This window comes from Henckelia pumila, chromosome 2 (assembly GCF_033568475.1).
Source record: "Henckelia pumila isolate YLH828 chromosome 2, ASM3356847v2, whole genome shotgun sequence".
Taxonomy (NCBI): Eukaryota; Viridiplantae; Streptophyta; class Magnoliopsida; order Lamiales; family Gesneriaceae; genus Henckelia; species Henckelia pumila.
This window is the reverse complement of record NC_133121.1, coordinates 1,691,195-1,743,467: the sequence shown is the minus strand read 5'-3', so window position 1 is coordinate 1,743,467 and position 52,273 is coordinate 1,691,195. Positions and strand designations below refer to the sequence as shown.

At 35.3% G+C, this 52,273-nt stretch overlaps 7 protein-coding genes and 1 non-coding gene across 15 annotated transcripts; 5 read left to right on the top strand and 3 right to left on the bottom strand.

Annotated features, from left to right (window-relative positions):
- Positions 1-10,713: 10,713 nt before the first annotated feature.
- LOC140883083 (uncharacterized) lies at positions 10,714-21,098 on the top strand. Its single transcript, XM_073289388.1, has 11 exons — positions 10,714-11,176; positions 12,538-12,760; positions 13,188-13,335; positions 14,199-14,306; positions 15,550-15,707; positions 16,494-16,659; positions 17,804-17,940; positions 18,369-19,053; positions 19,318-19,430; positions 20,255-20,510; positions 20,625-21,098. Exons 1-11 carry the CDS (start codon positions 10,927-10,929, stop codon positions 20,913-20,915), a joined length of 2,535 nt encoding a protein of 844 aa, XP_073145489.1. The 5' UTR covers positions 10,714-10,926; the 3' UTR covers positions 20,916-21,098.
- Positions 21,099-21,477: 379 nt separating this feature from the next.
- On the bottom strand, positions 21,478-26,373 carry LOC140880081 (uncharacterized). The gene is made up of 8 exons (XM_073284178.1): positions 25,836-26,373; positions 24,799-24,963; positions 24,502-24,594; positions 24,312-24,427; positions 22,991-23,089; positions 22,605-22,910; positions 22,321-22,485; positions 21,478-22,040 (listed from the first exon to the last, which is right to left on the bottom strand). The coding sequence occupies exons 1-8, from the start codon at positions 26,184-26,186 to the stop codon at positions 21,755-21,757; spliced, it is 1,581 nt and encodes a 526-aa protein (XP_073140279.1). The 5' UTR covers positions 26,187-26,373; the 3' UTR covers positions 21,478-21,754.
- Positions 26,374-28,141: 1,768 nt separating this feature from the next.
- Positions 28,142-29,594, top strand: LOC140880678 (E3 ubiquitin-protein ligase RDUF2). 4 transcript variants are annotated; one of them, XR_012149708.1, is made up of 3 exons: positions 28,142-29,077; positions 29,166-29,269; positions 29,465-29,594. XR_012149708.1 is itself a non-coding variant. In XM_073285319.1 (3 exons), the coding sequence occupies exons 1-2, from the start codon at positions 28,222-28,224 to the stop codon at positions 29,210-29,212; spliced, it is 903 nt and encodes a 300-aa protein (XP_073141420.1). In that variant the 5' UTR covers positions 28,142-28,221; the 3' UTR covers positions 29,213-29,229; positions 29,465-29,570. The 4 variants fall into 4 exon arrangements, 2 of the variants coding, with proteins under 2 accessions (XP_073141420.1, XP_073141419.1); XR_012149709.1 differs by having other exon boundaries at positions 29,433-29,554; XM_073285319.1 differs by having other exon boundaries at positions 29,166-29,229; positions 29,465-29,570.
- A 569-nt stretch (positions 29,595-30,163) lies between these two features.
- LOC140880676 (uncharacterized) lies at positions 30,164-34,145 on the bottom strand. Of its 4 annotated transcripts, XM_073285315.1 has the most exons (6): positions 33,746-33,864; positions 33,447-33,538; positions 32,660-32,769; positions 32,205-32,576; positions 31,050-31,746; positions 30,166-30,306 (listed from the first exon to the last, which is right to left on the bottom strand). In XM_073285315.1, the coding sequence occupies exons 2-6, from the start codon at positions 33,481-33,483 to the stop codon at positions 30,227-30,229; spliced, it is 1,296 nt and encodes a 431-aa protein (XP_073141416.1). In that variant the 5' UTR covers positions 33,484-33,538; positions 33,746-33,864; the 3' UTR covers positions 30,166-30,226. The 4 variants fall into 4 exon arrangements, with proteins under 4 accessions (XP_073141414.1, XP_073141416.1, XP_073141413.1 ...); XM_073285313.1 differs by lacking the exon at positions 33,447-33,538 and having other exon boundaries at positions 30,164-30,303; positions 33,746-34,145; XM_073285312.1 differs by lacking the exon at positions 33,447-33,538 and having other exon boundaries at positions 33,746-34,145.
- A 689-nt stretch (positions 34,146-34,834) lies between these two features.
- LOC140885645 (U2 spliceosomal RNA) lies at positions 34,835-35,030 on the bottom strand. The gene has a single exon (XR_012151064.1). It is a non-coding gene; the product is annotated as a U2 spliceosomal RNA (small nuclear RNA).
- A 3,879-nt stretch (positions 35,031-38,909) lies between these two features.
- Positions 38,910-39,628, top strand: LOC140884916 (uncharacterized). The gene has a single exon (XM_073291807.1). The coding sequence runs from the start codon at positions 39,018-39,020 to the stop codon at positions 39,465-39,467; it is 450 nt and encodes a 149-aa protein (XP_073147908.1). The 5' UTR covers positions 38,910-39,017; the 3' UTR covers positions 39,468-39,628.
- A 1,426-nt stretch (positions 39,629-41,054) lies between these two features.
- LOC140881410 (ankyrin repeat domain-containing protein 2B-like) lies at positions 41,055-46,258 on the top strand. The gene is made up of 9 exons (XM_073286702.1): positions 41,055-41,231; positions 41,479-41,509; positions 42,321-42,463; positions 43,016-43,228; positions 43,322-43,470; positions 44,810-44,978; positions 45,220-45,312; positions 45,669-45,808; positions 45,897-46,258. The coding sequence occupies exons 1-9, from the start codon at positions 41,223-41,225 to the stop codon at positions 45,994-45,996; spliced, it is 1,047 nt and encodes a 348-aa protein (XP_073142803.1). The 5' UTR covers positions 41,055-41,222; the 3' UTR covers positions 45,997-46,258.
- Positions 46,259-46,984: 726 nt separating this feature from the next.
- Positions 46,985-51,977, top strand: LOC140879604 (uncharacterized). 2 transcript variants are annotated; one of them, XM_073283392.1, is made up of 5 exons: positions 46,985-47,124; positions 47,261-47,432; positions 48,588-48,803; positions 50,794-51,013; positions 51,474-51,977. In XM_073283392.1, the coding sequence occupies exons 2-5, from the start codon at positions 47,305-47,307 to the stop codon at positions 51,738-51,740; spliced, it is 831 nt and encodes a 276-aa protein (XP_073139493.1). In that variant the 5' UTR covers positions 46,985-47,124; positions 47,261-47,304; the 3' UTR covers positions 51,741-51,977. The 2 variants fall into 2 exon arrangements, with proteins under 2 accessions (XP_073139493.1, XP_073139494.1); XM_073283393.1 differs by lacking the exon at positions 46,985-47,124 and adding an exon at positions 48,014-48,468 and having other exon boundaries at positions 47,293-47,432.
- Positions 51,978-52,273: the final 296 nt, after the last annotated feature.

Below are 52,273 nucleotides of genomic sequence, written 5' to 3'. Positions count from 1 at the left end.
TGTGATAGCATAGAAGTGGTTTTACCACTGACACAGAGGTAGTTTTACTACCGGCATAGAAGTGGTTTTACCACTGGCACAGAAGTAGTTTACTACCAGCATAGAGGTGGATTTATCCACCGCCACGTACGATGGTTCTTTAGACTGATCAGTCGGCACAGTTATTAGTCACATTCATGGATATGACCATACTCAGTTTTTATGTTTATGACATGCTCAATTATGTTATGTATGATGAAGAAAGTTATGTTATATTTATGATTTATGATTCCGCATTTATGTTATGAAAAATGTTTCCATGCATGCTCATGTACATGTATATGTATTAGTATCTACGTGGTGCATTATTTTTAACCTTGTTATAAAGGATTAGACATGTTGAGCCCCTAGGCTCACTACGCTTATATGGTGCAGGTGAGCATGATGACATTTATGTAGCTCCTACCGGTGGTGAGGACGTATGAGCTCACGGAGCAGTGGACCCCGTGACCGTCGCAGTTATTTAGTCTATTATTATGGAATTTTGAAACATGTTTTATTTTATTATTATTCCGCATATGAGATTTTTCAGCAGCATTGTTTATCATTTTAAATTGATGCATGAAACATTTTTAAGGATTTATTTATTTATTTAATATTTTTCAGGTTATTTAAGAAATATATGTTATTTTTATATACATATATGTATGGGCGTATATGTATAGTATTATTTTTTTTAAAAAAAAAAGTTTTTCCGCATTTTATTAGTAGTAGGCGTTTCAATTGGTATCAGAGTGCGGTCCTTGGAGGGTGTCTACTGTCACGTGAAGCTCAGAAATCCTGCTACCGGTCTGTAAGTTTTAAATGCTTTATTAAGATTTAGAAGGAGCTTATGTATTAATTTTAAGTATTTCATGTTCAGTAAGACTTTTGAAACCCTTAGTTATGCATTGCGATTTACGTAAAAAAATATGTGGTGGTACAGAATGCCTCCCAGACAGATGAATAGACGCGGAGGACCTCCACCTCCACCTCCGCAGAACCCTCTCTCAGCATTGGAGCAGGTCAATGCTAACATGATGGCAGAGATCACTGCTTTGTTAGAGCAGCAAGCTACTCGTCCTAGGCTCACACACGATGAGGATGTAGCTGAACGGTTCCAGAAGAAGGGACCAAAGGAGTTTACAGGCACCACTGATCCGCTCATTGCTGAGGGGTGGATTCGATCATTGGAGTCTATATTTGACTATATGGGGATTACAGATGCTGATAGGGTCAAGTGTGCGGTGTATATGATGAGAAGGGATGCAGCCTCTTGGTGGGAAGGCGCTGTTAGGGGCGTGAACCTACCTACTTTGACGTGGATAGAGTTCAGACGTATGTTCTATGCCAAGTATTTTACTGAGGATGTGCGCAGCCGCATGATCCGGGAGTTCATGAGTCTCCATCAGGGGGACAAGTCTGTGGTGGATTACATCACCCAGTTCGAGAGAGGGTGTCGTTTCGTGCCTCTTATTGCTGACAGTGCGCCGGATAAACTGAGGCAGTTTGTTGATGGATTGCGGGCTGACATTAAGCATGACGTTCGTATGTTGGATGTCGCTACTTATGAGGCTGCCGTTAGTAGAGCATTGCGCTCTGAGGAGGGGAGAAGAGATATACAAAAGGAACAGCTGCGTAAGAGACAATTCCAGCTGGAACCCTATCAACCATCTTCGCAGTCATCTGCAAAGAAACAGTTCACAGGGCCATCTAAGGACCTTAACCAGCAGAGTTAGCAGGTTCAGCCACAACAGCAGCAGAGGGGCGGGGCCCCTAAGTCAGGAGGAGTACCAATTTGCCCGAAGTGTCAGAAACCACATTCGGGTCTGTGCCTGAGTGGGTCGAATGTGTGTTTCCATTGCAAGGAGCCGGGGCACATGTCCATGAATTGTCCCAGGAAGAAGAGCACCACAGGGAGGGTGTTTGTCATACAAGCAGCTGAGGCAGACCCAAACACCTCTTTGAGTCAGAAACCACATTCGGGTCTGTGCCTGAGTGGGTCGAATGTGTGTTTCCATTGCAAGGAGCCGGGGCACATGTCCATGAATTGTCCCAGGAAGAAGAGCACCACAGGGAGGGTGTTTGTCATACAAGCAGCTGAGGCAGACCCAAACATCTCTTTGATCACCGGTATGCCCTAACTTATTCTTTTAAGGAACCTTTAGTGAAGCAAAAATATTTGGTTTATCAGAGTGCGCAGCAGAAGCATGACTTTTGGGATACCGAAACTTGGGAACTAGATATGTGATAGTTGGTTTAGTGAAGTGGATTTTGAAGAACTCCGTTTTTAGAATTGGATCAGTCGAATTTCGAGGACGAAATTCAATTTAAGGGGGGGGGGGAGAATTGTAACACCCAAAAATTTTAATACGTAAATTCGCATGCATAATTAGGGAAAATAATTATTTAAAAATTTATATTTTGGTTAAATGACATTTATGTGTTATTATGTGAATTATATGCATGATTTAAATTTATTTTATCATTTAACCCGCAGTTATGGTATTTTTGGATTTTTGAAAATATTTATTATTTTGATCGCGTAGACGGGACCGTGGACGGACGAGATACCAAAATTCTTAGCCAAAAATATTTTATGAGTTTATGAGCCTTAAAATCTTATTTTAAGGTATTTTGTCAAGAAAATTTTAGTATTTAATTATATATTTATTTAAGAGTTGATTTTTAGCCAAAATAAGTCATTTTAATGACTTTTATTAATTTTTAAAAATACTATAAATTAGTATTTCGGGATTTTTGATTAGTTATCAGATTAGTAGGTATTTTTAAGAGTTTAAAATCTTATATTTATGTTATATTATCTACCTAATTATTTTATACTAGTTATTATCCCAAATTATTCCTAGTTACAAAAATTTAAAACAAAAACCTACCCTATCCTAACCCCACTCAGCCGACAACTCCCATCTCCTCCCACCCCCATTCTCACGTTCAGCAGAAAGCAATCTCCATAGCCGATCCTTCATAGATTCTTGGAGTCTTTGGTTCGTTCGTCGTCCCGGAGCGCCGTACACGCGATTATTGTCTCGTTTCTCAATCTATCTTCGTTTAAGGCATGTTTATTCTTTCATTTGAACACCATATAAGCTATTAACCATTCATGTTGGGTTTTATTCAGATTTTTATCAGATATTTTTGAATTATGCAATTTCATGGATGTTTGATGCATGTTTGAGTGTCTACTTGGCATGGCTCACGTTTTTCTTCAGCATGGTATGGTCCAGGGCTGAGGGCTCGAGTCAGAGGGGTCCCAGGGTGCCTTAGGGTCGAGTTTGTTCAGAGTTTTAGGGTGTCATAGGCTGGAAACGAAGCTATTCACTTCTGATGCACACAGACGCGCAGGTTAGGGCTTTGGGAAGAGAGGGGTCGTTCTCCTTACTCAGGCCATGGATTTGTGTGTGGTTTGTTGGGTTTAAAAGATTTAGATGTTGGCTAAAATTGAGAAGTGGTTTCACGGTCTTTGGTTGTTGGAGGAAGCCGCACGAACGAAAGTTTGGCGACTGCTCAGTCTGCGCGCGAGGAGGAGGAAGGCGTCTGGTGCAGAGATTCGTTCTCACTCCTCGGGCCATGGTTTGGTCTGATTCTTGTTGTGTTAGAACCCCCTGGATGTGGGCTATCCATGGGAGGTGGTTCTCCGGCCAGGGGCGGCCGGAGCAGGGCGGCAGCAGCCATGGAATGGCTGCTGCTCGCCCAGCCGAGAAGAGAAGGAGAGGGGTGATCGGGTTTGGGGTTTGGGGGGGTTGCTGGGTCGGGTTATGGGTCAGGGTTGGGAATTATTAATATTATGTTGAATATTGAATGTTGAATGTTGAATATTGAGTTGTAAAATGTGGAAAATTAGTGTGTGATGATGTAGATGATGATGTATTTATTTTTGGACTAATCTCAAATGTGGATCTATAAATAGGTCTTCATTTGTGATGAAAAATATAATTGAGTTGAGAGAAAAGTGTAGAGTTTGATATATTTTAAGTTTTTGGAGTATTTACTTTTTACCGTAAATTTTTACTTTTTCACAACACGTTATCAGCACGATCGCTCGAAGGTTCTCTATATTTTCCAACGCTCCAAAATACAAGAAGAAGTCAAAAATATTCAACAAGTAAGAATTTTTATTTTATTGTTTATATATTTTTGTTGTGTATATATTAATATATAATATCATGTTATGAAAAAATTAGTTTTTTTATCAAAACTTGTTATAAATCCTGGGAGGATGTTAAGACGACATCCCACACTCCCGGTAAGGGATACGACAAGTATAAAAGCCTCTAAGATTTTTAAACAATAACGTGATATATATTTATTATGTATATATATTAACTATATTAATATATAATTTCATGTTATTATATAAAAGGTTGTCTATGACACTGACCTTATAATAACGTGATATGATATATATTATTGTGTATTTATATACTAACCATATTTGTATAATCTCATGTTATTATATAAAAGGTTGTCTACGATATCGATCTTATAATAATGTGATATGATATACTATACCTGACTTTATTCTAACTATATTGGTATAATTTCACAACATTATATAAAAGGCTGTCTACGACACTGACCTTATAATAATGTGATATGATATACATAATTATTTAATTATGATTATCATTATATGCATTGCATCATTATCACAAATTTTTATTCAACACATACTCGATTTTTTCTTTACCCCCAACGGTCACAAACGGCTAAATTTTTGCCCTATAAATATGTTCACTCAAACTCATTTTCAATCACACCAAATTAACTCTTTCTCTCAAAATATTTTCTCCTCGGTTTTTTTTTCGAAGAAGAAGAAGATGGAGTTTTTGACCTTTCTAAGGCTATTTTTCATAACGACTATGATCATCATGCTCACGAGTTTTGTACTCACCGGCGATTTTCCACCACAGATTTTTTATCTATTTATATACACACTTGTAATTTTCGTCCTTCCATTATTTTGTATTATCATACTAATAGAAATTAACTAATAAAATGCATTGTTATTTTTCTAGTACCACCATGTCAAATTTGGCAAAGATTGAATTCGTTGCGCTCGATATCACTGGAAAGAATTATATGCCATGGACTCTCGATGTAGAGATGCATCTTGAGTCATTGGGTCTAAGTGATACCATCAAAGAAATTAATATATCAACCTCACAAGATAAAGCAAAGGCAATGATTTTCTTACGCCGACATCTTGATGAAGGGTTGAAATGTGAATATCTCACAGAAAAAGACCCAATGATTTTATGGAAAGGGTTGAAAGAAAGATTTGAGCATATAAGGGAAGTGATACTTCCGACCGCCCGTGATGAATAGAATTCGTTGAGAATCCAAGACATTAAAAAAGTCAGTGATTATAATTCTGTGATGTATCGAATAGTCTCGCAATTAAAATTCTGTGGACTTGAAGTCACAGAGATGGAAATGCTTGAGAAAACGTTTTCCACTTTTCACGCATCAAATATAACTCTACAGCAACAGTATAGAGTGCGTGGTTTTACGAGATATTCTGAACTCATTGCATGTCTTCTTGTGGCGGAAAAGAACAACGAATTGTTAATAAGAAATCATCAATCCCGACCCACTGGATCAACGGCATTTCCTTAAGCAAATGTCGTAATGAAAAATGAAAACCAAAATCAAAGACATAGACCAGAATTTGATCGTGGACGAGGTCGAGGAAGTGGGCGTGGGCGTGGACGTGGACGTGGACGTAAAAATTATCGCGGTCGCGGTCGTGGCCGTGGATATGAAAATAATCGAGATAGTTATTTCAATAACTCATCTCAAAAGAACGTCACGAACCACCCACCAAAAAGGCAGCATGAAAATACGAGTGAAAATGAAAATCACTCAAAAAGATCTGAGAGTGTTTGTTATAGATGTGGCACTCCAGGACATTGGTCACATATTTTTCGAACCCCTGAGCACCTATGTAAGCTCTATAAAGAATCGACAAAGGGGAAAGGAAAAGAGATCAATTTTGTTGAAAATAGTGACCATTTAATTGGTTCAACTAGTTTCAATGCTGCAGATTTTTTGAATGATTTCGAAGACATTGATTAAAAGATTGGTGGGATTAGATTGTAACAAATTTGTATTTTTATGCATTCTTGTATTATAAAGCATGGTATATTTTGCATTTGTATTGTACTTAATTTTTCTTTATTGCATTTTTGTGAAGTTTGATATGAAAAATGCTATGAGCAAACATGGAAATAATATCATGGAAATTTGCATACCGGATAGTGGTACAACGCACAATATTCTGCGAGATGAAAGATATTTCTTGGAAATAAAACCAACAAAAACAATGGTGAATACAATATCAGGTCCTGTAGACTTGATTGAAGGTTGTGGTAAAGCACAATTTTTGTTACCAAATGGTACAAAATTTCTGATAAATGATGTTTTATATTCACCACAATCGAAAAGAAATTTGTTGAGTTTTAATGACATATATTCTCATGGATATGATACTGAGACGATAACTGATGGAAATCAGAAATATATGTGTCTTACCACATATAAATCAGGAAAGAAATATGTGGTTGAAAAATTATCAATGCTCCCTACTGGATTGTATTATACACATATAAGGCCAATCGAATCAAATATAGTGGTTAATAGTTTTTCAATATTAATCAATTGGCATGATCGATTGGGACATCCTGGTTCAATAATGATGCGAAGAATTATTGAAAATACGCATGGTCATCCATTGAAAGACGAGAAGATCTTTCAGAATAATAAGTTTCAATGTAAAGCATGTTCTCTTGGAAAACTTATTATAAGACCATCGCCAGCTAAAATCCAAACAAAATCACCCATATTTCTTGAACGCATTCAGGGTGATATTTGTGGGCCAATTCATCCACCATGTGGACCATTTCGATATTTTATGGTATTAATCGATGCCTCTAGCAGATGGTCACATGTATGCTTATTATCAACTCGGAATGTGGCATTTGCAAGATTAATGACTCAAATAATAAAATTGCGAAATCAATTTCCCGATTATACAATCAAGAAAATAAGACTTGATAATGCTGGAGAATTTACTTCCCAAACTTTCAATGACTATTGTATGTCAATGGAAATTACTGTTGAACATCCTGTTGCTCATGTTCAAACACAGAATGGATTAGCTGAATCATTGATTAAACGTCTGCAACTGATTGCTAGACCAATGATTGTGAGAACAAAACTCCCTATTTCTATATGGGGACATGCAATTTTACATGCTACGGCATTAATTCGCATCAGACCAAGTGCATATCATAAATTCTCCCTATTGCAGCTTGCATTTGGTAAAGAACCAAATATTTCTCATCTGAGAATTTTTGGATGTATGGTGTATGTGCCTATTGCACCACCTTAACGATAAAAAATGGGTCCTCAAAGAAAAATCGGTATTTATATCGGTTATGATAGTCCATCAATCATTCGATATTTTGAGCCTCAGACAGGCGATGTGTTTACAGCACATTTTGCTGATTGTCATTTTAATGAAGAAATCTTCCCAATGTTAGGGGGAGAAAAGAAACACATCGAAAAAGAAATCACATTGTATGTACCATCATTGTTACATTTGGATCCAAGGACCAAACAATGTGAGAAAGATGTACAGCAAATTGTGCACTTACAAAGAATTGCAAATCAAATGCCAGATGCATTTGCAGACACAAAAGGGGTAACAAAATCATATATACATGCTGTAAATTCCTCTGCTCGAATTGAAATTCCAAAGAAACAAATTGAAGACACTCATGATGTCATAAAACGCTTGAAGCGTGGAAGGCCAGTCGGTTCCAAGGATAAAAATCCTCGGAAAAGAAAAGGCATAGAGAAACACGATGATCATAAAATAGAAAATGGTGTTCCAGAAGAAATACCTGATGATGAAAATGTTCTGTCAGAACCACAAACTGACGAGAATCGTGAAATCTCTATCAATTATATTAATACTGGAAAAATATGGAACCGAAAAGATATAGAAGATATTGATGAGATATTTTCTTATAATGTGGCATGTGACATCATAAATGAAAATGAGGATCATGAACCAAAAACCTTTGGTGAATGTAAAACTCGTCATGATCGGGTAAAATGGAAAGATGTCATCCAGGTTGAATTGGATTCGCTAAATAAACGTAATGTTTTTGAACCTATAGTCCCCACATCTGAAGGTGTAAAACCTGTTGGATACAAATGGGTTTTTATTCGAAAGCGAAATGAGAAAAATGAAATAGTAAGATATAAAGCTAGACTTGTTGCACAAGGTTTTTCTCAAAGGCCTGGAATTGATTATGAAGAAACGTATTCTCCTGTTATGGATGTAATTACGTTTCGATATTTGATTAGTTTGGCAGTGTCTGAAAATTTGGAAATGTGTCTGATGGATGTTGTTACGGCTTACTTATACGGATCACTTGATATTGATATATACATGAAGATCCCTGAAGGATTTAAGATGTCTGAGGCACAAAGTTCAAAACCCAGAGAATTTTATTCTGTAAAATTGCAAAGATTATTATATGGGTTGAAGCAATCCGGCCGAATGTGGTATAATCGGCAAAGTGAGCACTTGATGAAAAAGGGATATGTAAATGATCCAATATGCCCTTGTGTTTTCATCAAGAAAACAACATCTGGATGTGTAATTATTGCTGTATATGTTGATGATTTAAACATCATTGGAACGAATAAAGAAATTCAAGAGGTTATGATGTACTTGAAGGAAGAATTCAAAATGAAGGATCTTGGAAAAACCAAGTATTGTCTGGATTTGCAAATAGAACAAAAAGAATGTGGAATTTTTGTTCACCAGGCAAATTATACAGAAAAGATCCTTAAACGTTTTAATATGGATAAATCAAATCCATTAAGTACTCCAATGGTTGTAAGATCATTAAACATAGAAAAGGATCCATTCCGTCCATATGAAGATGATGAAGTTATTCTTGGTCCAGAAGTACCATATCTAAGTGCCATTGGTGCCCTTATGTATCTTGCAAATTGCACTAGACCAGATATATCTTTTGCTGTAAATTTATTGGCAAGATTCAGTTCATATCCAACAAAGAGGCACTGGAACGGAATTAAACATATATTTCGTTATCTACGAGGAACGACAGATTTGGGACTTTTGTACTCAAAAGACACCAATCAAGGTATCATTGGTTATGCTGATGCTGGATATTTATCTGATCCACATAAGGCACGTTCTCAAACCGGATATGTATTTACTCGTGGAGGCACCGCAATTTCTTGGCGTTCACAGAAACAAACACTCGTAACAACTTCATCAAATCACGCTGAGATTATTGCGCTACATGAAGCAAGCCGTGAATGTGTTTGGCTAAAATCAATGACACAACATATCCAAACTTCTTGTGGATTATCAGTAGACAAGAAGCCTGTGACGTTGTATGAAGACAATGCTGCATGTATTGCTCAAATGAAAGAAGAATACATCAAAAGTGACAGAACAAAACATATACCCCAAAAGTTCTTTGCCTACACTCAAGAGCTTGAGAAGAATAAAGATATTGATATCTGTTATATTCAATCAAGTGAGAACTCATCAGATCTCTTCACAAAGGCACTTCCCACGACGATATTCAAAAAGCATATATACAGCATTGGGATGCGCAATCTGCGGAATATGTGAAGAATCACTCATGTTAACATGAGGGGGAGTTTACGTGGCTGCACTCTTTTTCCCTTACTATGGTTTTTATCCCACTGGGTTTTTCCTAGTAAGGTTTTTAACGAGGCAGTATAAAACACGTAATGAAGACAATCATCATATCACGATCATCATCACAAAGGGGAGTGTTGAAAAATATTATTATTATTAATATTATGTTGAATATTGAATGTTGAATATTGAGTTGTAAAATGTGGAAAATTAGTGTGTGATGATGTATTTATTTTTGGACTAATCTCAAATGTGGATCTATAAATAGGTCTTCATTTGTGATGAAAAATACAATTGAGTTGAGAGAAAAATATTATAAAGTGTAGAGTTTGATATATTTTAAGTTTTTGGAGTATTTACTTTTTACCGTAAATTTTTACTTTTTCACAACACATATTAGCGTGATATCAAAACTATATATATATATATATATACACACACATTATTAACAATATGTTTTTAAGGACCATTTTTCTTATAAATATATGTCGAAAAAGTAAATGTCTAGCTATATGATTTTGTGGTTATATGCTAACATTTATTTAAAAATTTGCATCGATTATTTATTCTTCGAAAAAAATTCTCCCCTTCTCGAATAAATCTCTTTGTTACACCGAGTTACATTAAAAAAAAAAAAACCATGAACCAAGTATGGATAAAACCATTTTTTTCCCCATAAAATAAAGAAAATCGTATAAACACAACACTAAAGACTTGCCCTTGAGGAGCACATTACATTGTCAAATGTTCTTAATTCTTATCCCATTTGTTCAAAAAATCCTCGTAGATTTCATGGATCTCTCCTATATTGTAGGACGTGGATTGATTCATATATCAAGAATCAAGCTTTTTTCCCACAGAATGTTCTACAAGCCATGAGTCAACTGAATGGCTCCAATCCATGAAAGCTCGTTCATTTAACTTTATTCCCATTCCATCGACAAGTTGCAGCGATAACAGCCGTACACAAGGCAACTACCCCTCCCTTCCCCTTCTTCAAGAAAAATATAAATTTACTTGTCATAAAGGACAAATGAAACACTGTAGCAGCACATCAACTTCGTTATTTGTCTTCGTTTACCTTTACCAAAAATAATCTCATATTTTATGTTAAAGCTGGGATTTTTAGTGGATAAATTCGCAAAAGATTAGGCACCGAATACAGAGAAGAGATGTTTGAAGCTATTAATTCGAAAGTATCATCACCATTCAGAGGATGCCACTTGAGGCAATCGCCGTATTTTACGGCGCTTCCCCACCAACAGAGGCTGGTTTTCAAGATTTTCTGCTGTGAAAAGAACTTAGTTTCTTCGAATTCCCCTTCTTCTTCTTCCCCACCTTCTACAGATGACAAGTTTGGGGTCAGGCAGGTGAGACAGTATTGGGAAGAGAAAAGGCTGAAGCTCAATGGTTTTGATGTCAGTAAGTCCATGAAGCCTACACCGACTGTATTACACTCTTTTGTTTTTTTTTTTTTGCTCGCTTGTCCTAAATTCGTAATCATCTTGATTTTGCTGGCGATGGGTTTGCGGTAAATAGTTTTAGCAGTATTTGATTTCATTCGTTGATGATTAGTGGAAATTTGACTGCTTTGATAAGTAAATTTTTTTGTTTAATTCTTTTGTGCATTGGATTTTTGCTTTTTTTGAGTGCAATTGTGTTTAAAATATTATTTATTTGTTGTAATCTCTTAATGTGTGGGACGAACCCTGAAATCTCTTCACGCCAAGTTTTTTGGAACACAGTTTTTACATGAGAAAAAAGTGCTTGCACGATATGACATGTATCATGAGGGAAAGCAGAAACATTTTGTTGGTTTAGTTCCGCCCTGATACCATTTGGTGCTATGACTGGTCATCGGTTTTGGATGTATGATATGATAAATCATTTGAGGTTGGGGTGGGAAGGATGATGCACGTTCTTTGACATATTATTTTCACTAGAAAGAATTGACGAATTTGCTCTTTTTCTCCATACCATGTTTACATATAGTTCTAATCAACAACCTTTTTTGGCTTGTACACCATTCTAAAATCCTTGAGTTGGACTTGGGGCTTGGGGCACAAAGGATGATCCATGTTCTTTAATGAATTCTTGCCACTAAATGAAGTTACCAATGGTGCTCTCTGTCTCCATACCAATGTTTGCATTTGGTCGAGTGGTCACTTATTCGAGTTATTGCACGTTCACTTATTTGAGTTGTTGCACATTCGCTTAACAGGAGTTGCAATGGTGCAAACTCTTTCTTTCTCCAAGCAGTAATATTCACCATTCTAACCACTTAAACTGACTCATATTTTGGTGGATTTTATATTTATTATTTAATGGGTGGTATCGGTTGGATCATCTACTTACCTAAGTTTTACCCTTTGTAGTGCGTGGATATTATCTGAGACTCATAGCTTCTCAAGAATTTCGAACTATTATATTACCCACTCTGCCACACATATTCTTGAAATATTAGTCAGTTTCTGAGGTTACCTCATTTGACCTCTCCATTATTGCAGCTTTTTATACATTCACGTAAGATTTAGGGTCATTACATCAGAATCTTATTTTATCAGATATAGTTTTTCCAAGAGAGTCAAACACTTTTTTTATGCCAAGTTCTTTTACTTCTCTAAACTTGTGTTAGGATATGATGCTTATGTAAAATTTGAATTTCTCCGATCCGTCTCTATTTTATTACTACCCTGTCATGGCTCAGTAAACAACATATTTAAGCTCCATAGCACCAATAGGTTGCATGTTAGAATATTATTGAAATGTTATTTTATCAACAGATTTAGTACAAGAATCAGTGAACCACTGGCTGACAAAGACCCAAAGGTTTTTAAATGATGTGGCTTCTCCACTTGTAAAAAATGTTCATGAGAGAATCCCTGATATTCAGAATGATGATCAAGATATGGAGGACTTCTTGATTACCGAACAGACTATTGATTCCAGACTCCCAGGAGGAGAATTCTCAGAAGCTGCTGTTGTTTCCATCGAGAAATTCAGCCGGTAATTGGCTTCAGTTTTTCATATTTTTAGGTTTCCATCAGTCGTTGATTTTATTGTATTTGTTGTATGTTTTCTATTTTATGTAGGCAGGTCCAATTTGAATAGATTTTTTAGGTGTAGCGCTTAATTTCATTAAGATGATTCATACAATTAGACTTTCTTTCATAATGTGATAAATATCCTGAATATGATTTTGAATTTCGAATGGTCTAAAGCAGGAGAATGTGATGAGAAAATGTAATTTTTTTTATTTGTAGCAATCAGCAAGAGTGAAAGTGAAATTGCCCAAAGATGTGTCTATAGGAAATTTGTGTGCTGGCTGCATCAACTGGTTTGCTTTGCGTATGTGTATAATGTGGTCAATGCGAAATTATTCTGCTGAAAATAGCAATTTCATATTTATCTCATTTGGTTCTAATGTATACAGAATGAATGGGTTAACTGGTCAGAAAATGCAGAAAATATTCAAAGCACTTGTTTCTGAATCCGTTTATGATGATCCACGTAGCTTGTTGGAGTATTGCTGCTTCAGGTTTTTGTCTAGAAATAATGCTGAAGTTCATCCCAATCTTAAGGTCTGTTGACATGACACTCAGTTAATTTCATGGATTATCTTCAATATACCAAAATCAAGTTATCTTTATCCTACTGTTAATAGGCCATCTCATAGAGGTGTATGTGTGGTGGATTGGTGAGTGCTTATTGTTGAAATCCTCTTTGACCTTTATTTTCTACATATTTAGTGGTTTTTTATATTTAGAATTATCACTAGCTGTTCGATTTTGTAAGTTGCATTAGTATTTGTTTGTTGTAAGTTTTTCTTTATTGTGAGTGAGGGTGTTTTTTATCTGTTCTTTCTGGATATTTCTCATTGGGAACTTGTTTTTGATTGAGATTAGGTGGCAGTTGATGAAACATTTTCTGTTGATGAAGTCATATTTGATGCATCCGTCCTCATTTTCTATAGAGGAAAATATCTTCTTTTTTTCATTTTAATGAATGAGAAGAGTTGAAGAATATTGCATTTCATGAAGAACCATATGCTAGTCCATGCACGACAAATCAATGTTTTTTAGCCGAAAATTGAGTGCATAAAAAGCTGCCAATGATGAGTTAATCTAAGTCTGCCAAGTGTCAAACATGGACAAATTTAGGAACAATGTCAAAAGTGTAACTTACTTGATCTCTCTCTTAAAGAATCCTTTGTGCTATCTTTATGCTATTACATTCCATTCAATGAAAACTCAAGCCTTACAAACTATCTTATTTAATATTTTAAGTCAATAACCTCCTTCAAGTCCCTTTTGCCTGTCCAATCTGTTCTTGTTTTCTTAGGCTATAACTGCCTGTCCAATCTGTTCTTGTTTTCTTAGGCTATAATCTAGTTGAGCATTAGCTTTTATATTTTTTATGCTTAGTCTTTTTGCTCTATTATCAGGAACCTGCATTTCAGAGACTAATATTTATGACTATGATTGCCTGGGAGAATCCTTACCGCCAAAGAAAGGATCACCAAAAGAAATTGCTGGATAAAATCTTTTTTCAGGTACTTTCTGACATAGACATTATAAGAATATGCCATATCTTCGACACCTTGTCACATTGAGTTTTCATCTACTTTTTCTGTATTAATTCTTTATAGTCGTATCTTATCCTAGGTAGGCCAAATAAATCACCTTTATGAGTGTGAAAGTTTTGGAATTGCTGAAGGTAACTTAAGATGTAGCTGCATTCTATGTAAAATTAATGTAATGAAAGACCCCATCTTGTAAGGAGAAATATTGAAAACCTGACCAAACATAATCTGATATAGTTGTTTCTTGTTACCTTAGTTTTTACAATTTTTTTTTTTAAGTTTCGGAAAAACTAGTTCTTTTCCTTAGTAATGACAGTGCGAAGGTACCATCTTGACCATGTAATGTCCATAACTATCTCTCCCTCCTCCTCTCTCCAAAGGTTGTTCTTGTTGAACAACTGAAGTTGGCGGACTCTACTTTTTTGATACACAAATTTCTTGAATTCTCTTAAGCATTGCAATGGATTTCACAAAATGTAGATGGTGGACAATCAGAAGAGTCTCTCCAACTACATATAATCATATATTGTGTGTTAGAGTGAGTTATAAGCAGAGAGTCAGAAGGTTGAAATGATCAATTGAATGTGTGGCCTATGGATCACTACGAGCGTTTTTCAGGGTTGAGGTAGGGCTTGATTAAAAATTTGTTGATGTTCTCTTAAGAAATTCCTTAGTTTCCTTCTACCTTACCTATCAGGATATTGGAGCTCGTGGCAATTTTTAAAACTGCAATCAAAGTACTTTCCATTATTACTACCACAAATATCCATCATTGATGCTGAGCTTCATTGAAATATGCCCTTTAAATTTTAGGTTTATTTCCCTTTGTTTCAATTTTCATGCATTCTGGATTTAAATTCTTCTCCATCATTTTTGAAGGGGCATATTTGATGTGATGATGATGGGTTGGCAAACTTACAAGTTCATTTTTTTTTATTTTGTCACCCTCTTGTGTTATAACATTAAGAAATGGTGGTCCGTGGTCCGTGGTCCGTGGTCCGTGGTCCGTGGTCCCATACGGGCAAATTTAATTTATTTTTTGCATTGGAGATGTGATGTTCCCCCATGATCTCGAGTTTTGAATTATATTAATGGGGGTATGACTAATCCCCCACCTCTTTAGCTCGATTTAACACAAAATAAAAACTTTTGTTTTCAATAATCACAAATATCAAGTTATCAATAATAAGATCTGTGTTTATTGTACTTGAAGAGGAAGCTCGTGGGAGAGGAGGCCTTTGTTCGTATAGCTCCTGCTGTGTCTGGTGTGGCTGATCATTCCACGGCTCATTATCTTTTCAAAGCTCTTGCCGGTGATAATCAAGGAATCTCCTTTAGCATATGGTTAGCATATATTAAAGAACTCCTCAAGTAAGATTCAAAGAAGCTTGGTCAGATTAGTTTGCAGCATTTGCAGTTGTCTCTGTTCATTCGTGGGGCAATAGACCGATTGTTGTGCAATTTAACCTGAGAAATTCTGAAGCATGCATTTTGTTTCAGAAAAATGTTTTTTCTCGAAATATGAAAGCAAAATTCTAATATCATGTTGATTGCATAGCATTTTGATCCGAAAAAGCCTTTTATCTCATAAATTACAGTTTTGTTCAACTTTGACCACGGACATCCATTAAAGTTGCTTATAAGTGCATTAGGTTAATGAATGCTAAATATTCTAATGTTATGGTTTGCTTCTTGTGCTCTCAAGTCTTTTTCATTATGTGTTTGTCTATTTTGTTCCCTATTCCCCTTTGTTTTCAGGCAGATAGTGGGAGCAGCAAATTTTCATTTAGTTTTGCGTAGGAGCCACTCTTTACTTACATGTTAGGAACACCTGGATAAGATCTAAAACTGTAGTGATGTGTATACATCTTGCATAAGATTAAGGTGCATTATGTTGGCTTCATGCCACTTTGCTTAAGATTCCACATTAATTTATATGCATGATTTATTGAGATAGCAGTTTCTTTATTATAACATCAAAATAGGCAGAGTTCACTTTTATGTTCTACAGGGTTGGTGTAAATTTATGAATCATTCTGTTATACAAAGATAAAGAGAACTACTTTTTTTCAGTTGCAATGATATTTTCTGACATATCTCTGAATATGTAATACTTGATTGAACATTTCAGCATATGCTGTCCCTTCTGTTTTGTAGAGTGCATGAAGGTCGGAAGTCTTACCAGTTTCCGGAGGTTTCTCATGTTAATAAGGAGAGAATACTCTGCCTTGCTTCCAGCAGAAAGCAACCTGTGATGAAATGGGACAATAACATGTCATGGCCTGGAAAACTTACTTTGACTGATGAAGCACTCTACTTTGAGGTATATCTAGGGCATAATCATGTCAGGAGAGAAATTTTAATGACGCTAAGGAGTGCATTAGAGTGATTATCATTGTCATCGAATTTGACCATAAATTTTGCCTTTATGCGTGAGACTCTCGATTCTGGTGTCTCCCTTCTATTTTCCACATTGAGTTTCTCTTGATTTTAAAGCCGCGGTCCTGTGATGGATGAAATATAAGAAACCTATGAGTGTTGGTTATTCTGTGTCCAAGTTGGCTAAATGGTGTCAATGTCATTCATTATTTCTCACAAAGATCTCTAAACGTAAGTTTTGAACTGAGGTGCAAATTTTTAGCTATTACGCTCTGTGTTCAGTTACTTGCCAGCATCTCTTTCATTGAGTCTCTTGTTACTATCTGAAGTCTCACGTGCAGTCTGTATTGAGAGTTTGATGATTCCTTATTTACTATTCATTGGTTGAATCCTAATGCATTTAACGTCTTAAGTAGGTTCGACAATGTTGAAATAGATGTTCAGAGATGGAACCAAGTCTACTCATCTAGGAACTAGATTACTTTTTTAATATGTTATGTCCTTCGCAAAATGGCCACTGGGGATGATTCCATTTACTGCCAAAATATAATCTATCACTACAGTTGTTCCTTTCTGAAATAGAGAGAACGCAGAAACTCTTTTGTCAACAAAAGCATTTTTCCCTACATTTCTTCTTTGACCATGACATCTAAAGGGGGCATTATGGAGCCTTATTCAATAATTTTGTGTCCTTTATGTCATCTGTCACCTAAGCTCCCTGGAAGCCAAAATATTTCAATGCACCACTCATCATCCAGTTGGAAATATGGATGCTCAATACAATAAATATAATTTGATGGAAGTATCATATGCTGACGTGATTGGAACTTGGAATATAAACTGTGATGATGGACACAACTTTTTTTTTGTCCTTCTACCTCATGGAGGCCCATGTGGATTGCTACATCAAATAGATCGATAAAATTTATGACCAGTTAGAACTAACAAGTTTTGCATTTATGTGAAATAATGTGCCTGGATAAAAAAGAAGGCTGCTAACTTGACCACGTCTGGGCCTTTTTAGCAAAGAAAAGTGAAATTCTTTTACTTGTTTTATTCCGTTTGATAAGATTATACTTCCATGTCAGGCAGTTAACTTGATGGGAGAGAAAGATGCCTTAAGGCTGGATCTTACTAGAAGTGGCTCGAGACTAGAGAAAGCAAGAGTTGGGCCTTTGGGATCAAATCTTTTTGACTCTGCTATCTCTGTTTCATCCGGCCCGGAGTGAGTAAGCTTGCCTGTCCTATTGTAGCTTATGAATTGTGTCATGGAAATGGGTAGCTGTTCTTTGAATTTCTATCACACTTCAAGTGTATTTGTGTTTGTATGTTTGACCGTTTTTGTTTTCTGCTCTGCCTGCATTTGGTTTCCCTACTTTTGTTGATCAGGAGAATAGTATGTTCTGAAACCAAATTTTGTTGTTATAAACATAGTTATTGAACTTACTCCTGTTTATTTTCAGCCTGTAAAAAACACAGGCACATTCATTGAGGAGAAATACTATGAAATGTTGGAGGCTGTTGCTAGTGATTTCAGAGTGCAGCCTTCTATTTTTTTCGACTCAGTGAAATTTTTCATGATCTTTTATGTTCTGGAAAAAAGTATTTAAAATGTGGGGTCAATAATTCATTTATTAATTTGTTTGCTCTCAGGTCTGCGCCATTGGTACTTGAATTTGTTGACTTGGGAGGTGGAACGAGAAGAGACGTGTGGTATGCATTCATCAATGAAGTTATTGGTTTACACAAGTTCATAAATGAGTTTGGTCCTGAAGCCCGTGATTCATCAGTCTATGACATATATGGGGCTCAAAAAGGGAAGGATAGAGCAGTTACTCATGCCATAAATTCTATTGCCAGACTTCAGGCTCTTCAATACATGAGAAGGACTATAGATGAGCCTACGAAACTGGTTCAGTTTTCGTTTTTACAGAATGCACCATACGGTGATGTCGTTCTTCAAACCCTTGCTGTTAATTGTTGGGGTGGAGCCATGGTTAAGAAATTGACAGAGGGTGACAATGAACCAGATCTACGTTTGAGACCCATTGGCGAGGTGCCTGAAGGTATTACTCATGTCTATGATGTTGACGGTAGTGTTTACTTGCGAAAATGGATGAGATCTGCCTCATGGGCTTCCAATATTTCTCTGGGCTTTTGGAAGAACACGTCTTCCAGAGGAGTTGTACTTAGCAAAAACCTTGTCGTAGCTGACATGAATTTGGTGGAAAAAGCAGCAATGATTTGTAGAGATAAATACAAGTTGGCTGAGAAAACACAAGCCACAATTGATGCTGCAATGATCGAAGGGATTCCCAGCAACATTGACCTTTTTAAGGTCAGGATCTACCAAAAAAAAATTGAGTGCATGTAGTTATTCAATTTCATGTGTATCTGGGGTTACCCCAAGCGAATGACATCATTTATGGGTTGTGTTACTCTTGTATGCATCTTGAAGAGTATAATTTAACAGATGTAATATGTGAATCACTTTATACTTTCTGAGTGGAGTTTATATTAGACCCACTGTTATAGTAACAAAAGTTATGATGCTTCATATCATTATGATTTTCCTTGAAAGATGGGTGTTTCTTGTTTTCAGGAACTTGTGCTTCCTCTGACTTCTAGTGCTCGAAGTTTTGAAAGATTAAGACGCTGGGATGATCCGCTTGTGACAGCATCATTTCTTGGACTTATATCTACTCTTATCTTCAGGTACTCTACTACTCCAGACATTGAAATCCGTGGTATTAATTTGCATAATAAAATTTCCAGCTAGCTTCATGACTCATGAGTAGTGCTCTCACGTTTCCCTATTATTAAATCACTTCAAAGGTTTCTGAGGTATATTCTAGCTGTGGCTGCCTCTTGTACTTGTGTTTGAGAGCCAGCGTGTTTTAAAGAATATGAAAATTAGTGAAGCTAGCTAGATAGAAACACAAATTCCTGTAAAATACTAGAGTTGCTGCAAACAAGAAAACAAAGAAAATAAAATTCGAAATGCACTTCATTTATTTAAATCTTAAGTTGAGGAAACCAAAAATATGGTGTCTTAAAAGTATGATGTAGGCTGCTGCTTGTATTTTACCTGGTCATACTGCTAATTTTTGTAGACATGTAGGCAATCTAATGACCTCGTGGTGATAAGTTGTAAAATCAGAAACATGACGAGCTTACACTTTGGTGTGTTTGTGAGAACTTGTGAAAATTTGGTATGAAGAAAGACAGCTGCAGGTACGTTTGTCCAGGTGATCATGCAGAGTAAACTGCTTCACTTTTGAGGCAAAACTTGAAAATGCCTGATCCTTTGACTTCTTTGAACTGCAACTTTACTCTTGTGAATGAGATGGGTGTACTCATGCAAACTGATGTTAATACATTTTATTTTCCTGTTGGATTAAGTCGCGTAGGTCATATACTAAAGCATCTTTAATGTGGAAAATAACACATTGACACCAAACAAACTTGTGTATCTCTAAACTCTTCACTGTTGTTTTTGTATATTTTTTATAAGTTAACCAAAGATTCATTCTTGTCAGGAACTTGATGTTCTACGTACTCCCTGTGTCTTTGATGATCTTAGCTGCTAGTATGTTATTGCTGAAGGGGCTCAAGGAACAAGGTCGTCTTGGAAGATATTTTGGAAATGTGACAATACGCGATCAGCCTCCATCGAATACAATCCAGAAAATTATTGCTGTCAAAGAAGCCATTCGTGAAGTAGAGAAATATCTCCAGAATGTGAATGTTATGCTGCTCAAGATACGCACTATCATTCTTGCAGGAGATCCTCAGGTACTTTTTTTTTTTTTTTTTTTTTTCATCAGGGTCCAGTTTTCACTGTTCAATAAGCAGATTGCGAGCATCTTCCTTTCTTGATGATTTTCATTTGACTTTTTCCGATTCCAGACAACTACAGAGGTTGCTTTGGTGTTGCTACTGGTTTCAACCGTGCTGATTCTTGTTCCGTTCAAATATGTTCTTGCATTTGTAATCTTTGATCTCTTCACAAGGGAACTCGAGTTCCGAAGGCAAATGGTTGTGGCGTTTATGAACTTTCTCAAGGAACGTTGGGACACCGTACCAGCATCTCCTGTTGTTGTGCTCCCGTTTGAGGAAACAGAATCAGATACATCGCAAAAGAAGCTAAAGAAACAAACAGGTCAAGTGAAATTAGAAAGGACTTGGAATAGTAATTAGAAAGGACCATTAATTTGGCCTCTGTTTTGTAGGAAGATTTTTCTCGTCTTCTTTCATTAAAATGTGTCTATAATTTTTTTTTAATGTAATGTTCAATGGAGACAATAGATTTCTAATAACCATGGCAGTTTTTAATACAAAATTTTAAGAATGAGGATGCATATCATCTTCAGTGATTTTTCAGTCCGAAACTTATAGAGAGACAAATCACTGGACTTATCTGATGCCAAAACCAGAAATGACTTTTGAAGAATCAAGAAATGAAGTGTCCCAACCAAAGCAACGATTGCTTCTATTTTGATGAAAACAACCAAAGCAAACAAGAGTGGTCCGAAACACATTAAAGAATTGCAGCAGTATAATGGATTCTTCATAGCCTTAAGTCCACTTCGTTTCTTGACTAGGGGTTAATTGTGTTTTCCACCGGGGGTGCGTCGGTTCTTCGACAATAGTATTTATTATTCTCATTGCACTTGTTTATTACTTTATGTCCAAAAGAATTTCGCCCTGTTCCTCGAGTATTGGTAATAATTTTGTTTTCCATCTCTGAAATATAGAGCCGTGAACAACAAATTTACCTTCGCTTTTAGACTCCCAAACTTTTTGATGTTGCACAATAATGAAAGACTAAAAATAAGAAAACAAGGTTGAAAAATGGCAATAAATTCTTTCCAAGCAGCATCACCCTAGCATAATACCGTCGGTCCCATGATGCCAAAAGGATAGCTCTCTGTGGCGCACCATCAAACCACTAGATTCCGTCGCTTTAATACTCCAGGGCATCGCGATCATCTGTCCGCTACTAGGCTGCAAAATTGAAGGGTAGATAGCAACTACAATTAACTCGTGGCCGCTTTTCTCCGAACAATTCTCTTTCTCCTAACCTTGGGGGGAGGTGCCTCCCCATTCAAATTTTCATCATTTTGTCCCTGTTTGATCCCAAGAAGGCCAAGCCCAGAGACGACAGTGTTCTTGTTTATGAACCACTTTGAAGATGAATGTTTTGATCCTTCAGAGGGTCTATTGTAAGCCTTCTTCAAGAGATCATCTGACTGAGCCAATGGATCCACCTCAACACCAAGCCAAGCTAACCTAGATGTCTCTCCTAACTGAACATTTAGGATCCTGTAAGCATTTAAAGAGCAAATTGGTAAAATGTAACTTGCAACAGAAGCATTTCAAGTAATTTTTGAATTGATTGCATCCCTCGGGGAAGGTATGACCACAGAAACAAAAGGCCATCATCCATCGAAATGCATACATTAATGACTTGTCTGATAGAGATAATCACAAGGCCATCTTTATCACAAATACAAAGCAATAATGAGATGAAATTGATTTTCATAACAACAATTTTTTTCATATGCTATGCTCGCCATTCGACAGTCACACAGAGAATTCATACCTCAGGGCTGTGCTAAAAACCAGAGCAACTCCAATGACATCAAAGTAGCTAACTACTGCTCTGTCAAAACCACACAAGAGCTGGTATCGCAAATTAGCATAAAGACCAAGGAAAGCTCCATAACCAAGTGCATTGGCGCTTACAGATGGTATAGTCACTGATAACCTACAAAACCAACAGTTGTGAACCAAGAAGTTGTAATTCTATGGCAGCACGAGATATAACCAAAAACAATAAAGCCAGAAAAATAGAGATTAAAGTTAAATCCATCAGAAATGTTTTACCTTCCCTCCTTTTTACTGGCAACAAGGGTTGATGCGGCACCTTGTGCAGCTCCAGCAGTGAATCCCACCATGCACAGTTCTGCAGCTTTGAATAATATTGATTGAAGTCTCTTTTGCAAGTCAAATTCTCTTAATGGGTAGCTCTTTTCAAATATATTATTGGGAAGCTTTTGCAGGGTATTTTGCAAATCGAATTGGAAGGTATTTCCATATGAACGACAAGGAGCCAGCGACCAGACAACAATGGCATTGCAAGCCGACACAGTCAGCACATTAATGAGGGCAAGATCCCATTCCTGCTTAATCCTGCAACAGGGTAAGTGTTCATTCAGTTGGCAACTAAGCAACAAAAAAAAATCTTCATCACGGCAGTTCTAAATTAATACCTCTCTTTGCGATTCTTGATCTCCCACCAAACAGAGCAACCAATAGTTGTTGCCTGCTCGAGAAGCAGTCTGTACAAAAAGGCTGGATCTGCAATCATTCTGTGCGTACATGAAAGATTAAATCAAAAATCAGGAAACTCCTACACGGAAAAACCACATTACAATGAAAGTTAGGTTTTATCAAGGATGCATACATCATCAAAAAACATAATTAGAAGTTGTCACCCAACAAAAATATTATGTAGCTGATGGATTTCAGAAACATAAAACAATGGCATTAAACAAATAGATACACCCTTTTAAAAGGAAATAGCATGCCAAAAAAAATCATGACAGATTTATTACAATCTTAGGCATAACTTCAGTTCCATTGCGAGGTAATGACGCTCATAAACTATCTAGGAGCATCAAAACGTGTAACTATAATCATATTTTATACTGGTGGCTAGCATTATACCATTAACTTTGAATGATGAACTTTTACTCATAGATGACATCAGTAAACAATGAAAAAGGATCCGTGAAAGTTCTCACAAGTACAGCTGTAGGACACTCTATGTTTTTTAGGGGCCCAAAAAGTACAAAAGCTTGCAGAATTTCTGCATGATAAGTATTCTTTTTTGCTATTTGGGCTATACAACACCAGAAAAATTATTTGTGGTATCCTTTCACAAGCTCCAAAAACCCAAACGTCTATATCCCAGAAAGAATCAACCAAATGGCATAAGATCCCATACTGACACTAAAACCAACCATTTCTGAAAATGTGGAACCTTTTCGAGTCCAACCCCATCCTAGGCTCCATGAATCCGAATTCTAGATTATGAATCATAAAGTACGCCATTCTGAGATGCGAAAAGGATCCCCGTGGTTGTCAAAATAAAAGTGCATATGCATCGGATAGCCATGAAGTCGATTCACGAAATTTTGATTCAGAATAATTCACCATATTCCAATCATCATGCCCACGGACCAACCAAGAAGGGGCAGATCTCTAGAACACAGGAGTACAAAAAAGCTAGTTCACGATCAGAGCTTCTGTAATCTGGATCGAAAGAGAACATTTCAACTGTAGGATAAGGACATTGTACTTTGCAGCACGATAAAAATATATAAGATAAGATTCTTCAGAACAGAAGTTAATAGCCATGTGATTCAGATCTCGTGAAAAGGGAATATATTATTAAGAAAAGAAAAGAAAAAGGAATATATCATGAAGCTATCAAGAGAATGTGATAACCTAATATAAAATAAATGAGAGTAACAATAGTGAACTTCGATCATTGATCCGGATGAGATGGAAAAGAACACTAAAATTCACCTGCCAATAAAAGCCCTAGATAATCCTTGGGGAAGGGACCGAGAAATCATCCTCTCAGCGGTAGGTCTGGCAGTCATTGCCAAAAATCTCACCATTTGAGCAGAACTGACCAAACCCTAATGACATTTTACAAATCAGCTTCCATTTTAAGGTCATCCATCCCAAGTATAGAGGAGAAATAGAATATTACCATTTCATACGCTTGACGGAATCCAGCAGGTAAATCCATCATTGTCTTTTGCCACTCATTTAACACAGCATCCACAAATTTCCGATCAAACAACTAGCAAAGAACATAAAACATCCTCCTATCAATAAAAAAAAATCACCTGATAAAATTTGTTCATGTGTGTGAAAGGAAAACATATTTGGTGCGGCGGCCACACTTTTTAATGAAACAAAACAATAATTTGTCAGACTAGCCTGAAATTTGTACTTATAAAGCAGTTAACACACAGCAATTTCTTGTGATGGAGGAGTTGGTTACCTCCCCCAGAATCATTCTTCTCCTGAACAGACCACCTTCATCTCCCTCATCGCCCTCATCAAAGTTATCGAAGTAATCATCATCATCGCCACCATCGTCGCCTCCATCACCTCCACCATGACTGAGACCCTTCCCAATATTACCACCTCCTCCCCCAGTAGAAAGCTGTCATGTTCAGAAGGAATAAATTGGGGAGTGAATGTCTGATGTGATAAAAATTGCTAATTCTGATTAAGCTTTGATCTTTATAAGAAATAGACTTAATGCATGATAAAACTAAATAGATAGATGCTAACCAAGGACATAAAATGCCAACAATCAATACAACAAACAGCCAAAAAGAGCAACAAATAGTTTTCATGCATCATCATTCACAGTAGAAAGGTCGAATTGGGAAGGATGATTATTTGGGCCAAGCAAAAAGAACATGACAATTAAACCAAAACTATAATCACATAAGGAAATTTCCAAATAAAGTCTCAGAACCCCTTAAATAGAGTCAAAAGTGCTGATGCCTTGAAGAAACACATGAAATGTGATAAAATTTCACATGGAATAAAGATCTGTAAGCTAGAAACTATAGAGTCTGAAATTGAAATTCTCCATGCATAAAATAAAGATAATAAATTCATTAAAAGAAGGTACCAAAAAGAAAGCCACATGCATAATTTGGAACGTGGAATTCTTCCCTTCTCACTGTTCTCGGATTTATTTTAACAAGTGAACTCAGCATCACAATACCTTGCCGTTCGCTCTCCAAAATTAGTGAAAATACCTAATAATCTCCAGCAAATTTTAAAGCTTGAGAAATGCACGCCAGCGTTTCACTTGGAGAGTGTTTGCCATTTGTGAAGGAAAAATGCAGAATCACATTTTTTAGATGTTGCTAACAATCCCTTAAACTAGTTCCCGTAAACAATAGTTATCGAACTATTACTACATAATTTAACTAATCGTCCAACCAAATAAGAGAGAAAAACAAACAAAAAGATCAATTTTTTACAGCTTCATTTAATAAAGATGATACACAAAGCAACCTCGGGGCTAGACTTGGTCTGTTTCTGCGTCAAATCAAGCTTCGACTTTTCCAAAGTAACCGCGCCAAATGCACCGTATTGTCCCTTCATAAAGGGGCCAAAATCCACAGCCCTCGATGATGGAGCATCCGTTGCCGGCGGTGACGTCAGAAAGCATCGCTCCAGACTAGCAACTGCGTCACCGTCAACAACCGCCGACGAAGACGCCGCCGCCGCTTTAATCGTCAGAACGCACTTTCTCTGCGAAGAAACCGGTAACCGGTAAAAGGTGGCCGGCGGCAATAAAGGTGAGGTTTTGTGGGTGGGAGCCAGTGGCATAATCTGCGCTGTTTGAAACACCGTGTGACCCATCACTTGGTCGAAATCTTCCTCGTTTACTGCGTCTCAACTTCGAAATTCTTGATTTGTGTTCGAAATTGAGGCCTAGATTGAGCTAATCGTTCATGGATGAAGGGATTTCTTGGCGGAGTAATCTCTCTCAGATAGAGAAGAGAGAATGGAAAGAGAGAGAAGAGAATTAGGGGTGAGGAAGGAGTTGAGGTTTTGATTGGCCTCGCCGCCTATGCGACAAAACCCAATCCGCTCTTGCATTTGAGTCGGCTCGCCCATCAACCGCTCGGCTCAACTGAGTCGAGTCGGTCCATTTTGAACTAAATTATATTTTTGTTCATGCAATTTATACATTTTTCGGAAAATTTTATTTTTTTGGTCTTGTATATTTGTAATTTTGCGATTTTGATTTTTATGTTTTCAGATTTCAGTTTTAGTACACAACCTTTGATTTTTCGGTAATTTTAGTCATTTTTTCAAAATGGCGCTGATGTGGAGCTGACTTGTATAATGTCGTAAGAATTTTCAAAAAAAAAATGTCTAAAATTGCCAAAAATCAAAACATACATGATTAAAATTGCCAAAAATCAGAACATACATGACTAAAACTAAACTCTGAAAATATAGATGATCGAAATTACAAAATGACAAACATACGAGACTAAAATTGTAATTTTGGTTTTTTGTTTTGTTGTCGAACAATTTACAATTTTCCTCAAATAATTTGTAATTTTTTAATATTAATATTTTTCATTCGAAAATCAACGTGACATCGAAACATGATAACGTTTGATAGCACGCCAACACTCTAGTAATAAATTATTTTTTTTAAAAAAAAAAGTGTGACTTAATAGATCACAAATTTTTTTGTAAGACGGTTAAAAGTATAACTTAATAGATCAGAAGAAATTTTATAAGACGGTTTCACAATCAATTTCAATTGCATGAGATATATCTCATGTTTTGCTGAGTAGCTTGATATTTAATGTTAATTGAGATAAAATGGAAAAATGCCCCATCAAATTTTTTTTTACGACAAAAAGCCCAATCAAAAATTAACCCGACTCCATCAAAAAAAAAAATAAACACGTTAAACAAATTATATATTTTCATTTATAATGAAGTAGATATTGATAAAAGGAATATAAAATCCCGAAACTGAATTTAACTGAACGCATGTGAAAGTATATAACAAAATTAACGAAAGTGACAAGTTGAATCGAGATGAGGCAAATTGAATATGAATGAGGCAAATTGACTTGAACCATTTAATTAACTTGTTTGATTCTAAATAATAATAAAAAAAAGACAAAACAAAAAACTTGTTTGAATTCATGAGTTTTAAGAACAACCGCGTTTTCCTACGACAGTCATAATATATAAAATTTCTGTGATTCTTAAGTCTAAAAGTTAATTAAATTTTATTAAAAATGATTTTCTAGATTTTCATAATAAATCAAGATTACAAAAACTCTTATGAAGAAGTCTCAAATCTCAATTTTGTGAACTAATATTTTATCCAAATCATGAAAATATATTAATTTTCATTGTACAAATATAAATTGTATTAACTTATCTCGTAATAAAACCTCATTTTATAAATTATAAAATATTGAGAACGAGAAAGGGCAATCATTTTTCTTTTTTTTTAAAAAGTACATCTCACCACAAAGAGACAACGGGTCCCATACCGCAAAATTCATGCACTTCGACGGACGTTGATTTATTTCATTTTATAATATCATTACTCGTACTCTATTTAATTATTTTTAAAATTTTATGGTTTTTATATTTATTTAACATATAAATATACATTTAAAAAAAATGGTTTATATCCAATTTGGTATGGTATCATGCTTGATCCTTAATCATCCCTTTCTTGGAAAAATAGAAAAGAAACAAACCTCGTCACATAAAGAATCTCCAATTCATTCCCAATAAGCCATTCATTCCTTTCTGTCCCTTCCATTCAAATATCTCACCAATACACATGTATAAAAACAGTGTCCCGTTGTTTTTTCATTGCTCGCACAACGTTATAATCCAATACAAATAAATGCCAACGATGAGAGATTCTGGTGGTGTGGCAAATGGGGTCCAAAGAAGGAGAACCTACCATTACTACTGGTGTCGACGATGCCGGCGCACGGTTCGGACCACCACCACCAACCTAGGCGAAATACTTTGCCCGACTTGTCTAGGCCAGATCAGGTACGAACTGGAAGTCTCAAATCCTAGACGACTTGAACCATCTCCACGTGCATTAGACTCGTTAGCACGAATCTTGGATCAACAAGAACAACTACAACAACAACAAAACAACGAGAGCCAAGAACGCGGTCCGCGCCAAGCTTTGATACTACTCCAATTCATCGGCCCCGATCACCCCCCAAGGCCCGTCTCACCTCCAGAAAACATGTTCATCCAACCAGCGAATCTCAATCACCTCAGCCAAAACTCCAACTACGCCACCTCAGAATCGACTCAGGACGACCGGCCAGGCCCTCATCCGGCTCAGGACTCGGCCATCGAAGCGCTGCCGTTGGTGGCCATAAGTGATGAGCATCTGAAGAATGATTCGAGCTGCCCCGTTTGCAAGGATGAATTCGAGGTGGGGGATCGAGTGAGGGAGCTGCCTTGCAAACATTTCTACCACTCCGATTGCATCGTCCCGTGGCTGCATTTACACAACACGTGCCCCGTCTGCCGACAAGAGGTACGAGGTTTCCCTAACGTCGGCTTCGGAGATTACTACCACTTTCAAGATTTTCAGGAAGGGGAAGAAAACGTGAGGGGGAGTCAAAGCTGGAGGTGGATGAATATGTTGTCTTCGAGGCCATTCAGTGTGATTCAAAGTTGGGCTCAACTTTGTCTCGATTTTCTAGACAACAGGTTTGATATTTCTGGTCGAGGTACGATGCAATTCAAATATTTCTAGTCGAGTTATTTTAAAGATTTTTTTACCAAAATGTGGATATATTAAAGAAAATTTGCTGACAGAGAGCGTGTGGTGGCGATCTTGGCTTAGCTTTGATCATCTGAATTGAAACATGCATGTTCTAAGGTAACACATAGTGTAAAACTACAAAGATGGCCAATTGCAGGTACGCAATATAACTCCCATTCATTACACACACAAACACACGTGTATGCGTGAATGCAAGTAATTTTGTACACACACAAACACACGTGTATGCGTGAATGCAAGTAATTTTGTATACAAACGCCATTACTTTATTTTCTTTGATTGATTAATACATTGCAAAGGAGAATGAACTTAAACTTCATTGAGGCAACAGGGCCACAAACTTAAAGCAACAACCCAGAGGAAAAGCATAAGCGAGGACAAATACTTACAAATATTGTGGAACTCGAAATAAGAAGAACAAAACACCGAGGTCCGAGGGCGTGGAAGGATTGGATTAGAACTTCTAACTGTTATTACTGTGAAAGATCATAAAACGATATTTCTTGTAAATATAGACAATTTGAAGGCTACCATAATATTCAAAATCCCGATAAAACTAAGAGAGTAGCCTCACCACAATGGGAAGATGTGTGTGTGTGTGTGTCTGAGATATAAGAGGATGATTCATTTCTTTACTTCAATTTCATATTGTTCCACAACTTCACATATCCAACAAGTTCAACACATTTACCTTTCCTGCATGCAGGTATTCAGAAAGAACCTGTAGATTTTACAGTTAGTTCTTTCGGAAAACTACATGGAAATTATTCAATACCTAGTGTGTATGATGGGAACTCGTTCCCATTGGTAAGAAATGACCTAATATTCCCATGGCATAAGATGCCATATAGCTATAAGCGAAAAGCGAGACCTGCCACCTTTTGGCTTCAAGCCTCTAACTCTCTTCGCTCCATAAACACGACAAGATTCCACTTACTCAATTTGCTATGATGTCATGTAGAAGCAAAAGGCGAGGTCTGCCACCTTTTGGCTTAAACCTCTAATTCTCTTCGCTCCATACACATGACAAGTCTTGACTTAATCACCTCCCCAGCCAGTATAATAAGCAGTGTTTAAACGTGTGTGAGATATCTTACGACGTCCATAGGGCAAGAAAAAGTGTCGAAACTCCAGTCAAGTAGAAGCACCAAATCCTTCTCCACATGGTACCTGCTGCAAGAATAGGATACTGTTAGCCTTTTAAAATCGACTGGACCAATAATATCATTACTCCGTAACCCTAAACACAGGACTGAATATTGATCCGAACAAGTTTAAAATAAATGAAAACTTTTATAACACGAACAAGTGCTCATTGATAACAGATCTTACCGATTGCATAATATTCAAGAAAACCTCACCTCATCGAAATGCAACTCTCAACCAGCAAATTCCAAGGAAAAAGGTTAGAGAAAAACCAAAGTACGAGTAAACAGATTTCAAATTAGAAAGAACAGGAACTCTAGATAAGCAAATCATTGCTGTAGAAACCAATTTCACGTTTTCCAGCGGGGTGGGGGTTGTGGTCTTGATAATGTTACACGCAAACTTTCTATCGTGTAAATAGTGGACCTTCACAAACATTCGCTATGGCATCGTTCCAGAATTTGACGAAGGTTCATTCACTCATTCTGTGAACCAATGATTCCTATACTTGTGACAGATGGTGATACAGTATAACTTTCCCATGGGAAAACATAGTAGTGCAACTAGCAAGTTCATAATATCTATTATTTACAACGTATTGGGCTAATGATTTCTCAGTCCCCGTCCTGAGGTCCGAGGTAAATTAAATGCATAAATAATAAAAAGAGAAGTTCCATTATATCAACCGTACGGCATCTAAACAATAGGTATTACAAAAATGATCCAGAGAGAGAGAGAGAGGAAACAGATAATCTGCTGCACTAACTTACATGACATGGAAGATGCAAACGATGATGAAAAATGTGGTGGGGACACCAAACTTTCCACACTCCACTTGTCCGAACCTCGCGTAGCATAAGAACCAGAAGGCAATGGAGAAACACTTGGCGAGAGATAAGATTCAGGAGTTGCCAATGGCGGCTCGGAATAGGCATGAGGAGATAAACTAGGAAAGAATTGGTTAGGATGAGAAGTGGGATGGGAAGGCAAATAAGTGGAATCCGGACTTATACTGCTGGGATCTATTGAAGGTGAGGGAGAATTAGGAGTAGATAGAGAAACGCAAGGAGCATTGTTTGAACTGGGGGCAGGGGGCAGGCTTGCATCAGATGGAACAGAGGAATGGCAGTTACGACCGGGTGACAAGACAGGAGAGCGAGATGGTGACAGCGATGGGCTTGAATTATAGATCTGTTCTGTAGATGGAGCCGGAGATGGAGAAGGAGTTGGTGTTGGTGCATAAAGTGAATGGTTTAGAAATGAAGATAAGCTAATTTCCTTGACCTTGCCGAATACTGTATGATCAAGGCCTAGATTTTCTATGGACGGAGATTCAGTTATTCTTTGAGCTAACTGTTTTAATCTCTCTGGCTGCATAGATCCCATATCAGATACAACTGAAGCTTCTATAGTAACTGCTGGATCTTGTGTTGAGCCACACTTGTTTGTTGCCTGAATAAACACCGCCTGCATTAAAGAATAGAAAAGGAAAAGAAAATATATTGCACCTGATGAGATGAAAAGCAGTGAATCAGTGTGAAATCTAGAAAAGATGACAGCTATGTTCCAGTTGATGAAATTGGAAAAGGACTTCAAAGGTGAGCATTTTCATGTAAATAATGATGGGAAATTTCAAAAAGTAGAAATCATGAGACACACAATAGACATCATTTACAACCTCAAGACAGCTTTTAGAACTTAGAAGGTGCCAGAGTGCACCCAATTAGGTATTACTTTATGCATAATCATTTCCAATTGGGGAAAATTTAACAAGGATTGACTAAAAACGAACGAGTCAGGATGCAGTCTTAGTGTAGAGCTTGTAAACACATACACAATTATGGTTGAATTATCATCGCCTATTGCCCAATCTAAAACAAACTTAAAATGAAGTCAAAAAGGAACTCCGACATAAATAAAATTACCTCAGTGGGCACCAATTGCAATCCAATTCTTAGCTGTTCTTTCAACTCCAAAAGATTTTTCCTGATTTCACAAATTGAGCTATTGAGGGTGAAGTTAAAAAGGACCTGTGGTGTACGCAAAAACATAGCTGCTTGCCCCAGCATTATGGAGATCCCACCAGGAAATTTCAAAATTTCAAATGAAGATGTCTCTCCGAAAATTGAGTAGGTCAATGTCATATTGTATTGTTGAAGAAACAAATCAACTAATGATGATTTCAGTACACTTAACGACACTGGAGATATTGGGTTGTTAGATACATTAGAACAGAAGCCAAACAACACGTTAGTCCGGTTAGATACACCTGCTTGGTGCATTGACAGAACAGCAACCTGAGTTAAATAAATTGATTGTCAAGTCATTTGTCTCTACTCGTTAAACAAACAGAAGTAACTTAGACCAATTTGAGTTAGACCTTAAAGAAATGGACACCTATCTCTTCATTGATATCATATTCTAGTCTTGGTATATAAGGAACCAGCTCGGAAGCCAGTCTCTGAAGCTTGAAGTGTGCTTGAACAGTGGCTGAAATAAGAAACAGACGCAACTTAAGAAAGGGATCAAAACTGTAAACTGAAAATCTCAAGCAGCACCTAAAAGTTAAGTACAATGATCTTGATTTATTATTTTATATTCTACTGGAAAATATTTATAAAATCTCTAACCCTCATAATGGCTCGGTAAGAACCCATAGAGATGAAATGAATTTTTCAACAAAAAAGGACAATAATAAGTTTAAGAACATTATAACACAAGAACGTAAAAAAACCAAATCATCAACACTTTCTTTTGTCCTTACATCGGTGAAACTATTTACATCCACAATAAAGCCGTTTCTTCAACTAAAACTAATATCCAAGCGGCAAGCATGATATTTTAAACTGATATTTTAACAACTCTTATCATATTTACTTCTATATGATCTCCCCACAGGCCTTCATGAATGAACACTATTTCAAACTGAAATAAGAATAAATCGAACCATCCAGTCGATTTTCATGAATTGGTTAATCCTTTAATTGTATACAACAATGTTTTCCCATGTCTTTGAATAACTAAGAAACAATTAACTCAAGTAAACAAGAACCAGCCCATGCTCTGGCCTCTGGGCTATAGCAGTCTAGCAAGACATTTGAAGTATGACAGATTTAAAAGGGGCATGAAGTCGCTAAGCTAGAAATTCACCTCCAAAACCAACTTACATATTTGCACTTGGGGATTCAAAAATAAGCTTGACATTTCAACTTCGACTATGAGAACAGAGAAAGCCCGAAATACTAACTAGACACCTGACCTGAAAATGGCGGTAACTCAGCTCAAAAATTGCAAACAACTCGTGAAAATCTCAAATCAAATCAAATTGGTTTGCAACAACAACTAACAAGTATTCGATCATCACTTTACCTTAATCCAAAGCAAAACCACAACACCAACTCTCTTCCAAAACCCAGTTAAATACGAAAAACGGAATAAATTATTCATAATGCGAGCATCAGTTTACCCGAAAGCTTCATCGACTCGTCAGCATCAAACCCAGCTTCCCCGTAGCGATTGGGCAAGACCCAGAAAATGGCAGAAAGAAAAGCCGCGACACTGAGCACCAAGACAACCAGGCAGTTAAAATCAAAGAAGTTCATCGAACATCTCCGGCAGAGGGATGTTGTTGGAGAAGCACTGCCATGCGTATGTTGCTGCGCCACCGGCAATCGTCGATGAACGGATTTCCCCATATGCCCAACACAGCATCAGTGCCGACAAAAATATTTACCTATTTCACTCTCCAGAAGATTTACGGGTGCGTGTCTGTGTGTATACAGGTGTGTGCATTCGGGAAAGTTTGAATCTTTGTAGAGTTTTCTCTCTCTAAAGGTTGTGCGGACATGTGTTTCCGTATAAACTCTATTGACGAATCACTCTCTCTGTCTCTCAACTAACGGTTGAGTTTCCTTAACTAGGCTCGGTAAAATTAACAATTTAAATTTTTGTCTTTGTAATATTAGATTTGTCAATAAGCTTGTGAAAATCTTTGTCAATAAGCTTGTGACTTTGTGAGCCTGCTTTTTAATGATAAATAATATTTTTTTTATTTAATTTATATATTTTACACTTAACAAATTATATATAAAAAACGATTAATGTTATTTATTAGAATGAAATTACAAGTTTTAACAAGAAATTATATTTTTCTGTATTTTAATTTTTAATGGATTTTTTTTTGTATTTGAATTTTTAATGGATTCGATAAATATTTAAATTTGTAATTTATCATTAAACTTGTTAGAATTGATAAAAGTTCAATTAAACTTGTGTATGTATTTTCTTAAAAAATAAGTTCGAGTTCGTTGGCACACCACCGTAGATTTATAACTATTTAATTTTTCATTAAGTTTCAATATTATCATGTTTCGTTTCGAAAATTGTGCAACTTCTTGATTCTACTCATAAAAAACAAAATTTTTCGCACCATTTATTTTTCTTTTAGTTTCAATATTATTTATTCCATTAATATTGTCGGTTTTGTTTACCTACTTCCCCGTGGGCATTTTATAATAAAGCCTTTAAAACGAATAAATTTTATACACTCGCTTTGGTGGGGTGCGCCAGGCCCATGCAATAGTGCAACGCAAGGACGACGCTCGAAGACCCAGCCAGCAAGCTGACTTAATGGACCTTCCCCCTAAAAAAATAAATTTAATATCGTGTGAGCCATTGGCCCACGTATCAGATATTAAACTGATAAGAACAGATACTACACTTGATCTTAGCCAAAAGGCCGAGAAAGGTATGCTTCTCATTGTCTTGGGTCACGCACTTTATAGTACCATGACCATTATCATTTAACTTAGCCAGCGATGTGGGATATTTGAAACTAAAACAATTTTTGCAGAATTTTTGAAGCTACGAAATTCGAATGGCTAGCTAAGATTTCAACGTGTACAAAAAAGGCTCACACTGCTTCAATTCAAGAAAAATTCTCATTACCAGACTCCAAATATTCTATATTCAATTGATAACAAATAAGTTCGTTTAAGGGCTTGGCGGATATTTCATAGTTTTTTGTTCGATATGTATGTATTTTGATTTAAATATGACATGAATTTTTTTTAATTCGATCTCTACATTATTGGAAACTACTCAGAGAAAATCTCAATGTTTTTTTTATAAGATGTTATAGTTTAGCATATACAAACGTCAAAATGCATACTAGTCGAGTAAATAAAGCCGTGGAATAATGATAAATGGCATAAACACATGTGATGTGTGTGTATAATATAATATTAGCAATTGTGACACATGCAATGTGTATAAACAAAATATAGAAGATGGACGGTTTTTTTTCTAAAAAAAAGATGATTATATAAAGTTGAATAATTTATGATTGTGGCACAGTGAAACAAATTCAAGCATTCTTTCACTAAAAAAAATAAATCAAAGTTGAATGAAAAAACAAAAGTCACAACAAAAGAGTACATTTAGAATATTAAAAAAGTCTCATCAAATGTAATTACTATTAACCTCTCTCACTTTAATTATTAATAACTAGCAATTATGCACATGTGATGCGTGTGTTATATATAGTATACAAATATCAATATCAAAATATAAATAATGTAATTTAGATGAGTTATTTTGAATTGATAAAATTAATATAAAAAGTTATCTTATAATAAAGTGAGGTAAAAATAGTTTTAAAAATTAGAAATAAAATTTATTATATAAGACGATGAGAAATTCAAGACGGTTGAAAAAAAAAAAGTTGAGAAATTGCAAGCGGGTTGAAAATTCAACGTGGATTTGTGGATTAGTGAGTGAGTGAGTGAGTGAGATGTGGAATGAGAAGTGAGAGGTTAAACAATTAATCAAAAGATTACTTAAAAATTAATAAAAACTAATTAAAGAATTAAACATAAAGCTGTTTTAATTAATCATTCGAAAAGTGATAAATCAAAAGATTATTGTGTAGAGAAAGGGAAAAAAAATAATAATAAAGTTGGTGTCCACAAAAACATTTTTTATAAGCCCCTCAACTATAGAGATATAGATAATATTTGTATTATATGGTTGTATAAATAATATATTTTCATTTTTCAAATAATTACATTGGTTATTGTCTTTATAAAAATAAGGATCTTCTCAGCTATTTGATAATTATGATTATGATTTTTACATCTAACATAATATCTATATTATATTCTCTCGAAAAAATATCTATATTATATTATTAAATATAAGTAATGTAGGCCTTGGTTAGGGAAAAAAACACTTTTGGTCCTGTAATTTGCAAATTTTTTATTTTTGGTCCTGTTAAAAGTAAATTAGCAATTTTAGTCATGTAACTTGTATTTTTTTTTCATTTTTGATCCTATTAACATTGAATTCGCATTTTTAGTCCTGTAACTTTCATGATTTTTTCACTTTAAGTACTGTTAACATTGAGTTTACAATTTTAATCCGGTAACTTGCATTTTTTTTCATTTTTAGTCCTGTTTGCATTGAATTTTCATTTTTTAATCTTGTAACTTTCATATATTTTTTTTAGTCATATTATTGATGAATTTATATTTTTAATTTAATAAATTTCATACTTTTTATTTTTTTATTAATAATATATTATGACATACATATTTTAAAGCTTTTAAAATTTAAATGAATTAAATAAAAAAATTCAACTAAAATTATTCAAAAAAAATTTACACTTATAAATATCATCTTATAAAATACATAATATAGATAAAACTATTAATTTAATATGAATCATGTTTTTTTGAGTTTAGTAAAATTACAAATTACTAATCTAAAAATAAAAATTCGCCTTTAATATTACTACAAATAAAATTCAATGTTAACAAAACCATTGAATTCACCTTTAATATGATTAAAAATAAAATTATATGATTCGATTTCAAATTATATATATAAAAACTAAACCGAAAAAAATGATTCACATTAGATTAATAGTTTTATTTATATTATATATTTTATAAGATGGTATTTATAAGTGTAAAGTTTTTTTGAATAATTTTAGCAGAATTTTTTTATTTAATTCATTTAAATTTTAAAAGTTTTAAAATATGTAAATAATACATTATAAATAAAATATAAAAAAGTATGAAATTTATTGAATTAAAAATATAAATTCATCGATAATATGACTAAAAAGTAAAAATATATGGAAGTTACAATATTATAAAAAATAAAAATTCAATGCAAATGAGACTAAAAATGAAATAGAATGCAATTTACCGGACTAAAATTGTAAATTAAATGTTAACAGGACTCAAAGTGAAAAAAAACATGAAAGTTACAGGACTAAAAATGCGAATTCAATGTTAATAGGACCAAAAATGAAAAAAGAATGCAAGTTACATTTACAGGATTAAAATTGCAAATTTACATTTAACAGGACCAAAAATGAAAAATGTGCAAATTAAAAAATCAAAAATGTTCTCGTCGGCCTTGGTTAATAAGGTAGAATGTGACATCATATGTTACAATGCCCCTTTTTCTTTAAAGTGGCCAATAAAAAAAATCGAGAAAATAAAAAGTTATATTGGCCTCTCAGCTTCAACGGTCACCAACATTTACTCATACACACCACATATTAATGGTTCGATTGGCACAAATGTATTCGTACATATGATTTTAATGTTGTGACTATATGATTTTTATCAAGAATTATAATTTATATATCGATTTTTTTTAAAAAAATTATATAAATCTAATATTCGTACTCCAAGGTATAAAAATCGTTAATTACCAAGTCTCAATTTGGCTTTCGTGTATTCTTTAGGGAGCTTTAAAAAGACATATAAATTACTTTCCTGAAAACATGTAAATATGATTTTAAAAAAAAAACAAATCTATGTTTTTCAATCGGATAATTTGTGAACGATTTTCTAAATCGACGAATTATAACGATCATTTACACCGAATCGAATTAAGTAAATGAAGCTCACTCTAGGAAGTATGAAATTCCAAAAATTATGATGCTAAAAACGAAAAATAATTGATGAATAAAAAGTGTAGCCAATGTGGTTGACAAAAGGGACCGCTAGCTTAGGTGTTCCACTCAGCCACTAGTCTAGATTCCCCGATAAGCCTACTTATCTCTAATTCAATTTCACTATCTATCCACTAATTCAAAAGGGAGCATAGAAGTGAATTATACATACCATGTTGGATTCGTGTTTATATCGACTGGTGTTACGAGATAACTATGTTATTTTTATTTTTAAAAATTTATCATTTCATTGCTCATCATTTTATCTCACGAATCAAACAATACCATTTTTAATTTCAAACGGTTTACAAACTCAAATTTGTTAATACTTGTTTCTTTTAGCATCAATCACACCTCTACATCACTTAAGTGCTATGATATTGGTGGCAGCAACTTAAGATTTATTTATTTTTAAAAAAAACAATTAAACAATGTTTTCTTTTTCAAACTTAACCTTGTAGCTTTTAAATGTTTGACGAAGTCACCAGTCGGCCTACTTGCCTTCTTGAAAGTGAATCGTTTCTTTGTCACACTTTATTATCAAATATATAGTTTATAAAACTTTGTTCCCCTTTTGTTGAAAAAGAACAATTTATTATGATAATCAAATAAAAAAATATATTAATTAACAATAATAAAAAAGAAACATGTACGTACATATATACATAGACATGTTACTAAAAATTTAGGTGTAACGTCTCTTCACATGATTGATATATCCTCCTCCAATATTATTCTTCTGCAACCAAATCTAAACTAATCACCAAGAAAAATGGAAGCCCTTTTCTCCGAATTCGCATTTCTCTCCGATGAAGCCGTCCGAGACAAGAACTTCGACCCCTCCGCCATCGACGATCTGATGAAGCTGTTCGAGCTCGAGGCCTACAAAGCCTGGGCCAGCCAAGAACTCGACCAGGTGAGCGAGCTGGCGCGGTCCGAATCGCAGGTGAAGGAGTCCGAGGAGGAGATGGACTCGGCCATGGAGGAAGCCATGGCCGAATTCCGCCGGTTCGAGGAGGAGATGGACAGCCTCTGCAAATCAGAGTACGACGACTTGATCAACGTGGCCGAGTGGGCCAGGAAATTGGGAAAGGGTATGGAGAAGGCAGCTGATTTCGCAGCCACCAAGTACATCGAAGCCGCGGTGGGCTCCGCCGCCGCTTCGATGAAGTCCGCGGCCAAGGCCATCTCGAGTAACTGTAACAAGATTCATCCTGCCTAGAATATAGCTAAGGGTTTGTTACTGTTTAATTAATCCCTTGATATAATTGTTTGTGTACTATGTTATTATATGTATTGTTTTTTGATGAATAATTCTTGTTACATTTTGTATGGGGAGTTGAAAATCAAAATGTGAAATCCATATGTGTCGTGCTTTTGACATGTTTTGCGTTTTTTTACATTTTTTTTAATTTAATTCAATTATATTCAAATAAAGATAATATCATAATGATAAAAAGTAGTAAGGAGTCACAGTGTATTTTGAATTATTATGTTTCAAGGGGATCACATCGTATTTGTAAAAATAAACAAATAACTAAAGTACGGTTTGACATAATATAATAAAAAAAAGAGAAATAAGACAAATGGATTAAACTCCAATTATGATGATGAATAAAATAAAAGGAGAAGATAAAATAACAATAATAGACCATGACACCAAATAATATTGATATTATTTACATTAGTACATGGATTACTATACATTTATTCATGTTTTACTTTTCATTGAAAATAAAAAAAAGACAAAGTTTAAAAACAGTCGGGATATTTTAGGCAAAGGAACACATATTTCACAAGCACATCAAGATAGTTACAATTATATGAAAACATTTTTCATGTAAATGATATAATCCATATATGTATATGCATGTCACAAATAATCCTCGAAGTGTGTGGTCATTTATTTAGTTTGGTAATTGGTAATTATTTTACTGTTTTTGCAACTTTCATAACATGCTATAATGCTGTCAATGGTCCCCAAAATCAAAGTCGAAGCTTGTGGTGTTGTTGGATTTCTTGGTGATAAAGGTAATACATATCACGTACAATGGGATCGATCGTTTTCATATTTTTATTTTTGTTATTGGATGGATTGATATATAATACCTAAATCTGCATTTTCGATCATGTATATTTATTTATTTGCAAAATTGATATTACACGTCAAATTTCAGTCTCAGTCTATTGTATTCCCTCTGTCTCAATTATATATTTCACGTTTCCTTTTTTGTTTGTCCCAAATATATAGTCATATACCATATTTAATAATATTTTTTTACACTTTTTTATTAATATACCCCTATTAACTACACCTTGAAAATTATGCAATCATTTTTTAATAAATTAAATAGGGATAAAATAGAAAGTTTGTATAAAATTTACTTTTCCAATAATTTTTTCTTAATCTGTGTGAAAAAAAAGTAGGACTATGTATTTGAGACGGATGAAGTATATATATTTTAAACAATTTTGTTTTTAAGCAACTTGTAAACTTTTTTTTTTCGTCGTGAAGTGCAAATGTATTTATCATTTTTGATGAAAAATGATTAAAACAAAAAAAAAATAGTTTAAAATTGAAATATGATGAAACAAAAGATAAAAATGGGGAAAAAATAAGTTTTGAATTGCAATTTTCCCAATTATGTAATTTATTTGAAAAAAGAAAAATAAAAAAATGGGAAAAAAATAAATAAATCCATGGGCTAAAAATTAAAAAAACTCGTGAGCTGGGCTGTTGTGTGGTTGTGTGAAGCCCATGTTTTTTAACTGTGAGCTTCAGTCCAAAAATGGCAACAGAGAGAGAAGCAGCAGTCGGCAAAGAGATATATATGTGCCATTCATTTCGCCAGAAGATGAGGATATAGGTGGCCCACTCGCTTCCTGACTCGTAATCCCCTCATTCTTGTTTATTTGCTTTTACAAAAACCCTGTTCCGATTCCAGCCCAGCTTTCTGAAACAACCCTTTTTCCAATCATGTCTGAGGTACTGTTGATTGCTCTGTTTAATTGTTTTTGTTGTCATTTTTGTTATGTTTCGTCATTTGGATCTTTCAGTTTCTATTCTGCTGTGTTAGATTGTTCATTTGAAGCATTCTTGTTACTTATGATATAGTCATTTTATGCTTTTCTTGATTGTCATTTCATTTTGTTGCATTATAGTTTTCATTGGTGTTTTGTTGATGACATTTAATTTCTTTTTGTGTTTACTTCGTTGGTTGGTTTTTTTTCAGGCCGTAAAAACTCCTCCGGTTTCTATAGAGGGTAAGCGTCTGGTTAGTTTTGCTGTTGCTTAAATTTGTGAAGTTGTTGAATATGTGTATTTGGATGTGTTATGTTGTGTACCTGTGAAAATTGGGAATAAATATGAACTAATGTGCTGATTTTCTGGACTCTATGTTATTCGACATTATTTATCGTTTGGGTGATATTCGAACTGCTTCAATGAACTGTTCTTTGTGTGGAGTTCTGATTGCACTTGGGATATTTATGTTAAGCATTTAATCATCGCCGTGTCTCGAAATTTATGTCATACACATATCTAACTAGAATCATTGAATTTTGTTTTTGAACATTGTTTTATGGTCTCCAGTATTTGATCAATGCTGACTTGGGTAACATTTAATAACCCTTGGCACATTTTTTCCAAAATATGCATATATTTTTATCGATGATGTCAGCTCAACTTTTAGAATATAAATTTGCGCTGGAAAATATAGTATTTCTATAGTTGGCTTACATATATGTGTGTATATATGATTTGTTAGGAACATAGTTGATTCGAGTGTATATTAACGGTGGTGGTTTTTGCTTTCTCGATGAGATTGTGGATGATGCGACTTTGCCTTGGAAAACTTCTTTTTCCTTTGTTCAGTTGTCACTTTTTCTCTTTTGCAGAAGTTGAAGCCTTTTAGTATCTATTTTAATTTAAATCCAATATTAGGATGTTTTATATTAGGGAAGAAAATTGTAAGCTCTTGTTTTTTGTTTAGGTGAATTTATGTTCATTTATTCTCTCTACAATGGTCAACTAATTAGTTTGGACTATTTTAAATGCTTTTCTTATGCCATTTAGAAGAAAAGTCTGATGCAGCTGAGAGTAAAGCTCCTGCTGCCTCAGCATCTGCAAACTCTCCATCTGGGCAGAGAACTACCCCTGTTTCATTTGCTGGAATGCCAAATCCCTTTGATTTTTCAGCCATGACAGGACTTATGAATGTAAACTCTCTCTCTCTCTCTCTCTCTCTCTCTCTTGTGTCTCAGTCTAGAATGTGTTCGAGTCTTTAAATTCATAGCGTCAGCCGCCATGATAAATTCAGCGCTGCCTGATGCTAGTACTATTTTGGTGAGGACAAATATGCTTTGTCTTTTCCATTGCTCAATATTACGAGTTAATGTTACATATCCAAATATTATTTCTGATTCCCCCCCTTATATTGTTTGTCAATAGGATTTTCCAATTTTCTCTGTCCATTCAGTAGGGTTTTCCTTATGTTGTAGTATATTATTTTTTTTTGTGTGTGTGTGTGTGTGTACATACATGTGTAAATATATAATGAAATATTTTCAAGATGTGAGGGGTGAAGTTAGATAGATTGTGGTATCTAGTCTTGGGTTTTATTCAAATTTGGAATTGCAATTTCTAAAACATCAGTTTTAACCGGACTGACATTTTTGAGCATGCACATCAACATTAGTATTCCTCAAAGACAGTTGGAAGGTCCTTAGTTTTTCTTTTATCTAGTTTCTTAAACTCTGTTCTCTGTGTAGGACCCAAGCATCAAGGAATTAGCAGAACAGATAGCTAAAGATCCTTCATTTAGTCAAATGGCGGAGCAGCTGCAGAAAACCTTTCATGGTGCTGCTATTGAAAATGGTATCCCCAACTTTGACTCACAACAATATTATGCTACAATGCAAAATGTTATGCAAAACCCTCAATTTATGACCATGGCCGAGAAACTCGGTACGGCAATGATGCAGGTATTTTTTGATTTGATAGTTCTTGTTTTGTTGTAGGGTATAAGTTTAAACACTGTCGCATGAGCATGTATGATGTTCTCACTTTTTCTATAGGATCCGGCCATGTCTGGCATGCTTGAGGGCTTGACAAATCCAGCTAACAAAGGCCAAATCGAAGAACGAATGTTACAAATTAAGGAAGATCCATCATTAAAGCCTATATTGGAAGAGATTGAGACTGGTGGTCCTGCTGCTATGATGAAGTAATCTCTTTTCTTAGTTATCCTTTCATCCGTGGGATTATATCTAATAATATTTTGGTGTAACGTGATGCAATTCCATGAAGCGGCTTAAATTAAAAAGAAATGCTGCTGAATACATATCAAAGAGCATCATGTTATACTACCATTATTAAGAAATGTTACTGAACACATGTTGAATTTGTTGATCCAAATAATTACCAGAATTGGTCAGAGCAATGAATTATCCTCCAGTGAGATAAGCCGCTCATGTTTGCAACTTTGTTGCACTAGCTATTGGGATATATCTTCTAAATATTATTGCAAAATTAAACAAATGCATGTTAGAATTTCTATATGAAGTATGTTTATGTAACATGTCCTGGAATCATTGGCACTGTGGTGTGATTTGAGTTGTCCATAGTGAGAGCTAAACTATCCTCTTTATTTATTTATTTTTTCACGAACATATGTCAGACTTGGATGTTAACAAAGGCACTATGGATGTCGAGTGCTTGTGCGCCATTAGTGTCTTTATATATATTCGGTAAATCCTCAGGTCAAGAACGTGTAATGTTAATTGACTTTCTTCACTGATTAGATGTCTTGTTTGGTGGATTTGGACTCTTCAAATTGTTCAGAAACCTGAATAATGGATGCATTGTGCCAAATAATTTGTCCTTATATTTTTGCCGTGTGAAAGATACTATGGTGCAAGTTATTAGATACATTTGAGCCCTATGTGAGCTTCTGTCTCTCCGCATTGCAGTATATGAGGTGAATGCATGCCAATATACTTTTCATGCAATGACACGAGTGGGTTCTGTATAAGTATTAATATTGTTCTAGACTCTTCTTTGTATGCTTTGTGGCAGGCTCTTTAAAATATCATGTTTCATGAGAACATTACTTTCTGGTTGCATATAGAGTAAACTCCATTGTCGTGTAATATTAAAGAACTTTGATTAGCTTCAAAAATCAAGCTAAAGAATTAATGGGTTTTATAAGTATTTAATATGTAATTAGGTTGTTTCATATTCTAGTTGGTGATTCTGCATCTGGTTAAAAGATGATGCATACTTTCTAATTCTACTTGGTGTTTTCCCTTTGTTCATAATGATACACACACACACTCACACATGTAATGGAAATGGTGACATGAGTACATGACCCAGATGTGAAAGTTTGACTTTTGTGGCCTCAAAAAGAAAAATGCCCTACAATGAGGGAGAACTTGTTTAAGTCATATTAAATCTTGACATGAAACTTGCTATTTGTTCCAAATCCAAATCCTTTTAGTTTTCATCAATAAATCACTCAATACTTGTGATTTGGTTGTATGATGCTATGTGATTATGATCAGGTACTGGAATGATAAAGAGGTACTCCAAAAGTTGGGTGAAGCAATGGGATTTGCAGCTGTTGGAGAAGCTGCCACATCTGCTGGTGATGATGCTGGTGAAGAGGAGACCGATGAAGTTAACGAAGAAGAATCTATTGTTCATCATACTGCTAGTGTTGGTGATGTTGAGGTACCATTTCCAAGCCCTGTGTATTGTACTTAAACATGATTACATAGCTGGACGCCTGAAAGTATTTGTCGGCAGCTTGTCGCTTATAAGTTTTTTGCAAAGATTTGCGCCTGAAATTTTTCCAATCGATTTGCTGAAATATCTGATTTATTTTGCTTCTTGTCCTTATTAAACATCAACTGTCAATGGCTGCAAAAATTTCTAACACCAAATCGTTTAAATTTGCATTTGTGTAAACTAGGGTTTGAAAAAGGCACTAGCTGATGGTGCTGATAAGGACGAAGAAGACTCTGAGGGAAGGACCGCTTTACATTTTGCATGTGGATATGGCGAGGTATACAATGTCAGAGTAAAATAAGCCTTATTTGAAGTATATTGACCTTCTCTGTAAGCTCTTGGAAGTTACAATAAAACGAAAGTGAATTAGCTTCTGGTCTATTCTTTCTTGTTCACTGAACTTTCTTTTCATCCATAAGCCCATCACTTTTTCTTTACACAATATCTTTTGTGTGCTACTGCTTTTAATTCTTTATTTTTGCTTCTTTTATGTTGTTTCCATGCTTTTTTCCCCATGTGCCTTTCTTATTTGTTCCTGTTTTTTTTTTTTTGCCCCTTCGCGGTGCTGCCAGTCTGCCACTCGTTACTTCTCTCTCGATACGCCTGAAAGCTGAATTAATCTTCCATTTTCAGGACGTGTGCGCTCAAGTTCTTCTGGATGCCGGGGCAAAGGTAGATGCTTTGGATAAGAACAAGAACACCCCTCTCCATTATGCTGCGGGCTATGGCAGGCAAGACTGTGTCGAGCTTCTGTTGAAAAACGGCGCTGCTGTGTAAGCCCTCTTTCAATACACACTCAATTTTCCCTTGTCATGCAGACATTCTGGTAAAACGGCTTCTTTTCCCTTTCATTGTTTGCAGCACTCTTCAGAACTTGGACGGTAAGACACCAATAGACGTTGCTAAACTAAACACCCAAGACGAGGTACTAAAGCTGCTTGAAAAAGACGCATTTCTATGAACGTTCGAGCTCCCGGTGCACATGCGATATTTTACCCATGTTATAGTGTCAGCTGTATGGTGTGTTAGACCTGCAAGAGTGTTGGCTATTGACATGCTTCTCTATTCGTCGTCTTGTCGAAACGTATTTGGATGCGTTTATTTATTTACATGGACCGTGAGTGTTGAATTGGCTGATACTTGCCTGAACTATTCACTCAGTCGAATCGATCATTTTTGCTCCCTTGTGTACCATGAATAATAACTACGGATTCTGTTTTTTATTTTTTGTTTTTTTTTAAAAAAATTATTTTTTAACTAACAAATCCTGCTATGTGAATGGTGAGTGATAAGGTCTTCCCCTCGGGGTAAATGATGGTGATAATGTTTCAATTATATATATAAAAAACTCACTTGAGATCGTTTAATGGGACGGATTTTCGATCGGATCATAGCCATTCAAATGATTATTTTTAATTATAAATATGGATTATGTTTATCAGTCTAATATATAAAAGCCTACAAGTTCTTAATAACTGAGATGATCTTTAAAAAAAACATACTTTTTCATTTCTAAATGGACTGAACACATATCTGAAAAATATATTTATTATTATATTTAAAGTTAAAATTATACATTTATTGTATAACTTTTTTATTAAATTTTTAATGCATATGCGATGGGACAAAGTTAGTTGATTTTGTTATTAAAACTGACACTTCATCTAAACTTTTTTTCAAACATATGCTTGAATTTACATAGAATTTTCTTAAATAAACATTGAAAGAGTCTCAAATTTATCAAAAAAAAAAAGAAGGAAAATAAAACTTTTTTAGATATTAAAAAATGTTGAAAACTTGAAATATTATTATTATTAATCCAAATATTATAAAACGAATCCAATTAAATGGATCGGGTTCTATCCAGAAAACCCACTGGGCCGTTTTCGCAGCCCAATTCATATCTGTCTCGAGTCCTGTTCTGTCCTGTGTCAACCTTCTAATAACAAGTCTCTCATGACTCATCCTCTCCAGAAATTCCTTTCTTCAAAATCATTGGTTTGCTCCTCCAAAATTTCCCAATAATTAGGGTTCGTTCTTCGTTGGCTTTACCATAATTGAACGCAGATCTTTTATTATCTTGTGACAGGTTGTTAATCTAATTCTGTATCGAAATGACTGTTAAAAATCGAGAAAAAGCATTAACGCTTTCAAGAAATGGCTAATTTTTCGAACTTGCGGGTCCTTAAAATTTTTGTCTTTAAAATATGTGTTTGGTATTGCAGGTTACTAGTTGATCTTGTTCGCGTCACTTAGTGGTAGCTTTTGGATGGGTAGAGACAGGGACATATCTAGGTCGCCGTTGCATCGGAGGAGATACTCTCCTTCACCATCACCGGTTAGGTTTGGCCGTCACAGCCGCAGAGACAGGAGCCGATCTCCTTATTTTCGGAGCAGGTGATACCCTTTTACTCATACCTGCTCCATATTTATTTGTTATTTCATTATCTCTTTAACAAGTTTATCCTTATTTACCGATTAAGAGGCACCAAATACTTTCTGATTAATTAACTATTGTTTCGGGGTACCCTAAGTTGTTTTGTGGTCTTCACGGACAAATTTGGTAGCTCGAAAGTTTTGCAAATATTTTAGGGAAAATAACCTAGTCATTTTTTGAAGCTATGCTGTTTTATGCGATGAGAATGGTCTCGATTGTTGATTTAAGATAGAAAGGAGCACGAGTTGCTTCCTTTGAAAAAAAAAATAGTAACCAATTTGCTTATAATATATGTTTATTTGAAACCAGCTTTATGTGCATGAATATGATTGATTCAGCTGGTCTTTCTTTAAATACCCAGAGGTCTCTTCTCATTCTAGCATGGAACACATGCAATTTTAAAATTTTTTGAAGCCTTCATTTTAATAGGATAGTTTTATCTTTCTTTTGTAAATTTGTCTAACCACCTGATAGATTTTGTGGGTGATAATGGCTTGAATTGTCATAAATTTTATATGATAAACATCAATTGTTTTTTTAGATGAAGTTACAGGCTGCCTATGGAATTTCTAACTTTGGTGTTCCTTGTGCAATTTGCTGCCTGTGAGAGTTTTCGCCTTCCATCAGCACCTTGATATGCTACATGCTTGTGGTTGTTGAGTTGATGACTATCGCCCTTGTTCAAGTCTTGTTTAATCTTTTGTCAGTCCGATAAAAGCTTCTAAACTGTTGTATATTGTCATAGTTAAGGCTATGAACGATGGGAGATTCCCTCAAAGATTTTGGCATTTTTGACATAAGATATCTAAACATAGTACAAAGGAGAGATAGTCAACATCGTTGTTGGGTTTAGAAAAAGAAACAATGTCTTCCCTGTATTTGGGAAGTCCACAGGTGATGGGTGCTGACGTGGTGTTCTTTCGTTGCTCGATTGTGATATTAGCAGTTTCTATGATAAAAGATGGTCCACACAGTTTATTCTTTGCAATGTTTGAGGTAACTGCATATGCTTCCCGTATCCCGTATCAGGCGCTGGGTTTTGAAAGAGCATAATCAGAAACCTGTAGGGACCAATCTTTTTACTCCAAGGTCACCTGTTTTATTGTATTTTACAGAAGACGAAGTCGTTCATTATCTTACGAACGTCACAGAAGTCGTTCCCGCTCTCAAGAACGACATAAACGTCGCTCTCCTACACCAAAGCGCAATGAAAGACAAACGAAAAAGAGTACCTCTGTTTCTTCCGTAAATGTTTCTCCCAGTGTAATCTCTGGTACAAAAGAGACTAAAGATGCAAGTGAAAAGTTAAAAGAAGAAGAGGAAAATAAGAGGTATAATTATCAGTTCTTCTCCTTATTGCACTTTTTGAATGTTAATTTTTTTACCATTGTCTATGTTTGTATGGAAGTCTGAACCTTTTTATGACTGCACAAGTATGTAATAGACACAAAGAATTATGAATTATTATGTTTAGTTCCAATGGCAGAAATAGCAATCTGTGTCTGATGCGGTTGTGGGATTTTGCTTAAACCATTTAAACTTTATGTGTGAAAATATTGTTTTTTGATCGGATGGAGAAACTAATGAAGGTTCAACTATATTTTAAATCAAAGTATGTCTTGTAGGTATATAATTTACATCGGAATCAGGGGCTCTATTAATCCGTCTGGTGATGTAGTCTGTTACACCTTGTAGATGGACTGTTTTTTTTAGTGTTGTAGAAGCAACACAATTTCAAGAAATATTCAGCCTTTTGCTATGTTGAAGTTGTTAATTGCACCGTGTGAGTGGACACATCTTCAATCGTTTCGATCCAATGGTTTTTCCAGAGATAGGTTTCACAACTGAGATATCTTGTTTGTTATGGAATTATGGATACCAATTAAGTTTAGTTGTCTTGTAATATTCAACATACATTGTGAAAGACCCACAAATTGCTTTACCTGTAACTGTCTAAGTCAATGGCACAACTAATTGCATAAACAGCTACGCCAACGGCAGTAGGCTATATTTCTCATCTTGATACTTGCTATGAGTTTTGAAACTGTCTTGTAGTAATTGAGAACTATGTCCTCTTTATCTTCATATCTTATCTTGTTAAATTTTCAAATTAATTATTCTGTCAATATAGATGTGTAAATCTAATGATAAATTTTGGCTATCTTGTGGGAGGGAATCAGTTTTAATGATCTCCGCTCTTGTGCAATTTGTTTTTGGTTTTTTCGAATGTTCACTGTCTCTTTTGTTTGTGAAGTACTTCTTTGAATCTGTTTCTTGATCTTATCTATTTTTAGCCTTAACTATTTCAGAATGGTTCTTATGATATAATAGCATTGTCACTCTCTATGGTAAATTGTTTTGTAAAATAGCTCGCGTCAAGTAGGAGTTATTTTAGTTGATGCTTCTATCTTTTCTTCCCGTTCTTTTTTTAGCCTTTATGATGATTCACAAAAAATGCATGAAATTCTTTTGTTCTTTTTCTCCTTCATATATTCAGTCTCTTGTTCAGAAACTGTGCTGCGGCAATGCAACACTGTGCCAGTGTCATCATTATTTTGCTGCAACTATGAATATTAATATTCATGATTATTAGTGTCTCTATCCTTTTTCAGTGGGCTTAGGCTGTGTGTCAAATCTACCTTTGGTTTTTGGAAGTTATATTGGACTTGAGTTGGCCTGGCTGTTATTTTTATTTATGACACATGTATCTTGCGAAAGTTGCTTGCTAAGATAATCTTTGATGAAATGTAGCCCAGAAACATATGTAGTGTGACTATTTTTGTGGATTTCAAGACTTAGCTTCACTAGTTTGTTCCATGTTTTTAATGTTAAATGCAAGATCTGCTCTCAATACTTGAATTATTTGTTAAAGAGCTGTATCTGAATAACATCAGCATTAACAATGGATGGGCCAATGTACTCCATTAATTAGCATGAAGACCTATATATTTTTTTGACATTCTTCTCGACAGGATAAGTTGGAGGATGTTTCTGGTAATGTTTATTTTGATTCCTCATTAATCTACTGTTCACCAGATATGAAACTGAAATATTTTGGAACGGCAATCAGTTAGAGGTATGCTTAAAAAGCATAAGCATGAATGTCTAATGCCTTTTTCGACATGGAGGTTAGTTTGTCGTTCATTTTAGTTATGAATTACAGAAAATCAGAAGGCCAAATAGCTGCTAAGTTATCTTGTTCATATTCTGGTCCTATGTAAAAGTGATCTCTATCTTTGAACACTTCTGATTTCCTTAGAACGGACTCATCTGATGTTGGGTCATTTGCAATTTTCATTTGACAATTTTACCTCTTTCCAGGCGTCAACAGGAGGCAGAATTAAAACTAATAGAGGAAGAAACTGTGAAGAGGGTATCGGAGGCAATACAGAAGAAAGTCGAAGAGAGATTGAATTCTGTAGAACTCAACCTTGAAATAGAGAAGCTCCTAAAGGAAGGTCGGAAGAAACTTGTTTCTGAGGTTGCGGCTCAGCTTGAAAAAGAAAAAGAATCTGCTCTTGTAGAAACTCGTCGGAATGAGGTAAGCTTATATTCTTCATTTCACTGAAAATGTACATTTCTATGCTGCCACCCTTTGGGGGGATGGGAAGCTCCTCCCAGGATAGCCTATTAGCCTGATAAGCGAGCCAGCTCTGAACCCTGTTATCTATCTTCTCCTTTTAGGTATATACCGGATGTACCTTATCCATACCTTATTGTCGCCCTACTTTTCGAAATCTGGCTTCCTAGCTGCTAAACTTATTTAAAAAGGGCTAAAAAATTGATATTTGTGGCAAATAGACTAACGCATTTGATCTGAGAGTTCTCATCGTTCTTGATGTAATTTTACTCACTCACATAATAGTGTAATCCTTGGTCTTTAGTGGATTTGACTTGTTTGATGCAACAAGGTGTATTTTGTAGTATTTTATATTTTCATTTAACCATTCTTCGACTTTGTTTACTAGGAAAGTGTGATTCTAACACGCGAGCATGTACAGGAACAAGCAAGAAGAGAAAAAGAAGAGCTGGAACGAATGCTGGAAGAGAATAGGAGGAAGGTGGAAGAATCTCAAAGAAAAGAAGCATTAGAACAGCAAATAAGAGAAGAGGAGCGCTATAAAGAATTGGTGGAGCTCCAGCGGCAGAAAGAAGAGGCTCTCCGAAGGAAAAAACAGCAAGAAGAGGAGGAGCGGGCGAATCAAATGAAATTGTTGGGCAAGAACAAATCTCGACCAAAGTTGTCATTTGCCCTAGGTTTGAAATGACGATTTCTCCGGTCCGTGATCATGTCTATCCCGTGAATTTTCACTGTCTAGTGGTGAATGGTAGACATTGAGGATTAGTCCGTGCCCACCTCAGCATTTCCCTTTTCATGTGAAGTATTGTCTGTGCTGGTTTGAAGTCATTTGGGGGGAAATCTATGTAGAATATCGACTTCAACATCCTTCTATATTGATTATTTATTTCAAGTTTTTCCCTTTTTTGGGTGTGATTTAAAAATTGTGTTGGTTTCAAGATGGTGATGCCAAGGCCTGAGAGTAAGGACATCTGCATTCTGCGGAACAGTCATGAACCACGTAAGTAGGTTTAAGTACGTTGTACGTTGCTACCACATCAAAAGTTAAAACGGTTGCTCGTTTTAAAAACACTTTGTAATTTCAAGATCAATTTGTTTATTGGTCTATTTACTATTTTTTATATATTTTGATTACTTTATATATATGTATATATATATATATAATTTCAATTATTGTATGTAATATTGATTAATATTTAAATCTAATTGTTTATAAATATA

Coding starts and splice junctions, on each gene's coding strand:
- LOC140884916 (XM_073291807.1), top strand. CDS start 39,018: ATGGAAGCCCTTTTCTCCGAATTCGCATTTCTCTCCGATGAAGCCGTC.
- LOC140880678 (XM_073285319.1), top strand. CDS start 28,222: ATGCCAACGATGAGAGATTCTGGTGGTGTGGCAAATGGGGTCCAAAGA. Junction 29,078..29,165: donor GTTTGATATTTCTGGTCGAG/GTACGATGCAAT, acceptor ATTTGCTGACAG/AGAGCGTGTGGTGGCGATCT.
- LOC140883083 (XM_073289388.1), top strand. CDS start 10,927: ATGTTTGAAGCTATTAATTCGAAAGTATCATCACCATTCAGAGGATGC. Junction 17,941..18,368: donor TCTGTTTCATCCGGCCCGGA/GTGAGTAAGCTT, acceptor GTTTGCTCTCAG/GTCTGCGCCATTGGTACTTG. Junction 20,511..20,624: donor TTCTTGCAGGAGATCCTCAG/GTACTTTTTTTT, acceptor TTCCGATTCCAG/ACAACTACAGAGGTTGCTTT.
- LOC140879604 (XM_073283392.1), top strand. CDS start 47,305: ATGGGTAGAGACAGGGACATATCTAGGTCGCCGTTGCATCGGAGGAGA. Junction 48,804..50,793: donor GAAGAAGAGGAAAATAAGAG/GTATAATTATCA, acceptor ACCTCTTTCCAG/GCGTCAACAGGAGGCAGAAT. Junction 51,014..51,473: donor TAGAAACTCGTCGGAATGAG/GTAAGCTTATAT, acceptor GAGCATGTACAG/GAACAAGCAAGAAGAGAAAA.
- LOC140880676 (XM_073285312.1), bottom strand. CDS start 33,974: ATGGGGAAATCCGTTCATCGACGATTGCCGGTGGCGCAGCAACATACG. Junction 32,770..33,745: donor CGAGTCGATGAAGCTTTCGG/GTAAACTGATGC, acceptor TTCTTATTTCAG/CCACTGTTCAAGCACACTTC. Junction 32,577..32,659: donor TAGGTGTCCATTTCTTTAAG/GTCTAACTCAAA, acceptor TATTTAACTCAG/GTTGCTGTTCTGTCAATGCA.
- LOC140881410 (XM_073286702.1), top strand. Junction 42,464..43,015: donor CCATGACAGGACTTATGAAT/GTAAACTCTCTC, acceptor TTCTCTGTGTAG/GACCCAAGCATCAAGGAATT. Junction 44,979..45,219: donor CTAGTGTTGGTGATGTTGAG/GTACCATTTCCA, acceptor TGTGTAAACTAG/GGTTTGAAAAAGGCACTAGC.
- LOC140880081 (XM_073284178.1), bottom strand. CDS start 26,186: ATGGGTCACACGGTGTTTCAAACAGCGCAGATTATGCCACTGGCTCCC. Junction 24,964..25,835: donor AGACCAAGTCTAGCCCCGAG/GTTGCTTTGTGT, acceptor TGAACATGACAG/CTTTCTACTGGGGGAGGAGG. Junction 22,041..22,320: donor GTTTTTAGCACAGCCCTGAG/GTATGAATTCTC, acceptor AAATGCTTACAG/GATCCTAAATGTTCAGTTAG.